At 48.6% G+C, this 72089-nt stretch overlaps 4 protein-coding genes across 4 annotated transcripts; 3 read left to right on the top strand and 1 right to left on the bottom strand.

Annotated features, from left to right (window-relative positions):
• Window positions 1-796: 796 nt before the first annotated feature.
• LOC125507453 (BTB/POZ and MATH domain-containing protein 1-like) lies at window positions 797-1971 on the bottom strand. Its single transcript, XM_048672029.1, has 2 exons — window positions 1932-1971; window positions 797-1857 (listed from the first exon to the last, which is right to left on the bottom strand). The coding sequence occupies exons 1-2, from the start codon at window positions 1969-1971 to the stop codon at window positions 797-799; spliced, it is 1101 nt and encodes a 366-aa protein (XP_048527986.1).
• A 48328-nt stretch (window positions 1972-50299) lies between these two features.
• On the top strand, window positions 50300-51816 carry LOC125506119 (BTB/POZ and MATH domain-containing protein 2-like). Its single transcript, XM_048670990.1, has one exon. It carries the CDS (start codon window positions 50627-50629, stop codon window positions 51686-51688), a length of 1062 nt encoding a protein of 353 aa, XP_048526947.1. The 5' UTR covers window positions 50300-50626; the 3' UTR covers window positions 51689-51816.
• Window positions 51817-53209: 1393 nt separating this feature from the next.
• Window positions 53210-56712, top strand: LOC125507452 (BTB/POZ and MATH domain-containing protein 2-like). The gene is made up of 2 exons (XM_048672028.1): window positions 53210-54253; window positions 56701-56712. The coding sequence occupies exons 1-2, from the start codon at window positions 53210-53212 to the stop codon at window positions 56710-56712; spliced, it is 1056 nt and encodes a 351-aa protein (XP_048527985.1).
• Window positions 56713-58735: 2023 nt separating this feature from the next.
• On the top strand, window positions 58736-59842 carry LOC125506117 (BTB/POZ and MATH domain-containing protein 2-like). Its single transcript, XM_048670989.1, has one exon. It carries the CDS (start codon window positions 58763-58765, stop codon window positions 59840-59842), a length of 1080 nt encoding a protein of 359 aa, XP_048526946.1. The 5' UTR covers window positions 58736-58762.
• The last annotated feature ends 12247 nt before the right edge of the window (window positions 59843-72089 follow it).

The following is a 72089-nucleotide window of genomic DNA, read 5'->3' as shown; positions in this document are numbered from 1 at the left end:
ACTTCAGGTGAAACCCATGTCGAGCTCGGTCGTGGAGGACGACGACGGGGCCGTGGGCGTCGTCTCCTTGCCGAAGGCATCGTCGATTGCAATCGTCGTCACCGCGTTTCAACTGCTCCAAGGAAAACCTAGTTTTGTGTCTCTCGGGTCGGACTATGACAGTGCCTTCGAGGCCGTCTCCCTCTTGGGGGCACTGTTTGGAGCGGTGCTACCTCGAGGGGACAAGAGAAGAAGCGGTGTTGCATGTATCGCATTGATGACGGCGGGTATCAGCTGCATGGTACAACGGAGTCTGGGCGACGGACGCGTGTTGAGGGGCACGCGCGGGAGGGTGGCACTGTCTGACATCATGGTGGCGTCAACGGCAGAAGGGACTGATAAGGTCAATGTACTAACCACTCCTGAAGATGAGACGACGAAAGATGGTGGCAGCGGATTACAGAGCATGCGTATGGAATGCGCATTGAGGGTTTGCTAGACCGGTGAGTGCTCCCGGCTCACCGGCGGGCGGCTTGGCGAGGCCATCGGACTACATGATGTGTGTTTGATGCAAAGGTCAAGTCACATCGTCAAAGCTTGCAGGTATCACAATAACTTTTGTCAGGAAGGTGGTTTTTAGTTGATTCGTGTATTTATTTTATAAGGCTTTATTGAATAATTTGCTAAAAATGATTGTATGCATCGATCGATGCAGAGACCGGGGATTATTCTCTTTTTGAAAAGAAAATACGTGGAGAGCATAATCATTTTTTACTATAAAAAATTGGATGACATTAATAATACTACTACGGAAGCATTACTTCCGGAATGTCATGATAATATCCTTTTCTGAATTCAGCCGGCTAGTTCTATCTCTCAGCTCCTCAAAAGCAGACCAGCCGCAGCTGGATAGCAGATGCTTAAAGCCATCACTTGCTATCGTAGCATTCAAATTGGAGGGAGAAGCAAGGAACTGCAAACAAGCTTGTTTGAGACGACGGAAACCATGCTGCTTGGCCAAAGCCAAGCTGGTCGCCACCATGTTGGAATCAATATGACTGCATAATTTCTCCTCGCATATCACCTTCAGCCTACCGATGTCGTACCTGTCAGCCGCTTCGAGTAGATGCCCGGCCATCACCACATCAAGTAGAGGAACCGAGTCGGTGTATATGAAATGGAGCAAGTACTCAAACACATCAGGTTCCATGTCACGGATTTCAATAGTACTAGAGGAACTCTCCGCCATGGCGCCGAGGAGCCCCGCCTTGAACACGGATGACCGAGCTGCGAGGACACACCTGTGAGCCGGGAATGTCCGTCCGCCGACTTGAAAAGTCAGGTCCGCTCCATCCTTGCTCTGTAGGAGATCGCCGAGATGCCGGTGGAGGTCGCTTGGAGGAATCCTTGCTTCTTGGTCGATGTCCTTGACGACGGTGACATCGCACCTGATGGTGAGACAATCGTCTCTAAGGTGCGGCGATACCTCAATGCCAGCCTTGTGGATGAAGTCATGGTAGCCACGGTCTGGAGCCCTCCTTGAGAAGGTGTGTAGAGGGATGGTACGGCTGTACGAAGGCACCGGATTTGCATTCTTGTCGAGTACGCTGAGCTTCAATTTGGCCTTCGCCTTCACGTCCTCGGCATCGGCAGCTTCAAGCTGTACATAGAGAGAGATATAATTGTCACAGTGCCTAGGATAGCCGTTGGGGTAATATCTCACGACCCAGTTGTGGCCTCCAACGCTGAATGGGGCGGAAGTCATGCACTCCCCGTTCTTGAGCAGCGCGTTGGCCATCGAGTATCCGTCTATCTTGAGCACGTACGACCTTTTCTCGGATTCAGCGATCATGGCGGCAGGGATCTCGTAGGGCTCTGCTATTATGGAGGCGGGCTTGGTCTTGGACTCGGAGTAAGATGGAGGGCTGGCGGGAGGAAAGATTTTGCTGCGCCTATCTGTGGCGAGAGGTGCACTTGGGAACTCCGGTTCATCAGTCCAACTCATCATAGCCCCAGCGCCGAGTGGTGTCTGGACGACGGACACAAGGAAGTTCCTTTCCTCTAATCGGCCGAGTATATATATAGCTAGCTTATGTATGTAGAGACCACAAGGCACGTACGTAGGAGTAGTACACAAGCAGCGTGACTCGATTGATTCTTGCCGCCGGCCGGAACGGAACACAAGCGTACGCACGTGAAACAGTCGAACCGATTGGAATCGGTCCTGTTTCTTTTGATTTATTGATTGATATTTGAACTCAACTCACGGGATTTCCTACAATCCCTGGCGTATGTAAAGGCCTGATGTACGTTCTGGAGGAATACTCGGTGACCGACTCTGATATTCTAATATTAACCGACTCGGTATGGAGTACTGAACATACCAGGACACATGCACGCACGCTCTGTGTAAGTGTGTGTTTATGTCTAACACGGGACATCTCGATCTACTATATGTTTGCGTCCTGTCCTGTCCTGCCTGCGATATATTTATCTCCCTCGTTTACCTAACCGAAAAAGGCTTTCGCCCCGCTTTATATTATAATAAAGCACATGCCCAAGCCAACAATCCACAGAGGTTCAAACACACACACACACAAAGTTCATACAGCACACAGGATCCATAAGGGTTAATGCTGAGGGCACAGCTCAACAAGCCCCAGAACAGAAATAAACGACTGCAACTAGTCGGGCTCCGCGGGGGGGGGGGGGGGGGGGGGGGGGGGGGGGGGGGGGGGGGGGGGGGGGGGGGGGGGGGCGGTGGCGCCAGGCGGAAGGCGAGCGATTGAAGGTCGGCGAGGAGGGTGTTGATGACGTCCCGATCCTGAGGGCGGCTAAGCGGCCGCCAAATCTGCAGGTACCCACACATTTTAAAAATGGCGTCAGTAGCACGTCTGAGAGTAACCTTTTGGATGACAAGCTTATTGCAGACAGTCCACAGCGTCCAGGCGAGGACCCCTACACAGAGCCAACGGATATGTCGGTAGCGAGGGGGGGAGGCATGGATCTCTGCGAGAAGGTCGGGGAAATTGGAATTGCACTACTGTCCACCAACCGTCTCGCGGAAACTGGACCAAAGAAACTGGGTCGTGGAGCACGCGAAGAAGATGTGGTTAGCATCCTCCACCGTGCCGCACAGGGGGCAAAGCCCATCTCCAGGTCCGTTACGCTTGAGGACTTCGACTCCGGAGGGGAGGCGTCCACGGATCCATTGCCAAAGGAAGATCCTAATCTTCAGTGGCACGCGGATATCCCAGATCAAACTGAAGGGCTCGGGGGCGGGCGAAGGCGCGATGGCCGCGTGTAGGGACTTAGTAGAGAAGCGTCCGGAAGATTCTAGGCGCCAAGAGATGGCGTCCGGGGTGTCGGTGACGTTCATCGGGAGAAGGGCGATGTCCTCGAGGAGGGCATCCCAGGCGGCCACTTCGGGCGGGCCAAAAGGGCGGCGAAACGCGAGGCGCCCTAAGTCAATAAGGGCCGTCTCAACAGAGACCCGCGGGTCAACAGCAATGGCGAAGAGCTCGGGAAAGCGGGCGGCCAGAGGGGTGTCGCCGATCCACCGATCAAACCAGACACAGGGTCGTGGACCCAGACCCAACCGAGATGGACGTGCCAATGCGAAGCACAGGGAGCATCTGAATGACGACCTGCCAAAACTAGGATCCGCCCAAACGCTGACAGAAAGCCAGAGGCTGTCCACGGAGGTACTTGTTTCGGATGATGGTGAACCAAAGCCCTCCGTCACCATTAGCAATACGCCATAGCCACCGGGTCAGGAGGGCGATGTTCATGCGTCGGGAGGAAAAAATCCCCAGACCCCCCTGGTCCTTGGGTTTACATATGTCCGGCCAACTGACCATATGGTACTTCTGTCTGTCATCCTCGCCAGCCCAGTAGAACCTGGATTGGTACTTGGCAATTTCCATGTGCAGCGTTTCATGGAGGCTATAAAAGGTCATGAGGTAGCAAAGAAGGCTGGCGAGAGAGGAGTTGATGAGAATCACACGCGCAGCCTTCGATAGCCAGCGCCCATTCCAAGGCTCGACGCGATGTTGCATACGGGTAACTGTGGGACGGAGGTCCGTCACGGTGAGGTGCGAATCACTAATGGGGATCCCCAGGTAGGTCGTGGGGAAAGAACCCAGCCGACAGTTAAGTCGGTCAGCGATAGCCTGAGCTTCCACCGGAGGGTAACCAAGAACCATCACTTCGCTCTTATCGAAGTTGATCATTAGGCCCGACATCTGCTGGAAGCACAGGAGGAGGAACTTCAGGTTAGCCACGTCCTGAGTAGAACCTTCAACCATTATTATGGTGTCATCCGCGTATTGAAGGAGGGAGACCCCTCCCCCTCCGACTAGGCGGGGGACAATGCCGTGAATATGACCGGCACCCTTGGCTTTGTCCAGGATGGCGGCCAGAGCATCGACCACCATGTTGAACAGGAACGGCGAGAACGGGTCCCCCTGACGCACCCCATAGAGAGTGGGGAAGTATGGCCCAATCTCGCCGTTGATGTTCACCGCGGTCCGCCCACAGGAGACTAATTGCATCACGCGAGTCACCCAGTGGTCGTCAAAGCCCTTACGCAGCAGCACTTCCCGAAGGAAAGGCCAGTGCACAGTATCATAAGCTTTATGAAAGTCCAGCTTTAGGAAGACAGCGCGATGTTGTTTCACCCGAACTTCATGAAGGACTTCATGGAAGACAAACACACCATCTAAAATAAACCGGCCTTGGATGAAGGCCGATTGGTTCGGGTGAGTGATCGAGTTAGCAAGCAGGGTCACCCTATTGGCGTACCCTTTGGCCAGGATCCGGAATATCACGTTAATCACGGTGATGGGACGAAACTGGCAAATATCAGAGGCGCCCGGAACCTTTGGGATGAGGGTAATGATCCCATAATTGAGGCGACCAAGGTCCATAGATCCCGAATAGAACTCCTCGAAGAGGGCCATGACCTCAGGTTTGACTGTCTGCCAGAATGTAACGGGCAAGCCATCCGGACCCGGGGCCGAGGAGGGGTTCATTCCTTTAATGGCCGCGAGTACCTCTTCTTTGGCGAAGGGGGCAACAAGGGCCGCGTTGGCCTCGTCGGAAACCAACTCCACCCCCGTCAAGTGTCGGGGGCGAGACTAGCCCCACCCCGAGGGGTGGGGGTAAAGAGGGCTTTGTAGAAGCCGTATACATGAGCCCGAATGGCCGCGGGGCGGACAAGGGGGGCGTCATCCTCCCACAAGCAGTGGATGGAATTTCTCTGGCGTCGGCCATTCGCAACAGCCTGGAAATATGCAGTGTTCGCATCGCCACGGAGCACCCATCTTTGGGTACCACGCAACCTCCAGTATGCCTCCTCATCTGTGTAGATGGAGGAGAGTTGATCCTCAAGATCATATCTCAGCATCCACTCATCTGGGGAGAGCCCGGATGTAACGCCCTCGATGCGGCTATAGCTCCCACGTGTCGAGGTACGACTTAGAGACATAACCGCATTGAAAGCAATGTCGCAAGTTAGGAAATCATCACAACATCCCATGTAATATATATAATAAAAGGGGAGATACATAGTTGGCTTACACTCGCCACGTCACATCAGAGTACATAAATAACATCCATCATACAAACACTCATGGCCCGACTACGGCGCCAAAATAGAAGAAAACCCAACATGCGGCAAGGCCCTGAATCGAACCCCAACTAGGCACCACTACTGATCATCAGGAAAGGAAACATAATAACGCTGAGAGTCCTCGTCGAACTCCCACTTGAGCTCGTACTCGTCACCTGGAGCGAAATCACCTGGACCTGCATCTGGAATTACAGTATCTGTGAGCCACGGGGACTCAACAATCTTGCACCCTCGCGATCAAGACTATTTAAGCTTATAGGAAGGATAAGGCAAATATAAGTGGAGCTGCAGCAAGCGACTAGCATATATGGTGGCTATCTTATACGCAAAAGAGAGCGAGAAGAGGAGGCAAAGCGCGATCGAGAATCTAGAAGAACAACCTGCGCAAGCATAACTCCAACACCGTGTCCACTTCCCGGACTCCGCCGGAAAGGGGCCATCACGGTAACACACACGGTTGATTCATTTTAATTAAGTTTAATTCAAGTTATCTACAACCGGACATTAACAAATTCCCATTTGCCCATAACCGCGGACACGGCTTTCGAAAGTTCAATCCCTGCAGGGGAGTCCCAACTTAGCCCACGACAAGCTCTCACGGTCAACGAAGGAATAGACCTCCACCCGAGACACTCCGATCAGACTCGGTATCCCGGTACAACAAGACATTCCGACCAGGTTAAAACAAGTCCAGCAACACCGCCCGAATGTGCCGGCAAATCCCGATAGGAGCTGCACATATCTCTTTCTCAGGGCACACTCAGATTGTCTAAACTTCCGGTAGGCCAGCCCAGAGTTGCCCCTGGTAGCCACCGGCGGCTGACGGTTTGGACCAACACTCAGAGGAGCACTGGCCCGGGGGGGGGGGTTAAAATAAGATGACCCATTGAGTCTGCAGAGCCCAAGGGAAAGAAAAGGCTAGGTGGCAAATGGTAAAACCAAGGTTGGGCATTGCTGGACAAGCTTTAATCAAGGCGAAATATCAAGGGGTTCCCATTATAACCCAACCGCGTAAGGAACGCAAAATCCGGGAACATAACACCGATATGACGGAAACTAGGGCGGCAAGAGTGGAACAAAACACTAGGCGAGAGGCCGAGCCTTCCACCCTTTACCAAGTATATAGATGCATTAAGGTAACACAGCAATATAATGATATCCCAACAAGTAAATAAATGATGTCCCAACAAGGAACGGCCTCCGATCTTCACCTGCAGCTAGCAACGCTATAAGAGGGGCTGAGCAAAGCGGTAACATAGCCAATCAACGATTTGCTAGGACAAGGTGGGTTAGAGGTTCAACATGGCAATTGGGAGGCTGACAAGCAAAAGGTAGGCATCGTAGCATTGGCATAGCAAAGAGCGAGCAAACTAGCATAGCAAAGATAGTGGTGATTTCGAGGGTATGATCATCTTGCCTGCACAGTTGTCAGAATTGACTAGATCCTCAAAAGCACACTCAACGGGCTCCTCGGTACCGAACTCGTCTCCTGGCTCTACCCAAACAAGACAAACAAGCAACAAGGATACAATCAACCACGTGCAATAACAAGCAATATGATGAAATGATGATATGCTATGCGGGATGCGATGCGGGATGCAAAATGCAAGATATGACAGGAAATGCATGAACCTGGCCTCAACTTGGAATTCCAAGGGTGCCACTGGAAAGATGAGATGAAATCGCTTGAAAACGATATAAAGAACGCCGGAATCGGAGTTACGGTTTGGAAATGGCAAGCGTTTTAAGAATGACACCGGTCTGCGATTTACAGCAAGTAGGCATCTAAATGCAATGAGATGAACATGCTACAGCCACCAAACTGTTGGGTAACGTAGCATAAATTCAAAATTTTCCTACGTGTCACCAAGATCTATCTATGGAGTCATCTAGCAACGAGGGAGGAGTGGATCTACATACCCTTGTAGATCGCGCGCGGAAGTGTTCAAGAGAACGGGGTTGATGGAGTCGTACTCGTCGTGATCCAAATCACCGATGATCCTAGCGCCGAACCGGACGGCACCTCCGCGTTCAACACACGTACGGAGCAGCGACGTCTCCTCCTTCTTGATCCAGCAAGGGGGAGGAGAGGTTGATGGAGATCCAACAGCACGACGGCGTGGTGGTGGAAGTAGCGGGATTCCAACAGGGCTTCGCCAAGCGCTGCGGGAGGAGGGAGATGTGTCATGGGAGGGAGAGGGAGGCGCCAGGGCTTAGGTATGGTTGCCCTCCCTTCCCCCCACTATATATAGGGCCAAGGGAGAGGGGGAGGGCGCAGCCTTGCCCCTTCCTCCAAGGAAGGGTGCGGCCAAGGGGGGGAGGAGTCCATCCTCCCCAAGGCACCTCGGAGGTGCCTTCCCCCTTTAGGACTCTCCCCTCCTCTTGTCCCTTTGGCGCATGGGCCTCTAGGGGCTGGTGCCCTTGGCCCATATAGGCCAAGGCGCACCCCCTACAGCCCATGTGGCCCCCCGGGGCAGGTGGCCCCACCCGGTGGACCCCCGGGACCCTTCCGGTGGTCCCGGTACAATACCGGTGACCCCGAAACTTGTCCCGATGGCCGAAATAGCACTTCCTATATATAATTCTTTACCTCCGGACCATTCCGGAACTCCTCGTGACGTCCGGGATCTCATCCGGGACTCCGAACAACTTTCGGGTTACCGCATACTAATATCTCTATAACCCTAGCGTCACCGAACCTTAAGTGTGTAGACCCTACGGGTTCGGGACATGCAGACATGACCGAGACGTTCTCCGGTCAATAACCAACAGCGGGATCTGGATACCCATGTTGGCTCCCACATGTTCCACGATGATCTCATCGGATGAACCACGATGTCAAGGACTTAATCAATCCCGTATACAATTCCCTTTGTCTATCGGTACGACACTTGCCCGAGATTCGATCGTCGGTATCCCTATACCTTGTTCAATCTCGTTACCGGCAAGTCTCTTTACTCGTTCCGTAACACATCATCCCGTGATCAACTCCTTGGTCACATTGTGCACATTATGATGATGTCCTACCGAGTGGGCCCAGAGATACCTCTCCGTTTACACGGAGTGACAAATCCCAGTCTCAATTCGTGCCAACCCAACAGACACTTTCGGAGATACCCGTAGTGCACCTTTATAGTCACCCAGTTATGTTGTGACATTTGGTACACCCAAAGCACTCCTACGGTATCCGGGAGTTGCACAATCTCATGGTCTAAGGAAATGATACTTGACATTAGAAAAGCTTTAGCATACGAACTACACGATCTAGTGCTATGCTTAGGATTGGGTCTTGTCCATCACATCATTCTCTAATGATGTGATCCCGTTATCAACGACATCCAATGTCCATGGTCAGGAAACCGTAACCATCTATTGATCAACGAGCTAGTCAACTAGAGGCTTACTAGGGACATGGTGTTGTTTCTATGTATCCACACATGTATCTGAGTTTCCTATCAATACAATTCTAGCATGGATAATAAACGATTATCATGAACAAGGAAATATAATAATAACTAATTTATTATTGCCTCTAGGGCATATTTCAACAGTCTCCCACTTGCACTAGAGTCAATAATCTAGTTCACATCGCCATGTGATCAACACTCACAGGTCACATCGCCATGTAACCAACATCCAAAGAGTTTACTAGAGTCAATAATCTAGTTCACATCACTATGTGATTAACACTCAATGAGTTCTGGGTTTGATCATGTTGCTTGTGAGAGAGGTTTAGTCAACGGGTCTGAACATTCAGATCCGTATGTACTTCGCAAATCTCTACGCTATATTTGGAGCCATTTCAAATAACTGTTCTACTTGGAGCTATTCTAAATTGTTGCTCCATTATACGTATCCGGTATCTATACTCAGAGCTTTCCGGATAGGTGTTAAGCTTTCATCGACGTAACTCTTTACGTCGAACTCTTTATCACCTCCATAATCGAGAAAATTCCTTAGTACACTAGTTTTACTAAGGGATAACCTTTGACGCTGTCCTTGTGATCCATTCTTGGATCACTCTTGTACCCTTGACTGACTCATGCAAGGCATTTCCAGGTGCGGTACACAGCATAGCATACTGTAGGGCCTATGTCTTAGCATAGGGGACGACCTTTCGTCTTTCTCTATTCTGCGTGGTCGAGCTTTTAAGTCTTTTAACTTCATACTTACAACTCAGGCAGAACTCTTCTTTGACTGGTCCATCTTTGAACACCTTCAGATCATGTCAAGGTATGTGCTCATTTGAAAGTTCCATTAAGCGTTTTGATCTATCCTTATAGATCTTGATGCTCAATGCTCAAGCAGCTTAATCCAGGCTTTCCATTGAAAACACTTTCCAAATAACCCTATATGCTTTTCCAGAAATTCTACGTCATTTCTGATCAACATATGTCAACAACATATATTCATCAGAATTCTATAGTGCTCCCACTCACTTCTTTGGAAATACAAGTTTCTCAAACTTTGTATAACACCCAAAATCTTTGATCATCTCATCAAAGCATACATTCCAACTCCGAGATGCTTACTCCAGTCCTTAGAAGGATTGCTGGAGCTTTGCATACTTATTAGCATATTTCAGGATTGACAAAACCTTCCGGTTGTATCACATACAACCTTTCCTCAAGAAAATCATCAAGGAAACAATGTTTTGACATCCTATCTGCAAGATTTCATAAATAATGCAGTAATCGCTAATATAATTCCAACAGACTCTTAGCATCGCTACGAGTGAGAAAGTCTCATCGTAGTCAACTCCTTGAACTTGTCGGAAAACATCTTAACGACAAGTCGAGCTTTCTTAATGGTGACATTTACCATCATTGTCCGTCTTCCTTTTAAAATCCATCTATACTCAATAGCCTTACGACCATCGAGCGTTCTGCCAAAGTCTACACTTTGTTTTCATACATGGATCCTCTCTCGGATTTTATGGCCTCGAGCCATTTATCGGAATGAGGCCCACCATCGCTTCTCCATAGCTCGTAGGTTCATTGTTGTCTAGCAACATGACTTCCAAGACAGGATTACGTACCACTCTGAAGTAGTACGCATCCTTGTCATCCACGAGGTTTGGAGTGACTTGATCCGAAGTTCATGATCAATATCATAAGCTTCCACTTCAATTGGTGTAGGTGCCACAGGAACAACTCTTTGTGCCCTGCTATACACTAGTTGAAGTGACGGTTCAATAACCTCATCAAGTCTCCACCATCCTCCCACTCAATTCCTTCGAGAGAAACTTTTCTCGAGAAAGGACCCGATTCTAGAAACAATCCCTTATTGCTTTCGGATCTGAGACAGGAGGTATACCCAACTGTTTTGGGTGTCCTATGAAGATGCATTTATCCGCTTTGGGTTCGAGCTTATCAGCCTGAAACTTTTTCACATAAGCGTCGCAGCCCCAAACTTTTAAGAAATGACAGCTTAGGTTTCTCTAAACCATAGTTCATACGGTGTCATCTCATCGGAATTACGTGGTGCCCTATTTAAAGTGAATGTGGTTGTCTCTAATGCCTAACCCATAAACTATCGTGGTAATTCGATAAGAGACATCATGGTATGCATCATATCCAATAGGGTGCAGTTATGATGTTCGGACACACCATCACACTATGGTGTTCCAGGCTGTATTAGTTGTGAAACAATTTCCACAATGTCTTAATTCTGTGCCAAACTCGTAATTCAGATATTCATCTCTATGATCATATCATAGATACTTTATCCTCTTGTCATGACGATCTTTTAACTTCACCCTGAAATTACTTGAACCTTTCAATAATTCATACTCGTGATTTATCAAGTAAATGTACTCAACATCTACTCAAATCATCTGTGAAGTAAGAACATAACGATATCCACTACACGCCTCAGCACTCATTGGACTGCACACATCAAAATGTATTACTTCCAACAAGTTGCTTTCTAGTTCCATTTTACTGAAAAAGAGGCTTTCAGTCATCTTGCCCATGTGGTATGATTTGCATGTCTCAAGTGATTCAAAATCAAGTGAGTTCAAACGGTCCATTTGCATGGAGTTTCTTCATGCATATACACCAATAGACATGGTTTGCATGTCTCAAACTTTTCCAAAAAAAATGAGCCCAAAGATCCATCAACATGGAGCTTCTTCATGTGTTTTATACCGATATGACTTCAGTGGCAGTGCCACAAGTAGGTGGTACTATCATTACTATCTTTTGGCATGAACATGTGTATCACTACGATCGAGATTCAACAAACAATTCATTTTAGGTGTAAGACCATTGAAGGTATTATTCAAATAAACAGAGTAACCATTATTCTCCTTAAATGAATAACCGTATTGCGATAGACATAATTCAATCATGTCTATGCTCAACGCAAACACCAATCTCGATGGTAGAGGGAGCGTACGATATTTGATCATATCCACATTGGAAACATTTCCAACACATATCGTCAGCTCACCTTTAGCTACTTAACCCTTAGCAACCGAACCGGTATCTAATACCCTGGTGCTACTAGGAGTACTAGTAAAGTACACATCAACACAATGTATATCCAATATACTTCTATCGACCTTGCCAGCCTTCTCATCTACCAAGTATCTAGGGTAATTCTGCTCCAGTGGTTGTTCCCTTATTACAGAAGCACTTAGTCTCGGGTTTGGGTTCAACCTTGGGTTTCTTCACTAGAGCAGCAGCTGAATTGCCGTTTCATGAAGTATCCCTTCTTGCCCTTGCCCTTCTTGAAACTAGTGGTTTCACCAACCATCAACAATTGATGCTCCTTCTTGATTTCTACTTTTGTGGTGTCAAACATCGCGAATATCTCAAGGATCATCATATATGTCCCTGATATATTATAGTTCATCACGAAGCTCTAGCAGCTTGGTGGTAATGACTTCGGAGAAACATCACTATCTCATCTGGAAGATCAACTCCCACTCGATTCAAATGATTGTTGTACTCAGACAATCTGAGCACAAGCTCAACAATTGAGCTTTTCTCCTTAGTTGCAGGCTAAGAAAATCGTCGGAGGTCTTATACCTCTTGACGTGGGCACGAGCCTGAAATCCCAATTTCAGCCCTCGAAACATCTCATATGTTTCGCGACGTTTCAAAACGTCTTCGGTGCCTCAATTCTAAACCATTTAAGCATTACGCACTGAACTATCATGTAGTCATCAAAACGTGTATGTCAGATGTTCGCAACATCCACAGACGACGTTCGAGGTTCAGCACACTGAGCGGTGCATTAAGGACATAAGCCTTCTATGAAGCAATGAGGACAATCCTCGGTTTACGGACCTAGTCCGCATAATTGCTACTATCAACTTTCAACTAAATTTTCTCTAGGAACATATCTAAACAGTAGAACTGAAGCGCGAGCTACGACATAATTTGCGAAGACCTTTTGACTATGTTCAGGATAATTAAGTTCATCTTATGAACTCCCACTCAGATAGACATCCCTCTAGTCATCTAAGTGATTACATGATCCGAGTCAACTAGGCCGTGTCCGATCATCACGTGAGACGGACTAGTCAACATCGGTGAACATCTTCATGCTGATCGTATCTACCATACGACTCATGCTCGACCTTTCGGTCTTCTGTGTTCCGAGGCCATGTCTGTACACATGCTAGGCTCGTCAAGTCAACCTAAGTGTTTCGCGTGTGTAAATCTGTCTTACACCCGTTGTATGTGAACGTTAGAATCTATCACACCCGATCATCACGTGGTGCTTCGAAACAACGAACTGTCGCAACGGTGCACAGTTAGGGGGAACACTTTCTTGAAATTTTAGTGAGGGATCATCTTATTTACTACGTCGTTCTAAGCAAATAAGATGAAAACATGATAAACATCACATGCAATCAAAATAGTGACATGATATGGCCAATATCATATAGCTCCTTTGATCTCCATCTTGGGGCTCCATGATCATCTTGTCACCGGCATGACACCATGATCTCCATCATCATGATCTCATCATCGTGTCTTCATGAAGTTGTCTCATCAACTATTACTTCTACTACTACAGCTAACGGTTAGCAATAAAGTAAAGTAATTACATGACGTTTATGTTGACACGCAGGTCATAAATAAATTAAGACAACTCCTATGGCTCCTGCCGGTTGTCATACTCATCGACATGCAAGTCGTGATTCCTATTACAAGAACATGATCAATCTCATACATCACATATATCATTCATCACATCCTTTTGGCCATATCACATCACATAGCATACCCTGCAAAAACAAGTTAGACGTCCTCTAATTGTTGTTTGCATGTTTTACGTGGCTGCTATGGGTTTCTAGCAAGAACGTTTCTTACCTACGCAAAACCACAACGTGATATGCCAATTGCTATTTACCCTTCATAAGGACCCTTTTCATCGAATCCGATCCGACTAAAGTGGGAGAGACAGACACCCGCCGCACCTTATGCAACTAGTGCATGTCAGTCGATGGAACCAGTCTCAAGTAGGAGAGACAGACACCCGCTTGCCACCTTATGCAACTAGTTGCTTTCTTGTTCCATTTTACTGAAAACGAGGCTTTCAGTCATCTTGCCCATGTGGTATGATTTGCATGTCTCAAGTGATTCAAAATCAAGCGAGTACAAAACGGTCCATTTGCATGGAGTTTCTTCATGCATATATACCAATAGACATGGTTCGCATGCTCAATTTTCAAAAATGAGTGAGTCCAAAGATCCATCAACATGGAGCTTCTTCATGCGTTTTATACCGATATGACTTAGTGGCAGTGCCACAAGTAGGTGGTACTATCATTACTATCTTTTGGCATGAACATGTGTATCACTACGATCGAGATTCAATAAACCATTCATTTTAGGTGTAAGACCATTGAAGGTATTATTCAAATAAACAGAGTAACCATTACTCTCTCCTTAAATGAATAACCGTATTGCGATAGACATAATCCAATCATGTCTATGCTCAACGCAAACACCAATCTCGATGGTAGAGGGAGCGTGCGATGCTTGATCATATCAACATTGGAAACACTTCCAACACATATCGTCAGCTCACCTTTAGCTAGTCTCCGTTTATTCCGTAGCTTTTATTTCGAGTTACTAACACTTAGCAACCGAACCGGTATCTAATACCCTGGTGCTACTAGGAGTACTAGTAAAGTACACATACACAATGTATATCCAATATACTTCTATCGACCTTGCCAGCCTTCTCATCTACCAAGTATCTAGGGTAATTCTGCTCCAGTGGCAGTTCCTCTTATTACAGAAGCACTTAGTCTCGGGTTTGGGTTCAACCTTGGGTTTCTTCACTAGAGCAGCAGCTGATTTGCCGTTTCATGAAGTATCCCTTCTTGCCCTTGCCCTTCTTGAAACTAGTGGTTTCACCAACCATCAACAATTGATGCTCCTTCTTGACTTCTACTTTTGTGGTGTCAAACATCGCGAATATCTCAAGGATCATCATATATGTCCCTGATATATTATAGTTCATCACGAAGCTCTAGCAGCTTGGTGGTAATGACTTTGGAGAAACATCACTTTCTCATCTGGAAGATCAACTCCCACTCGATTCAAATGATTGTTGTACTCAGACAATCTGAGCACAAGCTCAACAATTGAGCTTTTCTCCCTTAGTTTGCAGGCTAAGAAAATCGTCAGAGGTCTTATACCTCTTGACGTGGGCACGAGCCTGAAATCCCAATTTCAGCCCTCGAAACATCTCATATGTTTCGCGACGTTTCAAAACGTCTTCGGTGCCTCAACTCTAAACCGTTTAACTGAACTATCACGTAGTTATCAAAATGTGTATGTCAGATGTTCGCAACATCCATCAGACACGTTCGAGGTTCAGCACACTGAGCAGTTCATTAAGGACATAAGCCTTCTATGAAGCAATGAGGACAATCCTCAGTTTACGGACCTAGTCCGCATAATTTACTACATCAACTTTCAACTAAATTTTCTCTAGGAACATATCTAAACAGAGGACCTGAAGCGCGAGCTACGACATAATTTGCGAAGACCTTTTGACTATGTTCAGGATAATTAAGTTCATCTTATGAACTCCCACTCAGATAGACATCCCTCTAGTCATCTAAGTGATTACATGATCCGAGTCAACTAGGCCGTGTCCGATCATCACGTGAGACGGACTAGTCATCATCGGTGAACATCTTCATGTTGATCGTATCTACCATACGACTCATGCTCGACCTTTCGGTCTCTTGTGTTCCGAGGCCATGTCTGTACATGCTAGGCTCGTCAAGTCAACCTAAGTGTTTCGCGTGTGTAAATCTGTCTTACACCCGTTGTATGTGAACGTTAGAATCTATCACACCCGATCATCACGTGGTGCTTCGAAACAACGAACTGTCGCAACGTGCACAGTTAGGGGGAACACTTTCTTGAAATTTTAATGAGGGATCATCTTATTTACTACCATCGTTCTAAGTAAACAAGATGCATAAACATGATAAACATCACATGCAATCAAATAGTGACATGATATGGCCATCATCACTTTGCTCCTCTTGATCTCCATCTTCGGGGCTCCATGATCATCATCGTCACCGGCATGACACCATGATCTCCATCATCATGATCTCATCATCGTGTCTTCATGAAGTTGTCACGTCATCTATTACTTCTACTACTACAGCTAACGGTTAGCAATAAAGTAAAGTAATTACATGACATTTATGTTGACACGCAGGTCATAAATAAATTAAGACAACTCCTATGGCTCCTGCCGGTTGTCATACTCATCGACATGCAAGTCGTGATTCCTATTACAAGAACATGATCAATCTCATACATCACATATATCATTCATCACATCCTTTGGCCATATCACATCACATAGCATACCCTGCAAAAACAAGTTAGACGTCCTCTAATTGTTGTTTGCATGTTTTACGTGGCTGCTATGGGTTTCTAGCAAGAACGTTTCTTACCTACGCAAAACCACAACGTGATATGCCAATTGCTATTTACCCTTCATAAGGACCCTTTTCATCGAATCCGATCCGACTAAAGTGGGAGAGACAGACACCCGCCAGCCACCTTATGCAACTAGTGCATGTCAGTTCGGTGGAACCGGTCTCACGTAAGAGTACGTGTAAGGTTGGTCCGGGCCGCTTCATCCCACGATGCCGCCGAATCAAGATAAGACTAGTAACGGCAAGCATATTGAACAAAATCAACGCCCACAACTACTTTGTGTTCTACTCGTGCATAGAAACTACGCATAGACCTAGCTCATGATGCCACTGTTGGGGAACGTAGCCAAATTCAAAATTTTCCTACGTGTCACCAAGATCTATCTATGGAGTCATCTAGCAACGAGGGAGGAGTGGATCTACATACCCTTGTACAGAGCGCGCGGAAGCGTTCAAGAGAAGGGGTTGATGGAGTCGTACTCGTCGTGATCCAAATCACCGATGATCCTAGCGCCGAACGGACGGCACCTCCGCGTTCAACACACGTACGGAGCAGCGACGTCTCCTCCTTCTTGATCCAGCAAGGGGGAAGGAGAGGTTGATGGAGATCCAGCAGCACGACGGCGTGGTGGTGGAAGTAGCGGGATTCCAACAGGGCTTCGCCAAGCGCTGCGGGAGGAGGGAGATGTGTCATGGGAGGGAGAGGGAGGCGCCAGGGCTTAGGTATGGTTGCCCTCCCTTCCCCCCACTATATATAGGGCCAAGGGAGAGGGGAAGGGCGCAGCCTTGCCCCTTCCTCCAAGGAAGGGTGCGGCCAAGGGGGGAGGAGTCCATCCTCCCCAAGGCACCTCGGAGGTGCCTTCCCCCTTTAGGACTCTCCCCTCCTCTTGTCCCTTTGGCGCATGGGCCTCTAGGGGCTGGTGCCCTTGGCCCATATAGGCCAAGGCGCACCCCCTACAGCCCATGTGCCCCCCCGGGGCAGGTGGCCCCACCCGGTGGACCCCCGGGACCCTTCCGGTGGTCCCGGTACAATACCGGTGACCTCGAAACTTGTCCCGATGGCCGAAATAGCACTTCCTATATATAATTCTTTACCTCCGGACCATTCCGGAACTCCTCGTGACGTCCGGGATCTCATCCGGGACTCCGAACAACTTTCGGGTTACCGCATACTAATATCTCTATAACCCTAGCGTCACCAAACCTTAAGTGTGTAGACCCTACGGGTTCGGGAACTATGCAGACATGATCGAGACGTTCTCCGGTCAATAACCAACAGCGGGATCTGGATACCCATGTTGGCTCCCACATGCTCGACGATGATCTCATCGGATGAACCACGATGTCAAGGACTTAATCAATCCCGTATACAATTCCCTTTGTCTATCGGTACGACACTTGGCCGAGATTCGATCGTCGGTATCCCGATACCTTGTTCAATCTCGTTACCGGCAAGTCTCTTTACTCGTTCCGTAACACATCATCCCGTGATCAACTCCTTGATCACATTGTGCACATTATGATGATGTCCTACCGAGTGGGCCCAGAGATACCTCTCCGTCACACGGAGTGACAAATCCCAGTCTTGATTCATGCCAACCCAACAGACACTTTCGGAGATACCCGTAGTGTACCTTTATAGCCACCCAGTTACGTTGTGACATTTGGCACACCCAAAGCACTCCTACGGTATCCGGGAGTTGCATAATCTCATGGTCTAAGGAAATGATACTTGACATTAGAAAAGCTTTAGCATACGAACTACACGATCTAGTGCTATGCTTAGGATTGGGTCTTGTCCATCACATCATTCTCCTAATGATGTGATCCCGTTATCAACGACATCCAATGTCCATGGTCAGGAAACCGTAACCATCTATTGATCAACGAGCTAGTCAACTAGAGGCTTACTAGGGACATGGTGTTGTCTATGTATCCACACATGTATCTGAGTTTCCTATCAATACAATTCTAGCATGGATAATAAACGATTATCATGAACAAGGAAATATAATAATAATCAATTTATTATTGCCTCTAGGGCATATTTCCAACACAAACATGACAACAAAATACATGGCAGGGATTCACACAAGATGCTTAACAAAAGACTAGCACTGAGCCTCGGCCAATTCATCCATTATGAGGTTCAAACAAGCATGTCAAAAACGCAAATGCAAAACAGATCTCAGACTTAGTGAAATTAACACTTGTCTGAAATTTCAGATCACGAAGCCCTCTTCGGAGCAGCAAAACAACATGATACATGATCTGATTATGAAAAAGAAGAACATGGCATGGAGCTACTCAACAAGCTTAACAAAATACCCAAAGTGACCTGGGGCGAAAAGGGTTCACAAAATATACTAACGGGCACACGAACATGGCTAAAACACAATCAGTTTTCAGACTTAGTGAAAACTGAGACATGCTGAAATATAACTCACGAAGGCATGTAAACGAGCTCGATGCACTCACTACGGTGCAAGTTATGGCAAGGCACGCATACATCCATTAAGAAGGCACAAAATTATATCTATACATGGCAAGAACAATGGCATGGCATGCACGGATCAACTACAATAGCATCGGCAAAATCGCAAATGAGTTGACGATCTGCCCAGATTCACAACGAAGCAAAAGTAGAGCTCGATTGACTCAAGCTCGGGTGCTCCATAATTGCAAACAAAGAGATGGATGAATAGAGCATAACATGATTAAAAAAACTCCTTTACTGATCATCCTCAAAAGAGGCACGGATCACTAGGAAACAAGCTGAACACATGGAATCATGAACTAAAATATCCCAGACTTAGTGAAAACAACTAAGTCCCTGAAAACAGATTTACCGGGTGCCTCACTTTGCAAGCTTGCATAAGTCACCACACACATCCTAAAAATGCATGGGTTGCACCTCTGGAAAGAAGACAAAATGCTTAACAAAACATATGAAGGACTCACAGGCATATCATGCACACAATAATCATGGAAAAAATGACAAAAGTCTAAGATGAACTAGTAGATCTGACAATTAACTCACGAAGCCTCCTTCTAACAGCATTTTGGGCATCAAGATGAACTCAAATGAAAATGATGCAATGGAATGAAATGATGTACTCGTCGAGACGAACATTTTGATATACTATATGCCCAAATCGGAGCTACAGATGCAAAGTTACGGCAGGTCAAAGTAGGCATAAAAAAATTAGGGTTTCGGGAGAGAAAGTCAACCGCTCTAGATCTCAGATCCAGATTTGCACGGGAACCGAGGCCGCCGGAGTTACTGTAGTTGCCGGACTTGGAGCCCGCCGAAAATGGACTTGCCGCGGGGGGGAGGCCGGAGAGGAACTTGGGGGCGCCGGATCCGGGGAGGAGGCGGCGGCCGATGCGAAGTGGAGCGGCGGCGGCGCGGTGGCGTCCGGAGGTGGCGGCGCGAGGCGAGGCCGGCGACGGCGGGGCTCGCCGGCGAGGTGGCGTGCGGCGGAGCGGCTCCATGGCGTCGGGGAAGACGGGCGCGAGGTGGCGGCTGGGACTGGCCCGGAGAGGCGCGGGAGCTGGCCCGCCTCGGGCCTGGGAGGGCCGGCGGGAGCGGCTAGCGGGGAAGTGGTCCGCCCGCCACGTGGCGGCGTCTGGTAGGCTGAGGCAGCGGCGGCGATTTCGTCCGGCCGGGTAAGACACGTCCGGCTGGCGCGAGGGAATTTTAGGGTTTTCGTGGGGGAGAGGGATCCGAAAATGGAGGGGACTATTTATAGGCATAAGTGGAGCTAGGAGAGTCCAAATGAGGTGCGGTTTTCGGCCACGCGATCATGATCGAACGCTCTAGGACATGGAGCAGAGTTTGGTGGGTTTTGGGCCAAAATGGAGGGGTGTTGGGCTGCAACACACACGAGGCCTTTTTGGTCCCTCGATTAACCGTTGGAGTATCAAACGAAGTCCAAATGATACGAAACTTGACAGACGGTCTACCGGTAGTAAACCAAGGCCGCTTGGCAAGTCTCGGTCCAATCCGGAAATGTTTAATCCCCACACATGAAAGAAAGCTAGAAATGACCACCGGAGGAGAACGAAGCGCCGGAATGCAAAACGGACAACGGGGAAAAAAATGCTCGAATGCATGAGTTGAACACGTATGCAAATGCGATGCACATGATGACATGATATGAGATGCATGAAAACGAAAACAACACACGGGGACAAAGACCCGAACCCGAGAAATAAATATAACTTAACGCCGGAAACGGCAAGAGTTGGAGTACAAAAAGGGAAAGTTACATCCGGGGTGTTACACCGGAGGAGTCGGCCCGGGCGTCCAGAGCCTGAATAGCAAACATGAGAGATCTTTTACGCTCGCAGAGGTCACGACCAAGATTAGCGCCCCAGCCCTTCATGAATTGGCGGGCAAGCTTGGCGCAGAAGTGCCACGAGTCAACGGCGGACATGGAGCGATGGGGAGAGGCGCGAGCAAGAGTCCAACGAGCAGAGACCGCATCCCGAAAGCCGGCCTGGTTGAGCCAAAAGGACTCAAACCTAAACCGCGGCGGGAGGGGGGGCGCTCGTCCGCAGAGGATAGGAGGAGAGGGACGTGGTCAGACCTAATCCGGGTAATCGCCCGGAGCGAGGTCAGGGGGCACCTCAATTCCCACTCCGGGGAAACTAGGACACGATCCAAGACGAATCGCGTCGGGTCGGCCTGGCGGTTAGTCCAGGTGAATCGCGCCCCCGTCCGCTCGATCTCCCGGAGGCCGAGCTCCGCGATCCAGTCGTTGAACAACTGCATCCGGGGGAGGTTAATCCTATCATTATTCTTCTTGTCCGGAGAACGGATGAGGTTAAAATCTCCGCCCACAACTACTGGGAGGAGGGAGGCGGAGATCTTTTGGTGGAGCTCCGCAAGGATACCTTCACGGGGATACGCCATTGCGTTGCAGCGCTCTGCCATTGGTGAGAGGTGAAAGGAGCCGCGATGGAGCATTGGCACATGGAAGGTTTTGTTTGTGCCCGAGTATTGATTTGGGTCACGTTGACCGAAGCGCGAGGAAGATCATCATTTTTTAAAGAGGAACTTCTGTTATATTCATTCAATCATGGCAGTAAAAAGAGCATTAAAAGTAAAAAAAATTACAACCAGGTCCATGGATCATCTAGCAACGACAATAAACACTGGAGCGAGCAGAATGCATGTCATCATCGTCGCCCTTTCATCACCTAAGCCGGACAAAACTTTTTTTAGAGGGAAAGGGCCTACGCCCCGGTTCCATTTTCATAGAAACCGAAACTAACAATGTCAAGATTACAGCACGCGAGGGAGGACAAAAGGTATCAAGCCCAGCAAAATCCTAAAGGAAAGACACGAAGAACGACAAATAACTGAAACCCCTAGACCAATCACGGGCTTGATCATCTAACCCCTAGTGGCAGAGGCATACGCATGCCACACCCGTTAAACTCAACACAAACGACCTACACTAGCAGCTCCAGCACCAAGTCATCCTCCTTTGCACCTTCGCGCGCCAGCTTCATCATGTATTTAGCCCATAGCTCCTGCTTCATCAGCCTGGCTCTGGCCAGAGCAACGGCGAAGGATTTCTTGCAGCATTCCAGAAGGACTAGATGTATGTAAAGGCCACATGGGACTAGTGCACCAAAACAGCAATCATCGACGATGGAGAGATTCGTAGATCAGAAGGATCAAACTTATAAACACCCAAATGAAGACGAACGGAGTCTGGATCCAAAAATATCCATCGAAGACAAATACTGACTGAATCTCATGAAATCCGACGGAGACACATGTCCACACACCCTCCAGCAACGCAAATCGAAGACCAACACTGACTGAATCTCATGAGACCTGACGAAGACATGTCCACGCACACTCCAATGTTGCTACACGCACCATCGGGATAGGGGATCGAACGGGGGAGACAATATTCCTACTGAGGGACATCGCCACTACCACAAAGCCTCAACCCAGGCACAAAGCCCAACAAAAACGAGAGTGGAGTTCCTCCCACCGCTAGGGGTTCGAGATCCTCCACACCTCCAAGACCCAAAAGCCATAGGAGACGGGGATGATTGGCGGTGGCGCCAACAGGAGGAGAAGGAGAGTCGGTGTCTTGTGAAGTAGGGAAGAACATGTGCGTGCACTACTGGAATTTCCGTATACGTGGGGTGCCAGGCTCTTCGTCGAGAGCCAAAACACGGACACTCGGTAAAGTAAACAACGCTAAGAGCCACACTCGGCAAACCTGGCTTCACGACAAGTATCTAACGTTGCCATCACGGGCTCACGGAGAACAAGACCGCACGGCAAACAGTGAAGACGCCGGGAGCCACATACGGCAAAGAGGAGCCACGTGGCATGCCCGTTCGCAACTGACAACTCCGTCAGTTTCTTTCATATTACCGAGAGCCGGTTCTCGACGCTCGGTACAGTATATGCCACATTGTTTTGTGCATGCGTGGTTCTTTGCCCCTGGAGTTGATCAAGCAAATATGGCGGAAAATCATCATTTTTTGCAGATAATAAAGGGTGCGTGCATTGGATCAGCAGACGTTTGCACTAGGGCACACACTGTGTTTGATTTATTTTCTGGTAAAACCAGCTGACTAACGAAACGGCCTCAATACAGTTACAACACTTGGAAGTTGGAACTCAAACAGAGAATAATAAAATCTGCAAAAGGGCAAACCGGCAATGGCCCATAATAAAGCCCAATCAAGAGAGACACGGGCTCCGGGTCCGGGATGAGCGATCCTGCATACTCCCGTCAATTCTCTAACGTCCCATACTCCGAGTCAACAGCCAAAGGTTAGCATCACAAGTACTCCATGCTAATCTCTCTCAACTCTTATCATAGATGCATTGAAATTCTAAATCCTATTATAGTTATTTCAATGGTGAATTACGATTCTAGTTCATTTTAGATTTCTTTTGGTTGGTTGATTTGCTAGGCGGGTATGAAAAGAAAAGCGCCGCCAAACATCACAGAGATTAATTCGATTTTTTTTCACGAATACGCTATAGGGCGTATCTTTTCATTGATAGGAAGAAGGTGAAGATACAGGGGGGGCTCGGTGTCCAGCACGCAGGCAAGACAAGGAGCGGGGAGCAGTGGTGACGGGTTGCTCAGCCCGGGTACAAGATTAGGGACCTATGCCAGTAGCGTATTTAAACCGTGAGCGCCAGCCCTAGCCCAATAACGCGCCTCGTTCTGGATAAGCTCAAGAAGCCGGGAGGTGGAGGGGGACTCGCCGTCGAAGACACAGCGGTTGTGCTGCTTCCAGATGGACCAGGCCGTCAGGGTTGCAAGGGTGGCAAGCCCCTTGCGGTGTCCAGTGGGGGAGCTCATGATCATGGCATAGCACCAGGGGAGGAACTCCTCGGGACCGGACGGAGGGGGGGACGGTGGCGCGCACCCAAGATAGGACATCATGCCAAACCTGCCTGGAGAAAGGCCAGGCGGTGATGATATGTTGCATGGTCTCGACGTGCTGGTCGCAGAGGGGACATTTGTCGTTGTGGGGGAGACCGTGGCGCGCCAGTCAATCGGCAGTCCAACAGCGGTCAAGGTCGGCCAGCCAGGTGAACATCTTGACGCGCAGTGGGGCCCAGCATTTCCAGGTGAGGCGCCAGAAAGGGGCGGATATGGAGCCGGCAAAGAGGGCTCGGTAGCAGGATCTGGCAGAGTAGTTCCCATCCGCAGTCTAGCGCCAGACTAGACGGTCAGGGGAGGTAGACAGGTGGAGGTGACGGAGCCTAGTCCAGAGCTGGACGTACTCCACCAGGGCAGTGGGCGTTAGCGCGCCACGCAAGTGTGCAATCCAGCAGCGGTCCTGGAGCCCCTCCGCCACAGTGCGTTTGCGACGCCGTCGGGGGACAAGGGGAAGGAGGTTAGGGGCGATGTCCGCGATGGCCATGCCGTCGATCCAAGCATCCGTCTAGAATCGGCAAGACCTGCCATCACCGATAGTCCAGGACGTGGACGCGTGGAAGATGGCGGAGGAGTCAGTATCGGAGGGCAGGTGCAGGTGTGCCCACGGCCTGGCCGGGTCGGTGCGCTGCAGCCATAGCCAGCGCACACGAAGAGAGATCCCTTGCCGATGGAGGTCCGGGATGCCGAGTCCGCCGAGATGGAGGGGCTGGCAGACGCGCTGCCAGTTGACTGGCCCGTGGCCAGCGCGGGTCTCCTTATTACCATGCCAGAGGAATTCGCGGATCGTGCGGTTCACTTGCTTGAGGATCGTCGGACAGAGAGCGATGACGACCATGATGTGGGAGAGGATCGCACACAGCACGTGGCGGACGAGGGTGAGACGCTCACCACGGGACAGGAGAATCGCCCGCCAGGAGGAAAGCTTCTTGGCCAGCTTCTCTATGATCGGCCGGAGCGACGAGGTGGACGGCTTCCGAAGCGAGAGGGGAATGCCCAAGTAGGTGATAGGGAAGTCCATGATAGTGCAGGCCAGTTGGCACGCGATGGAATCACGCGTGGGGTCGTCGCAGCGGATCGGGGTTGCCGAACACTTGGCAAAGTTCGTGCAGAGCCCGGAAGCCTCGCCAAAGACACGAAGCAGCTCTCGAATGACCCGAAGATCACGGGTTGACGGGTGGCAGAAGATGATCACATCGTCGTCATAGAGTGAGATGCTCGAAGAGGCGTGTCGAGTGGTGAGCCACTGAAGAAGGCCACTGCGGTGGGTATGGAGGAGGAGGGAGTTGAGAGCATCAATGGCAATCGTAAACAGCATTGGGGAAACAGGATCGCCTTGACTCAGACCGCAAGCGTGCGCGATGGGAGGGTCGGGGGATCCATTGATGAGGACGCGCGTTTTGGACGTGGAGAGTAAGATGGCAATCCACTCGATCCACCGACGACCGAAGCCCAGGTGGCGTAGCACGTCGAGGAGGAAAGCCCAAGAGACTGTATCAAACGCGCGTGCAATGTCGAGCTTGAGGAGGACGCGAGGCACGCGGAGGTTGTGGAGCTGGCGGGCGGTCTGCTGGACCAGCATAAAATTGTCGTGCACACACCGCCCGGCGATGAATGCACTTTGGTTGGTGGAGACGAGCTGGCCCAGGCGAGGAGCGAGGCGCAGGGAGAGGACTTTAGCAATGAGCTTCATGATCAGGTGGATTAGGCTGATGGGGCGGTAGTCCGAGAGAGAGGAGGCATCCGGCTTCTTTGGGATCAGCATGATTAGGGCTTCGTTGAGGCGCTGGAGGCTGCGCCCGTTCATGGAGTAGAACTTGTTGAAAATCTCGCAAATATCGGCTTTGATCGTGTCCCAGCACGCCACGAGGAACTCAGCCGTGAAGCCATCGGCGCCCAGGGCTTTTCCACGGGGGAGCGCCTTGACCGCGGACCAGATTTCCGCCTCGGAGAAAGGAAGCTCGAGCTCCTCGAGATCAAAGGAGCGGTCGTCGATTTGTTGCAAGTCGAGGGAGAAATCACGGGGTCTTGGAGTGCCAAGGAGCGAGGAGAAGTGATGGTAGGCCGCCTTGGCCATGTCCTGCTCATCGGTGATTGTAGAGCCCTCGTGCCGAAGGGAGAGGATGTGGTTCTTCTGGTGCATGTGGGCCGCGTGAATTTTGAAGAAGGCGGTGTTAGTCTCGCCCTCCTTCAGCCATCCAAATTGCGCCCGCTCGCGGGCGATGGATCTCTCAAGCGAGGCTAGACCAAGCTAGGCGCGCTTCAGATTGCGGCGAAGCCAGATCTTAGAGGGGGAAAGAGCCCGGATGTCCTGGGCCGCATCAAGGCGGGCAATGAGTTCTCACGCGATCATAAGTTGCAAGGAGACGTGGCCATGGGTGCGAGTGCCCCAACTCTGGAAGCGGCGATCCGTGATCTTGAGGAGGAGGTATACGCGCCGGAAGGGGTCAGGGTCGTGGACAGAGCCCCATGCAGCCTTCACCGTTTCCTGAAAGTCTTCAAGCTTGGTCCAATACGGCTCGAAGTGGAAACGTCTCGGGCCAGCCGAGCGCGGAGTGCAGTCGAGAAATAGCGGGCAGTGGTCAGACACCATCGAGGCAAGGCAACGGAGGATGGCATGTGGGTGCGCAAGATCCCACTCAGAGGTGCATAGGAAGTGGTCGTTACGCACAAGCGTGGGCGAGTCCTGCTCATTGGACCAAGTGTAGCGGCGGCCGTGCATGTAGACGTCGCGCAACTCCATATCGGCAATGAAGCGACGGAATCTGTTGGAGGTGCGTCTGTTAATCCGGCCGTTGCTTTTGTCGCTAGAGGAGGAAACGAGGTTGAAGTCACCGCCGAGGAGCCAGGGGCCAGCGCAAGAATCGCGGGTATCTTGCAAGTCTTCGAGGAACAAGATCTTTTCATCGTCGTCCTGCGGGCCATAGACCCCGGTGATCCACCAAGGATGCGCGCCCGAAGTGGTAGAGACGAGGGCCGTGATGTGGTGCTGACCAATGTATGGGCTAGAGATAGCGATCTCATTGCGGTTCCAAGCAAGAAGGATGCCGCCGTGGGTGCCGGAAGCCGGGAGGTAGAAGTAATCCAGGAAGCATGGGCCGAGCGTCTCCACAACAAGGGGCAATGAGAACGAATCGAGTTTCGTTTCTTGAAGGCACACAATGTTCGGCGAAACCGAGGAAATTACAGAGCGGACCGCAGTGCGCTTAGCCTTAGAATGAAGGCCAAAGACGTGCCAAAACACAGTCTTAAGGGTGCACTCCATAGGGGAAGGATGGAGGCCGAGAGGAGAAGGCACGGCGAAACTAGTTGGCGGCAATGCCGCAAGCCACCGAGGTGGAGCTGCACTGGACAGGGAGGGAGCCTGGAGGAATGTGCCATCCGTAGTAGTCCGCAAATGCTTGCACAACGTCCTCGGCCAAGGGCTGCTCGAAAAGCTTGCTGTAGCGCTCGATAGCTGCGGAGGAGAGGGGCTCATTCTCGCGGATGGTGCCCAGCCGTAGAAGGAGCACACGCTTAGCCTTAGCCTCCGAGTCTAGGCCCCGATCAGCCTTGGCGATGCGGTGGCTGCGTCTGGGAGTGAAGTTTGGAGGCAATTCCTTCCTCCTGCGCTTGGGGCCCAGAGTAGGTAGCACGGGCGCAGATCGCAGCAGGATTCCAGCCACAAAATTTTGAACTTCATGGGCCTGGGCAGCCGAAGCGTCATCAACATGGCCAGGAGATGCCAGGGCGCTGGGGGACTGGCCACGTGGTGAGAAGGGGGTGGCGGAGGCCGAAAGCAGGCTGGGGGATCGTGGTGGGGTCGCCTGGGATGGTGGAGCCGGTGTTGCGGCCCGGGGGGCAGGGGACCGCGGGGCAGAGGCAGGAGATGCCTCGGGATCCGGTCCATCGTGTCGCTGTCTCACAGGGGATTGGGCGGCGTCCGCGCGGGGGACGGACGGGGCGCAGGGCGGGACCACCAGAGTAGAACCACCAATGCGGGGCGAGTGTGGGGATCCGGAAGCCTCGGCGGTGGGGTCTGGGGGTGTCACATGTGGCATCTGCTCTTGGTGGGGTCGCCAAGTCAGTAGCAGAGGTGCGGGGGTCAGGCGTAAAGGCGCGGTCTTGGCTAGCGGGCTTGTCTCCACGCGCGGACCGCGGTCAAGGCGGCTTTGCCGCGAGACAGGGCGGCTTTTCCCCTGGGCCCGAGCAGGTGCGTCAGCGGGCAATGGGTGGGATCCAAGGATCCCATGCCAGTCGCGGGGGGGCGGAGGAGGGCGCCGGTGACGACGGCGCACGCCGGCGTCGGAGGTGCCACCGCCGCGGCCAGGCGGTGGCCGCGCGTCACCACAGTTCCCGGAGCGACGCGGGAAATCATAGTGACGTGGCCATGGCCCGGGACACGGCGGCGACGGAGGGACGTCGAAGGGGTCGGAGTCATCCGTAGGAGGCGGGGGGGGGGGGGGGGGGGGGGGGGCCGGCAGGCGGAAGTCGGTGGAGCGGGTAACATGGATCGTCACTGGGGTAGCGCAGAACCTCCAAAGCGAACCTCTCCGCAACGTCCGGGTTGGCGCCGGCGATCACGGCGTCGTTCTCCAGGAGGTAGAGGTCGGAGGAGCGCGGGATCCCATCCGGGTTGGGAGTCCAGGCCGAAACCCTGAAGACAGACATGTCAGAGCCATCGCGAGTCTCAGGGGCGAGCTCGTCAACTTTGCAGAACGGAGCCAGCAGAGTCACGGCGGAGGAGAGGTGCCAGCCGTGGTCGGGGATGCCGGAGATTTCGAGATCCACTTTGAAACGCAGGGAGACGGCCTGGGCGCCGTCGAAGCGACTCCAGGGGCGCAAGGGAAGGCGGAAACGCGGGCCGCGAGCGACGCCCGCCGACGCGCGCGCACGGTCCTCCATCCTCTGGAACCGGAGCAAGAACTACGCCGGCCCGTGGCGATGCACTGAGAACATGTCCGCAGGGATGTCGAAACACCCGCTGACGAGTCCCGTAACGTCGGCGCAGGAGACGCCAGTCCGGCGACCAGCCACGGTGGCGATCAGGGCATGCTGGAGACTGGCCTCCGCGGCCTCAACTTCGGCAGAACGGGGGAGGAAGCAGGTGGCACCGGCCGGCCGGAGCGCAGGGTGTCCAGACATGACAGTGGGCGTGCCCGACGAGGAGGAGGGGGCCGGGCTCGAGGAGGGTGGTGGAGACGGCCGTGGGGAGGGTGCCGGAGATGGCAAGGGGGAAGCCCGCCCGGAGGACGTGGTGGGGCTTGACCCGCCCAAACTCGTCGACGGAGAGGAGGTGCGAGGCCGCTTCACAAGGCTCTGGGCGGGGAGGCGCTCGCGGGGCGCGGTGCAGACGCGCGCCACATGGCCGTAGAAGCGGCACCTACGGCACCGGATGTCGCAGCGGCACTCCTCAAGCAGGTGGCTTCGGGACCTTGAGAGGCAGCGGGGGCACTCGTCGCTCGCCGAGGACGGGGAGCGGGGGCGCGCAGGTCCGGCAGGACGGCGCGTACGGGGGCGGCACTGGCGTCCGGCGACGCTCCAGGGGGCCTCCGGCGGGGGGTCGACGCGGTGGATCTCCGACCGTGGCCCGGGAAATCGCGGGACGGTGGAGTCAAGAGGCGTACCACCACCGGAGGGGGGAGCAGGTGGGGAGGCGAGCAGGGCGTCCCGGTACGACGCGGCGGTCGAACCGGATCCGGCCGAGGAGGGGCTGGACTCCAGCCAGCGTGGCGTGGGGTGCAGGCCCCCCGGAGGAGGAGGGGAGACGTCCATGGGACGGGGAGCGGGCCGCCGGGGCGGGAGTGGCAGCCGACGATGGGGGCGAGGCGTGGCCGCCGGGGCCGGAGTGGCCACCGGCGCAATAGGGAGCGGGGTAGCGGGGCTAGGAGCGGGGGAGCGCTAACAATCCCTTCTTCAGTGTAGCCGCATGCTTAATTCGATTTTTAAGCATGTTGTCTTGAGTTTCCCAACTTACTGATATCGTTAACGAGGCTAATGTGCAAGTTACCAATCCTGGTCCGATTGGAGACAACTTGTTTTGAATTGCATGATAATCAACATTCATAGGGAATTATCTAGCAATTAAGTTATCTTTTATTAAAGTCATTAGTTTTATTTTTTTGAACAATCACCTGGGGAGAGCTCCCCACATGAATGCGGTACTCAAAGCGTCAAGAAGGCCAGTTTACAGAGTTGCGCTAGCGCGCAAGGGGAGGTATTGACGACATGAAATTATTAGTAATTTTGATCTTATTGACAATGTAGGGTAAATTATTAACAAATACAAATTTAACTATATTATATGCATTCAAATTTCGAAGCTACATACAAATATAGTATTAGGTTCTTAATTTTTTTTAAGAAAAAGGGTTTCCCCCGCTTTGTATTCCAAAGCAACCATCCGATACATCCAACGATAGGTGCTGGGGCGGAAGCAGCACAAGCACGCCCAAAAGAAAAGAAAAAGAAACAAATGCCGAAAACAGCAGATCGACAAAAACGACGAAGCCTCGCGACCACTGCGTCCACTAGAGATCGCCCACCAAGCTCCGAGACTCCGAAGCGCCGGTACCAATCAACACCTCCAAGAATGAACGCGACGATGACGATGCTGCCGCCAAGGGTTTCCCCCGGTACGCGACAAGGAGAGAGGAAGGGTAGCCCCGACGCCCTCCAGGAAGGTCTGGCGGCATCCTCAAGCGCCACCACGTTGGTGTCGGCCAAACCAACAGGGATTTCTCCCGATCCCATCCTCTACCTCAGGCACTTCGGAGCTCGCCACCAAACCGACCACCACCCAGCGCCAATACGGACATGAAGCTTCCCACGCCGTCTCACCACAACACTGCGAAGATGGCCTGCACAACCAAGAAGAGGAGCCAGGACTAGTGCAGCAGCACCGTCGGCATACGGGAGGGACCCACCTCCACCGTCCACGACAGTAGCCGACTGGATGCCATAGCAGGAGCCTACCGGGCCCGTGGCCCCACAGGCCCGGCCGGGCCCTCAAAGGCCCAGACAACTCCCACCTCCGCGCAGCAGCTAGCATGCCGCCGGCGTCACTGTCCCAGTCCAAGCCGCTCCCCTGCCTCCCCATACATATGGCGTCGCGGTCGCGCCGGAGACGACCCGCAAGGACCCAAACGGGACCCTACGGCCCAGATCTGGGCCGGGGACATGCTGCCGGCCGACCAGCACCACCGGACCGCCCTGCCGCCAAGAGGCGGCACCACCACGGCGAGTGCCGCCGGACCGCCACCGGCCGAGCAGCACCGCCGCATCCCCTCACCCCATGAAGGAGGAGCGCGTGCAGCAAAGGAACGATCCGCCGCCTCCGACACCACCCAGCAAGATCCGGGGGCGCCCGCCAGTGGCGGCGGGGGGAGGGGGACGAAGGTGGGCGGACGAGGAGGGAGGGGGGCGGGCGCCGCCCTGGCCGCCTTCCGGGGAGACGGCGGAGGCGGCTGGACGAGGAGGAGGGGAAAGGGGGAAGGGGCGGGGCGGAGCGCCCGCGCTCGCGCGGATCGGCGGCGGAAACGGGGGAACGGGAGCGGGGAAGCGGGCGTTGGGGAGCGGGACGCCGCGTCGGGCGGGCAGCGGCGGGGGGAACCCTAGCGGGAGCGGGAGCGGGGCTCTAGATCCTCGGTTGTTAATTTTTTTCAACTTTATTTGCCCCCCCTCCCACAACCCAAATCCTGGTTCCGCCCCTGTGTAACAACCAGATCATCCTCGAGAGCCCTCACCACGCAACACAGGGGTGCGACTATGTATGGCTTACAATGAGTCATATTGAGCGCTCACGTCTCTCTCACACGGCAAAATTAACAAATTTGATCTATGGACGAAATCAAATCACAGAATAAACTGCCCGTGAAACTATTTCACGCGGCTGACCTTTTTGTGTGACGTCCGACACGAAGGCGCCACACTATATTATGCAACGCCTCACAGATAGGCGCTACACGCCTGGCCAGCGTCGCACCCGTGTGATCCGGAAATTACTAAGTCAGTGTGCAGCGCCTGAGAGCTAGGCGCCACACTATACAGTGTAGCGCCTAGCTTCTAGGCGTTGCACTAGTACTGGTTGCTTCATTTTGTTGTACAACCACTAGTGCAGCGCCTGAGAGTTAGGCGCCGCACTATACAGTGCAGCGCCTAGCTCTTAGGCTCTGCACAATGACGTAACAATTTTTAGACAGTCTGGGGTGCAATGCTGGCCAAGCATGTAGCGCCTATCTATGAGGCGTTGCACAATATACTGTGGCGCCTTCGTGTCGGGCATCACACAAAAAGATCAGCCACGTGAAATAGTTTCACGGGTAGTTCATTCTGTGATTTGATTTCGTCCAGAGATTAAATTGGTCAAATTTTTCCTCTCACACATCTGCTCATCCGGGAAAGGTCCTTTCCAGTGCTTAAGGCTCCAACTGGCCAACCAGCTCCGACGCGCCTCCTCATGTAACTTGGCCCAATCTCGCTGTAGCGCTCGCTTAGCCATGCCCTCTCGCTCACTCTGGCCGGCTCTTCACATGTTTTCTTTCGCCCAAAATTTTCTGTTGTTCATTGATGTCCTATAAAAAATAAGTGTGATTTCTTATGAATTTTTTGAAACGAATTGGGAAATCATACATAGTTTATGGATTTAAATAAAGTTCACAAGTTTTAAAAATGTTCACAAAATTTAACAAAAAAGCTCGTGAATTGTTTTAAAAAATATCATGAATTAAAACAAGTTCACGAAATTTGAAACAATTTCAAGAATTTCTTCAATTTGATTTTACTGAGAGTTTTAAAAATATCAGCAAATTACAAGCAACACAAAATTTAAAAACTTTCACGAATTTACAAAAAATTCATTGAGTGAAAAATTGTTCACAATCTATTTTTTTACTACGAAAGCTTAATTTTTACTGCATCCTTTCTTCTTGGCCTAAAATGAATGCTTTTATTGTCGGTATGTAAATAACAACAACTGGAGAACATCTGGTTATCATGTTCCTTTTGAATCTTTTAGAGATTTTTTAATCTGAAATCATCATCTTGGAAACGCAATATAAATTTGAATTTTTAACCCAATTTGCTATAACTGCTTACGCCGACGGCCTCGTCTATGCCGACGGCCCTCGTCGGCATAGATGGACCTATGTCGACGGCCAAGTATTGGCCGTAGGCGTAGAAAAGCCGTCGGCATACATCCATCCCGTCGGCATAGACGAGGCCGTCGGGACCGCTCAAGATACGCCTACGGGACCCGTCGGCATAGCCCGGGCCCCCCTACCAGGTCAGCGCTGACCGTTTGATGGCGTTGAAACTACGCCGACGGGAGGTAATGGCGGCCGTCGGCATATCTATGGCAGAGGTATGCCTACGGCATAGCTGTCGGCATAGACATGGCCCTCTGCCACGTCATCGATCCGTGTGGGCACCTATGCCGACGGCCTAGCCGTCAGCATATGTTTATTTACTTTTATTTTTAATTTTGCTTTATGCTATCTATGGCAAAGGTATGCCTACGGCATAGCCGTCGGCATAGGCCCCTTTGCCACGTCATCGATTCGTGTGCCATGCCACGTCATCGATCCGTGAGACTGCACCACCCTATGTGCATAGATATGCCGACGGCCTGGCTGTCGGCATACATTTATTTTACTTTATTTTTAGATTTTTACTTTTTTTTTCTTATTTTTACTTTATTTTAGTTTTTGTTTTTGCATAAGATAATTATGCCTTATCTAAAAAACATACCCCGATGGTATATCGATTGCCCCCCATTACGAACGTTGCTATCGCCGGGTCACGGAGGGGGGTAACGGTCGACACGGAGGGAATTCTGGTTAGTGGGGGGATTCGGGGTCTAGCTATGTCACCGAAACATCGCACGGGTCCCGATGCATATGTGAGAGTGTTCAGGCATGCGTAGACACCCGTCTTGGGGCTCCGCGGTGTGCCCCCCTGCACGCAAGGCAGTGCCGCCGTCACTAGGAGGGGGCCAAACCCTGGAGACGTGTGCCGCCTCTTCGGATATGCCACCACACCGTACGGCATGTATGAGTTCCCGGTGCGACGCTCGGGTGGCATTGCTACCCCCCCAGGCCCCCCGTCCCGCCTAACCCTGTAGCGTTTGACCACAGGATCTAGCCCTTTGACTTTGCACGGACGGGCTTTGACCAGTGGACCTCTCCACCCGGTTGTGTTAGGTTAGCCCATAGGAACACATTGGAGCAACATCCGGGCCAGACCCACAGCAAGATCCCCTCCGTGTAGACCCGACGCGTCCGTTTCCCCCCTCCAGGTGCCGGCGGTGGCGCCGTCCGTGAGGAGGCACACCCCGGAGATGCGTGCTGCCTCTTCGGACATGCCACCACACCACCCTGCATGTATGAGGGCCCGGTGCGACGCTCGGGTGGCATTGCTATCCCCCAGGGCCCCCGTCCCGCCTAACCCTGTAGCGTTTGACCACGGGATCTAGCCCTTTGACTTTGTACGGACGGGCTTTGAGCAGTGGACCTATCCATCCGGTTGTGTTAGATCAGCCCATAGGAACACTTTGGAGCAACATTCGGGCCAGACCCACAACAACATCCCCTCCGTGTAGACCCGACGCGTCCATTTCCCCCCTCCAAGTGCCGGCGGCGGCGCCGTCCGTGAGGGGGGCATACCCCGGAGATGCGTGCCGCCTCTTCGGACATGCCACCACACCACCCCGCATGTATGAGGGCCCGGTGCGATGCTCGGCTGGCATCGCTATCCCCCAGGGCCCCCGTCCCGCCGAACCCTGTAGCGTTTGACCACGGGATCTAGCCCTTTGACTTTGCACGGACGGGCTTTGAGTAGTGGACCTATCCATCCGGTTGTGTTAGATCAGCCCAAAGGTACACTTTGGAGCAACATCCGGGCCAGACCCACAGCAAGATCCCCTCCGTGTAGCCCTTACGTGTCCGTTTTCCCCCTCCAGGTGCCGGCGGCGGCGCCGTCAGTGAGGGGGGCACAACCCGGAGACGCTTGCCGCCTCTTCGGACATGCCACCACACCACCCCTCATGTATGAGGGCCCGGTGCGACGCTCTGGTGGCATTGCTACACACAGGGTCCCCGTCCCGCCTAACCCTGTAGCGTTTGACCACGGGATCTAACCCTTTGACTTTGCACGGACGGGCTTTGACCAGTGGACCTCTCCACCCGGTTATGTTAGGTCAGCCCATAGGAACACATTGGAGCAACATCTGGGCCAGACCCACAGCAAGATCCCCTCCGTTTAGACCCGACGTGTTCGTTTCCCCCCTCCAGGTGCCGGCGGCGGCGCCGTCCGTGACGGGGGCACACCCCGGAGACGCGAGCCGCCTCTTCGGACATGCCACCACGCCACCCCGCATGTATGAGGGACCGGTGCGACACTTGGGTGGCATTACTATCCCCCCAAGGCCCCCGTCCCGCCTAACCCTGTAGCGTTTGACCACGGGATCTAGCCCTTTAACTTTGCACGGACGGGCTTTGAGCAGTGGACTTATCCACCCGGTTGTGTTAGGTCAGCCCATAGGAACACTTTGGAGCAACATCCAGGCCAGACCCACAGCAAAATCCCCTCCGTGTAGACCCGACGCGTCCGTTTCCCCCCTTTAGGTGCCAGCGGCGGCACCGTCCGTGGGGGAGGGCACACCCTGGTGACGTGTGCCGCCTGTTCGGACATGCCACCACACCACCCCGCATGTATGAGGTCCCGGTGCGATGCTCCGGTGGCATTGCTACCCCCGAGGGCCCCCGTCCCGCCTAATCCTATAGCGTTTGACCATGGGATCTAACTCTTTGACTTTGCACGGACGGGCTCTGACAAGTGGACGTCTCCACCCGGTTGTGTTACTTCAGCCCATAGGAATAATTTGGAGCAACATCCAGGCCAGACCCACAGCAAGATCCCCTCCGTGTAGACCCGACGCGTCCGTTTCCCCCCCCCCCCTCTAGGTGCCGGCGGCGGCACCGTCCGTGAGGGGGCACACCCCGAAGACGCGTGCCGCCTCTTCGGACATGCCACCACACCACCCGCATTTATGAGGGCCCGGTGCGACGCTCGAGTGGCATTGCTATCCCCCCAGGGCCCCCATCCCGCCTAACCCTGTAGCGTTTGACCACGGGATCTAGCCCTTTGACTTTGCACGGACGGGCTTTGAGCAGTGGACCTATCCATCCGGCTGTGTTAGATCAGCCCATAGGAACACTTTGGAGCAACATCCGGGGTAGATCCACAGCAAGATCCCCACCGTGTAGCCCTTACGCGTCCGTTTTCCCCCTCCAGGTGCCGGCGGCGGCGCCGTCAGTGAGGGGGGGGGGCACAACCCGGAGACGTGTGCCGCCTCTTGGGACATGCCACCACACCACCCCTCATGTATGAGGGCCCGGTGCGACGCTCCGGCAACATTGCTACCCCCAGGGTCCCCGTCCCGCCTAACCCTGTAGCGTTTGGCCACGGGATCTAGCCCTTTGACTTTGCACGGACGGGCTTTGACCAGTGGACCATTGCACCCGGTTGTGTTAGGTCAGCCCACAAGAACACATTGGAGCAACATCCGGGCCAGACCCACAGCAAGATCCCCTCCGTGTAGACCTGACGCGTCCGTTTCCCCCTCCAGGTGTCGGCGGTGGCGCCGTTAGTGAGGTGGGCACACCCCGGAGATGCTTGCTGCCTCTTCGGACATGCCACCACACCACACCGCATTGTATGAGGGCCCGATGTGACGCTCCTGAAGGAAATATGCCCTAGAGGCAATAATAAAGTTATTATTTATTTCCTTATATCATGATAAAAGTTTATTATTCATGCTAGAATTGTATTAACCGGAAACATAATACATGTGTGAATACATAGACAAACAGAGTGTCACTAGTATGCCTCTACTTGACTAGCTCGTTAATCAAAGATGGTTATGTTTCCTAACCATGGACAAAGAGTTGTCATTTGATTAACGGGATCACATCATTAGTTGAATGATCTGATTGACATGACCCATTCCATTAGCTTAGCACCCGATTGCTTACTATGTTGCTATTGCTTTCTTCATGACTTATACATGTTCCTCTGACTATGAGATTATGTAACTCCCGTGTGTCGGAGGAACACTTTGTGTGCTGCCAAACGTCACAACGTAACTGGGTGATTATAAAGGTGCTCTACAGGTGTCTCCAAAGGTACATGTTGGGTTGACGTATTTCGAGATTAGGATTTGTCACTCCGATCATCGGAGAGGTATCTCTGGGCCCTCTCGGTAATGCACATCACTTAAGCCTTGCAAGCATTGCAACTAATGAGTTAGTTGCGGGATGATGTATTACGGAACGACTAAAGAGACTTGCCGGTAACGAGATTGAACTAGGTATTGGATACCGACGATTGAATCTCGGGCAAGTAACATACCGATGACAAAGGGAACAACGTATGTTGTTATGCGGTCTGACCGATAAAAGATCTTCGTAGAATATGTAGGAACCAATATGGGCATCCAGGTCCCGCTATTGGTTATTGACCGGAGACGTGTCTCGGTCATGTCTACATTGTTCTCGAACCCGTAGGGTTCGCACGCTTAAGGTTTCGATGACAGTTATATTATGAGTTTATACGTTTTGATGTACCGAAGGTTGTTCGGAGTCCCGGATGAGATCACGGACATGATGAGGAGTCTCGAAATGGTCGATACATAAAGATTGATATATTGGAAGCCTACGTTTGGATATCGGAACTGTTCCGGGTGAAATCAGGATTTTACCGGAGTACCGGGAGGTTACCGGAACCCCCCGGGAGCTATATGGGCCTTAGTGGGCCTTAGTGGAAGAAGAGGAGAGGCGGCCAGGGCTGGGCCGCGCGCCCCTCCCCCCTAGTCCGAATAGGACAAGGAGAGACGGGGCCGGCGCCCCCCTCCTTCTCTCTCTCTCTCTCTCATTTCCCACCTCGTGAATCCTATTCCAACTAGGAAAAGGGGGGAGTCCTACTCCCGGAGGGAGTAGGACTCCCCCTGGCGCGCCCTATGATGGCCGGCCGGACTCCCCCTCTTGAACCTTTATATACAGAGGCAGGGGCACCCCATAGAGACACAAGTTGATCCACGTGATCGTATTCTTAGCCGTGTGCGGTGCCCCCTTCCACCATAGTCCTCGATAATATTGTAGCGGTGCTTAGGCGAAGCCCTGCGACAGTAGTACATCAAGATCGTCACCACGCCGTCATGCTGACGAAACTCTTCCCCGATACTTTGCTGGATTGGAGTCCGGGGATCGTTATCGAGCTGAACGTGTGCTAGAACTCGGAGGTGCCGTAGTTTCGGTGCTTGATCGGTCGGGCCGTCAAGACGTACGACTACATCAACCGCGTTGTGCTAACGCTTCCGCTGTCGATCTACAAGGGTACGTAGATCACACTCTCCCCTCTCGTTGCTATGCATCACCATGATCTTGCGTGTGCGTAGGAAATTTTTTGAAATTACTACGTTCCCCAACAGTGGCATCCGAGCCTAGGTTTTATGTGTTGATGTTATATGCACGAGTAGAACACAAGTGAGTTGTGGGCGATATAAGTCATACTGCTTACCAGCATGTCATACTTTGGTTCGGCGGTATTGTTGGACGAAGCGGCCCGGACCGACATTAGGCGTACGCTTACGCGAGACCGGTTCTCCCGACGTGCTTTGCACATAGGTGGCTTGCGGGTGATAGTTTCTCCAACTTTAGTTGAACCGAGTGTGGCTACGCCCGGTCCTTGCGAAGGTTAAAACAGCACCAACTTGACAAACTATCGTTGTGGTTTTGATGCGTAGGTAAGATTGGTTCTTGCTTAAAGCCCGTAGCAGCCACGTAAAACTTGCAACAACAAAGTAGAGGACGTCTAACTTGTTTTTGCAGGGCATGTTGCGATGTGATATGGTCAAGACATGATGCTAAATTTTATTGTATGAGATGATCATGTTTTGTAACCGAGTTATCGGCAACTGGCAGGAGCCATATGGTTGTCGCTTTATTGTATGCAATGCAATCGCGTTGTAATGCTTTACTTTATCACTAAGCAGTAGCGATAGTCGTGGAAGCATAAGATTGGCGAGACAACAATGATGCTACGATGGAGATCAAGGTGTCGCGCCGGTGACGATGGTGATCACGACGGTGCTTCGGAGATGGAGATCACAAGCACGAGATGATGATGGCCATATCATATCACTTATATTGATTGCATGTGATGTTTATCTTTTATGCATCTTATCTTGCTTTGATTGACGGTAGCATTATAAGATGATCTCTCACTAAATTATCAAGAACTGTTCTCCCTGAGTATGCACCGTTGCGAAAGTTCTTCGTGCTGAGACACCACGTGATGATCGGGTGTGATAGGCTCTACGTTCAAATACAACGGATGCAAAACAGTTGCACACGCGGAATACTCAGGTTATACTTGACGAGCCAAGCATATACAGATATGGCCTCGGAACACGGAGACCGAAAGGTCGAGCATGAATCATATAGTAGATATGATCAACATAGCGATGTTCACCAATGAAACTACTCCATCTCACGTGATGATCGGACATGGTTTAGTTGATTTGGATCACGTAATCACTTAGAGGATTAGAGGGATGTCTATCTAAGTGGGAGTTCTTAAGTAATATGATTAAATTGAACTTAAATTTATCATGAACTTAGTCCTGGTAGTATTTTGCAAATTATGTTATAAATAAATAGCTCGCGTTGTTGCTTCCCTGTGTTTATTTTGATATGTTCCTAGAGAAAATTGTGTTGAAAGATGTTAGTAGCAATGATGCGGATTGGATCCGTGATCTGAGGTTTATCCTCATTGCTGCACAGAAGAATTATGTCCTTGATGCACCGCTAGGTGACAGACCTATTGCAGGAGCAGATGCAGACGTTATGAACGTTTGGCTAGCTCAATATGATGACTACTTGATAGTTTAGTGCACCATACTTAAATGGCTTAGAATCGGGACTTCAAAGACGTTTTGAACGTCATGGACCATATGAGATGTTCCAGGAGTTGAAGTTAATATTTCAAGCAAATACCCGAGCTGAGAGATATGAAGTCTCCAACAAGTTCTATAGCTAAAAGATGGAGGAGAATCGCTCAACTAGTGAGCATGTACTCAGATTGTCTGGGTACTACAATCGCTTGAATCAAGTGGGAGTTAATCTTCCAGATAAGATAGTGATTGACATAATTCTCTAGTCACCATAACCAAGTTAGTAGAACTTCGTGATGAACTATAATATGCAAGGGATAACGGAAACAACTCCCAAGCTCTTCGTGATGCTAAAATCAACAAAGGTAGAAATCAAGAAAAACATCAAGTGTTGATGGTTGACAAGACCACTAGTTTCAAGAAAAGGGCAAAGGGAAGAAGGGGAACTTCAAGAAGAACGGCAAGCAAGTTGCTGCTCAAGTGAAGAAGCCCAAGTCTGATCCTAAGCCTGAGACTAAGTGCTTCTACTGCAAAGGGACTGGTCACTGGAAGCAGAACTACCCCAAGTGATTGGCGGATAAGAAGGATGGCAAAGTGAACATAAGTATATTTGATATACATGTTATTGATGTGTACTTTACTAGTGTTTATAGCAACCCCTCAGTAATAGATACTAGTTTAGTTGCTAAGATTAGTAACTCGAAACGGGAGTTGCAGAATAAACAGAGACTAGTTAAGGCTGAAGTGACGATGTGTGTTGGAAGTGGTTCCAAGATTGATATGATCATCATCGCACACTCCCTATACTTTTGGGATTAGTGTTGAACCTAAATAAGTGTTATTTGGTGTTTGCGTTGAGCATGAATATGATTTGATCATGTTTATTGTAATACGGTTATTCATTTAAGTAAGAGAATAAATTGTTGTTCTGTTTACATGAATAAAACCTTATATGGTTACACACCCAATGAAAATAGTTCATTGGATCTCGATCGTAGTAATACACATAATCATAATATTTAAACCAAAAGATGCAAAGTTAATAATGATAGTGCAACTTATTTGTGGCACTGCTGTTTAGGTCATATTGGTGTAAAGCGCATGAAGAAACTCCATGCTGATGGGCTTTTGGAATCACTTGATTATGAATTAGTTGATGCTTGCGAACCATGCCTCACGGGCAAGATGACTAAGACTCCGTTCTTCGGAACAATGGAGCGAGCAACAAATTTGTTGGAAATCATACATACTGATGTATGTGGTCCGATAAATATTGAGACTTGCGACAGGTATCATTATTTTCTGATCTTCACAGATGATTTGAGCAGATATGAGTATATCTACTTGATGAAACATAAGTCTGAAACATTTGAAAAGTTCAAAGAATTTCAGAGTGAAGTGGAAAATCATCGTAACAAGAAAATAAAGTTTCTACGATCTGATCGTGGAGAAGAGTATTTGAGTTATGAGTTTGGTCTTCAGTTAAAACAATGTGAAATAGTTTCACTACTCACGCCACCTGGAACACCACAGCATAATGGTGTGTCCGAACGTCATAACCGTACTTTATTAGATATGGTGCGACCTATGATGTCTCTTACCGATCTACCACTATCGTTTTGGGGTTATGCATTAAAGATAGCTGCATTCACGTTTAAAAGGGCACCATCTAAGTCCGTTGAGACGAAACAATCTGAACTGTGGTTTGGCAAGAAACCAAAGTTGTCGTTTCTTAAAGTTTGGGATTGTGATGCTTATATGAAAAAGTTTCATCCTGATAAGCTCAAACCCAAATCGGAGAAATATGTCTTCATAGGATACCCAAAGGAGACTATTGGGTACACCTTCTATCACAGATCCGAAGGCAAGACATTCATTGCTAAGAATGGATCCTTTCCAGAGAAGGAGTTTCTCTCGAAAGAAGTGAGTGGGAGGAAAGTAGAAAACTTGATAAGGTAATTGTACCATCTCCCTTATTGGAAAGTAGTTCATCACAGAAATCTGTTCTTGTGACTACTACACCAATTAGTGAGGAAGCTAATGATGATGATCATGTAACTTCAGATCAAGTTACTACCGAATCTCGTAGGTAAACCAGAGTGAGATCCGCACCAGAGTGGTACGGTAATCCTGTTCTGGAAGTCATGTTACTAGACCATGACGAACTTGCGAACTATGAAGAAGCGATGGTGAGCCCAGATTCCGCAAAATGGCTTGAGGCCATGAAATCTGAGATGGGATCCATGTATGAGCACAAAGTATGGACTTTGGTTGACTTGCCCGATGATCGTCAAGCCATAGAAAATAAATGGATCTTTAAGAGGAAGACGGACGCTGATAGTAGTGTTACTAACTACAAAGCTAGAATTGTCGCAAAAGGTTTTCGACAAAGTTCAAGGTGTTGACTACGATGAGATTTTCTCACTCGTATCGATGCTTAAAAGTCTGTCCAAATCATGTTAGCAATTGCCGCATTTTATGAAATCTGGCAAATGGATAACAAAACTGCAATCCTTAATAGATTTCTTAAAGAAAGAGTTGTGTATGATGCAACCAGAAGGTTTTGTCAATCCTAAAGGTGCTAACAAAATAAGCAAGCTCCAGTGATCCATCTATGGACTGGTGCAAGCATCTCAGAGTTGGAATAAACGCTTTGATAGTATGATCAAAGCATATAGATTTATACAGACTTGCGGTGAAGCCTGTATTTACAAGAAAGTGAGTGGGAGCACTACAACATTTCTGATAAGTATATGTGAATGACATATTGTTGATCGGAAATAATGTAGAATTATTCTGCAAAGCATAAAGGAGTGTTTGAAAGGAGTTTTTCAAAGAAAGACCTCGGTGAAGCTGCTTACATATTGAGCATCAAGATCTATAGAGATAGATCAAGACGCTTGATAAGTTTTTTTCAATGAGTACATACCTTGACAAGATTTTGAAGTAGTTCAAAATGGAACAGTCATAGAAAGGGTTCTTACCTGTGTTACAAGGTATGAAATTGAGTAAGACTCAAAGCCCGACCACGGCAGAAGATAGAAAGAGAATGAAAGTCATTCCCTATGCCTCAGCCATAGGTTCTATAAAGTATGCCATGCTGTGTACCAGATCTATTGTATACCCTACACTGATTTTGGCAAGGGAGTACAATAGTGATCTAGGAGTAGATCACTAGACAGCGGTCAAAATTATCCTTAGTGGAATAAGGATATGTTTCTCGATTATGGAGGTGACAAAAGGTTCGTCGTAAAGAGTTACATCGATGCAAGTTTTGACACTGATCTAGATAACTTTAAGCTCAATCTGGATACATATTGAAAGTGGGAGCAATTAGCTAGAGTAGCTCCGTGCAGAGCATTGTTGACATAGATATTTGTAAAATACATACGGATCTGAATATGGCAGACCCGTTGACTAAAATTCTCTCACAAGCAAAACATGATCACACCTTAGTACTCTTTGGGTGTTAATCACATAGCGATGTGAACTAGATTATTGAATCTAGTAAACCCTTTGGGTGTTGGTCACATGGCGATGTGAACTATGGGTGTTAATCACATGATGATGTGAACTATCGATGTTAATCACATGGTGATGTGATCTAGATTATTGACTCTAGTGCAAGTGGGAGACTGAAGGAAATATGCCCTAGAGGCAATAATAAAGTTATTATTTATTTCCTTATATCATGATAAAAGTTTATTATTCATGCTAGAATTGTATTAACGGGAAACATAATACATGTGTGAATACATAGACAAACAGAGTGTCACTAGTATGCCTCTACTTGACTAGCTCGTTAATCAAAGATGGTTATGTTTCCTAACCATGGACAAAAGAGTTGTCATTTGATTAACGGGATCACATCATTAGTTGAATGATCTGATTGACATGACTCATTCCATTAGCTTAGCACCCGATCGTTTAGTATGTTGCTATTCTTTCTTCATGACTTATACATGTTCCTATCACTATGACTTATACATGTTCCTATTGCCGGAGGAACACTTTGTGTGCTACCAAACGTCACAACGTAACTGGGTGATTATAAAGGAGCTCTACCGGTGTCTCCAAAGGTACATGTTGGGTTGGCGTATTTCGAGATTAGGATTTGTCACTCCGATTGTCGGAGAGGTATCTCTGGGCCCTCTCGGTAATGCACATCACTTAAGCCTTGCAAGCATTGCAACTAATGAGTTAGTTGCGGGATGATGTATTACGGAACGAGTAAAGAGACTTGCCGGTAACGAGATTGAACTAGGTATGGGATACCGACGATCGAATCTCGGGCAAGTAACATACCGATGACAAAGGGAACAACGTATGTTGTTATGCGGTCTGACCGATAAAAGATCTTCGTAGAATATGTAGGAGCCAATATGAGCATCCAGGTTTCGCTATTGGTTATTGACCGGAGACATGTCTCGGTCATGTCTACATTGTTCTCGAACCCGTAGGGTCCGCACGCTTAAGGTTACGATGACAGTTATATTATGAGTTTATGCATTTTGATGTACCGAAGGTTGTTCGGAGTCCCGGATGTGATCACGGACATGAAGAGGAGTCTCAAAATGGTCGAGACATAAAGATTGATATATTGGAAGCCTATGTTTGGATATCGGAAGCGTTCCGGGTGAAATCGGGATTTTACCAGATTACCGGGAGGTTACCGGAACCCCCCGGGAAGTATATGGGCCTTAGTGGGCCTTAGTGGAAGAGAGGAGAGGTGGCCAGAGATGGGCCGCGTGCCCCCGCCCCCCCCCCCCCTGGTCCGAATAGGACAAGGAGAGGGGTCCGGCCCCCCTTCCTCCTCTCTCTCCTCTTTTCCCCCCTCCGTGAATCCTATTCCAACTAGGAAAGGGGGAGAGTCCTACTCCCGGAAGGAGTAGGACTCCTCCTGGCGCGCCACCTCTTGGCCGGCCAGCCCCCCCCCCCTTTGAGCCTTTATATACGGAGGCACGGGGCACCCCTAGACACACAAGTTGATCCACGTGATCATATTCTTAGCCGTGTGCGGTGCCCCCTTCCACCATAGTCCTCGATGATATTGTAGCAGTGCTTAGGCGAATCCCTGCGACGGTAGTACATCAAGATCGTCACCACGCCGTCGTGCTGACGGAACTCTTCCTCGACACTTTGCTGGATTGGAGTCCGGGGATCGTCATCGAGCTGAACGTGTGCTAGAACTCTGAGGTGCCGTAGTTTCGGTGCTTGATCGGTCGGGCCGTGAAGACATACGACTACATCAACCAAGTTAACGCTTCCGTTGTCGATCTACAAGGGTACGTAGATCACACTCTCCCCCTCTCGTTGCTATGCATCACCATGATCTTGCGTGTGCGTAGGAATTTTTTTGAAATTACTACGAAACCCATCATGTCAGTGATCAAAGGATGAAAGAATGATGAGCTGGGAAACAAATTGCCCAGCTCGGCGAACAAGCGAAGCAATCGTGCCCCCCGCTCAAGGTGCCTAGCGACATCGTCGCTAATGATCCGAGGATGGTGCCCGGTTATAGCAATCTTGGAGATTACCTGCCCGACGATGTACATTATGATTTCTTGGAGGTGCAGATACAAAGATACGAGTACGGGAAGCCTCTCGTCAAAGATGAAAGATCTCTATCAACGATGATGCGAAGATTGCATGATTGGTACTTGAAAATCTGCAGAGAGTCTGGGGGGAGGAATACTTTGTATGTGAGAGTTAAAAAGGAGCGTGACCTCGTTGGAATTGAACTGTTGCTTGTTCCATTTGAGGAGTTTTTTCAGTTTTCCAATCAATTGGCCCTCGATAAAGCAACGGTCACCTGCTATTGTCTGTAAGTAGTACTACTTCTGTAATTAAGTCTCTCTATATAGCTTAGCTCTTTCATTGCATGTATTTATAATTATCCTCACTATATTATGCAGATTGAAGATCGTCGAATTGAAGAAAAGACAAATCGGTGATATTGGGTTCATTAACACAAATCTCATAGATGCAACTGAGGTTAAATTTCATGCCGCAGATACCGAGGCCAACTTGCTACGATCGTTGGTAATAAATGAAAACAAAGATGTAATACTCTTTCCTTACAACTTCAATTGAGTGTTACTGTCTTGTGCATATTCGGTTTCCCTTATATATTAGTCAAAGTTATAGTAATATAGTTGATGAGTTATGCATGTGTGCGCAGGTTTCACTATATTCTCCTAGAGATTAAGCTTGAGCAGGGAGTAGTAACTGTCTTGAACTCTAAACGAAAAGATCCCCAGGAGTATGCGGACATGACTCAAATTCTCGAGAAGTAAGTTAAATCGATCATTATCCACCATATCAGCAACTTTGTTCATTTCTGATATCAAGTAATTGTTTTCTTTATCTGGCAGAGTTTGGAGAAAATTCACCAAAAAAGCTCTGGGACTGCCGAAGAAGCTGGGATTTAGACACCCGAAAGTAAGTACTATAGTAGCATGTTTCGCGCATCTCCTAGTGATTCAAGCGCTAGTTTCATCAATACCATTTGGAATTCTTGCTTATCAGTTTGATTGACCTCTATTTCTTGTAAAGTGGTTGTGGCAGGAATAAGGGAATGATTTCTGTGGATACTACGTTTGCGAGTCCATCCGCCACACGACCTGTGAGCGGGGCTACTCTGACGAACAATATGAAGTGCGTAAATAATAAAATTCACAATTTTATTTTATTATCATCATTTGTGTTGAGTTTCATTCATTCATATATATATGTATTGACCCCCTTCTTCAAATTAGATGTTTCGGAAGCGGGATGAACTCCTAGCACCAGCTCGCATGCGAGCAATTCAAGAGGAATTGGCGGCATTCTTTCTTGACCATGTGATCGCTGAAGACGGAGAATACTATGTGGACCATGCGACCGTATGTTAGAAGATTATATTTGTAAGAGATAATTATTGTATATATGTAGCCGGTAGTGTCGGATAGATATACGAGAACTTGTTGTTCGACCAATCTCTCGGAGAAGGAGAGGTGGTTGATATCACTTCTCTCTGTATGCATATATGTTCATGACGATCTTCTGTTTCCTTCATTTGCTTACTAACTAGCTAGCGTGTCTAGTCCTCTCTATACGTATTTATAATACGTAGCGTCGACCAAGCACGGACATAAGAGAGGACACTTCTCTCTATTAATTATAGCTAGCTAACACAATATATGAAACACCTAAATTAACCCCCAAAACCCCCAAACCCCCCTCCCCTTCAAAAAAAAACAAAAACCCCAACCACAGAAATGCTGACACGTGGATGCCTATTGGTCCCGGTTGGTGCCATCAACCGGGACCAAAGGTCCTCCTGTCTGGGCTCCACGCACAAGCCACGTGAAGGTCCATCTGTCCCGGTTCTGGACTGAACCAGGACTAAAGGGACAAGACATTAGTAATGACCTTTTAGTCCCGCTTTAGGAAACGGGACAAAAGGCCCTTACGAATCGGGACAATAGGCCCGTTTTTTACTAGCGGTGAGTGAGTTCGTGGTGGAATGCATATCTGACCTAGCGTGCAGTGGTGGTAAAACTGACTATACACGACGAGCATATATTCCCACATGCGCCTTTAAGCAAAGGAAGGAAATGCGTGATTCGAAGCGGACCGTGCACGTCGACGGCCGGCACCTCACCTGGTTGTATCAGTAGCTCACTAGATGGATGACCGATCACCGGCTCCGACCGCCGCCCGCCGCCCGCCGCTCTCTGCTCACTATTTTCTGCCCGTGCGACAGTGTCTCCGGCCGGTGCCCGTGCGTCGGGACCGTCAGTCCGTGCCCTACCGCGTACGCGCACGATCGCGTGCAGACGAGCAGTCTTGACCGTGATGGTTTGTGCGGCATAGCGCCTATGTGACGCGCGTTGCGTCAAACAGATGTCGCTTCGCACATGCACTCTCCCTACTGGGCTAACCATGTTAGACGAAAAGCACTGTACAAACCGACGCGCTGTAGGGTTTGGTGTACTGTAGCGGCCGATTCACTATACTAGACCGGACATTGCTGCAAGCCGATCCATTGTAGCGAACCGGCCATTGTAGCATTTCCTGTCGGTTTTATAAACCTTGAACATTTCTTTAAAAAGACCAAAAACATAACAAGTCAATTTTTTTACATGCAAACATTTTAAAAAAAATCAAACAGTTTTATAGACCGCTATTATTTTTTTTGAAAATTCTGATTATTTTCAGGGAAGCTAAACATTTTTCGAGAATTACCCTTTTTTGAATTTGTGGCAAATTTTGGAAATGGGCACATCTTTTGAAATTTTGATTTTTTTTTTAAAAACATCAAACACAAACAACTTCTGAATTTCTGATTTTTAAATGCGATATTTTTTAAAAAATTCTATAATATTTTGAAAGCATGAACATTTTTAAAAACCATTGAACTTTTTTTAACTTTGTGAATACATTTTGAAAACATGATTTTTTTGTTAAACTCCAAACATTATTTGAAGTTCCCTGAAATATAGATGATAAGGTGAACATTTTTTTGAAAATTTCGGAACAATTTTTTGAAATGGAGCTTTCTTAAAAAAGGAAAAGTGAAAAAATAATAATCGGCTCCACTCGCCTTCCCTGCGTCGCCCTCTCAGCGGCGCTCTACCGTCTCTCCAGACGCCTGCTAGCCTATTAAGTCGACATGGCCTCATCGTCCGCGCCCTTCGTGCCTGCGGGGGAAGGATCTGCTCTTGCTTCGTTCCTGGACGCCCTGCTGGCGCAGAGCGGTGTGGGTGCTGAGGTGCCTTCAATGCCGGCTGTGGGGGAGGGGGCATAGGAGGCATCTGCAGTCTGTAATCATTGTTCCCTCACTGCCTTCTACGCCTATGCCTCCTGCCCATATTGATGAGGGTGGATGGAATATGGTGGGGAGGGGGAGGCATCCTCCTTATCACCGGATCCCGCCGCTGCATCCTGAGCTCAAGGCCAGCTAGTTCAAAGAGCTTCTGTTCAAGAAAGCGAGGGGCAAGTGTTTTAGGTGTCTTGAGCCTGACCACCGGATTGCCAAGTGCACCAACAGAGCCAAGTGTCTGTTGTGCGGTGAGGTTGGCCACCGAGCTAGGTGGTGCCCGCCGCAGATTCAGCTACCAGTTGAGTCGCCACAATAGAGACAAGTATTTTCTTTTATGTGTGCAAGTGATGTTCACGAGGCTTTGCGTGATTCTTCTATTGATTCGATAAACCTTGGTTCTCACTGAGGGGAATATTTATCTCTATTGTACTGCATCTTCCCTTCTCTTCGTGGAAAATCCCAACGCAGCTCAGAAGTAGCAACAGGGAAGGCGAGGAAGGAGAGTGGGAAGGAGTGGCCCGAGGGCGGTGCACGGGGAGATAAGTGGGGGTCGGAGCTGCAGGAGGCGGGGATGCTCCAAGAAGTCTTGTGCGACTGCGATACAATGAACCCTAGGGGGTGTGAGGAATGGGGAGAGGAGTGGCTCATGCGAGGAGGGGCGAGCGGCTTGCTGCTCAAGTATACGGAAGGTTCGGGTTTTTTGGGAATGGAAGGTTCGTTGAGTAAAAAACGATGGGGCTGGTGAAGGAAAATCGGTGGTGGTCGTGGATAAAAGAAAATCGGTGGGAATGGGATCGAGGGGGTCCTATCGATCAATGGTGAGGGCAGCAACAAACAAAGGAACGACCTACGTACTGTCCTTTTAAGAGTAGAGATGCCAACACAAAATAATAGGTTAGTGATAGAAAAATAAAAATGAAAATGAAACCAAAAAATGAAACATAGAAAAAAAACTAGAAAAATGCGTGCACGCGTCAAATGGGCCGGCCAAGTTTGATCGTAGTTGATTTTTTTTGGCAAGATTTGATTTGATTTGATTTGAGTATGAGTACAAGAAAACTTTGGATTTAGTTGAGATTTTCTTAAGATTTAATTTGAATGAGTTAAGGCATGATGCTGTTTTTATTAAATGTCGATTTGGTTAAGATTTGATTCGAATGAGTTAATGCATGCCATTGTTTTGGAAAATGTCGATCGATTTGAATGAGTTAATGCATGATGTTGTTTTTATTAAGTGCCGATTTGATTCAGATTTTTTTTCAAAATTTAATTTAAATGAGTTAATGCATACATTGTTTTTGGTAAGTGCCGATATCAATATTTGATATGATATTAATTGCATGTTAAATAATATGTTGATTGCTTGTACCCGAAGCAATCTAGGTTATTGGATAATATGGTTTGATGGCTGACGTGGGTTTGTTTTTCCAAATCTTTTTATATTGATATATAGATTCATATTATTAGTTGCTAAATAAAGTTGCCCTGTTTGACAAAAAAAACTTCTTTTATTTTGGAAAAAGAAAAGCAAACGCGTCTTTATATGTACGCTGATTAGTAGCACGTCTGGTAAGAACAATCAGCAGAAAACCTAAGGCACTAATCCCCTCTCCGCTCCGCCGCCACCCCTTTTCCGGCGTGCCTCTCCCCCCGATCCCCTCCGCTCCCGCCGCCGCGCTCAGCTTCTCCCTGCTTGCTATCATCTCCCGCCGTCGACCTCCACCCTCTCCCAATCCCCGCCCCGGCGCTCCCTCCCCACGCCCTATCGCCACATCCTCCAATCCCTGTCGCCAGCGGCGGCGTGCTTCCGGCGACACCACCGGACGACGGCGAGAAGGAATAGATATCGCTAGGCGCAGCAAAACGAATCTTTCCTCTCGCCAGTCTTCCATCTTACTCCAAGCCCACCTCCGCAATGGCAGAGCCCTGCAAGATTCCTGCTGCCATGGTAGCCGAATCCGTGGAAAGGTCATATGTGCTCAAAATAGATGGATACTCAAGAGTGAAGGGGCTACTGAAGAACGGCAAGTTCGTCGCTTCCACCCCTTTCAGTGTTGGAGGCCACAACTGGACCGTGAAATATTACCCGAACGGTTGCCCCAAGTATTGTGACGATTTCATATCTCTTTATGTGCACCATGAATCTGCCGGTGCCAAAGAAGTGAAGGCGAAATTGACGCTCAATGTGCTTGACAGGAATGGTAATCCGGTGCCTTCGTACACCCGTACCACCCCTGTGAATACTTTCTCCAAGAAAGCTCCAACCTGTGGCTACTATGACTTCATCCCGAAGGATGAACTTGAGGGATCGGCGCATCTTAGAGGCGATTGTCTCACCATCAGGTGCGATGTTACCGTTATGAAGGAGATCGAAGAAGCAATGGTTCCTCCAAGTGACCTGCACCGGCATCTCGGTGATCTCCTGAAGAGCAATGATGCAGCGGACATGACCTTTCAAGTCGACGGACAGAGATACTCCGCTCATCGGTGTGTCGTTGCCGCTCGGTCTTCCGTCTTCAAGGCAGAGCTCCTCGGCGCCATGGAGGAGAGTTCCGGTAGTACCATTGTAATCCGGGACATGGAAGCTGATGTGTTCGAGTCCTTGCTCCATTTCATATACACCGACTCGGTTCCTCCAGCGCTTGATGTGGTGATGGCCGGACATCTACTCGTGGCAGCTGACAGGTACAACATTGGTAGGCTGAAGGTGATATGCGAGGAGAAATTGTGCAGTCACATTGATTCCAACATGGTGGCTACCAGCTTGGCTTTGGCTGAGCAACATGGTTTCCGTCGTCTCAAAGAAGCTTGTTTGCAGTTCCTTGCTTCTCCGTCCAATTTGGAGGCTATGATGACAAGTGATGGCTATGAGCATCTGAAATCCAGCTGCCCAGCTGTTCTTAAGGAGCTGATAGCTAGAATCATCCCGGCTGAATTTACATCAGCGAAGGATATTATCATGACAATGTGGAAGTAATGCCTGCCATATACCATTATCATATACTGTCATCCAAATTTTATTACCAAAGGATATTATGCTACATCTCCATGTATCGTGTATGTTTCAAAATAAAAATGCTACTTTTCAATCATCCAATCACTCACCTGATGGGAATGGTTATTTTATTTTCTTGTGAGATAAAAGAAAGTATTATAGAGACTGCCCATGTGCGTGTCTTGTATCCTTGATTATCCACCGTGCATTAGTTTTATTATTATTGAGTCGATTACTCGATTACTTCATGGGTGCATGGTTAGGTTCAGCTGGATGCAGAATTAGGGTCATCCGTCTTTCAATGCCTTGCATGGATTGTCTAGACGACTGTTTTTATCCTTTTTTTTCAGCAAATAGAAGCTTCATTACCCCCTGCTCGTTTATGTGGATTTTAGGATCATGTGTTGTACTGTAGTTCAGTTTAAAGCACTAAGCAAAAATAAAATAAAAAAATCTGCATGTAATCCTCAACCACTGATTATAATATCTTCGGTTAGCTAATACTCCGAGAAGTTGTGAGGGTCATTGATTGTTATTCCCCTTTGAATATCGCTGGTATTGCTGCTGTGTTAAGGACTTGGTATGCTGTTGAGGGTTATTCAGGCTTCAGACTTAGTTTTTGAAAAGTCCGTTTTAAAGTATTGTAGGAGAAACAAGTTAACTGCCGTGAAACTAGCGCCAAAGGTTAATCTGGTTGCTGTCTTGTTGACTAAATTGGTGGGAGGAAGAAAAAGTTGTTGCGGTCGAGTATAGAGAAAACACGCTAAAATTGAGTTTCTTAACATGCTAAACGTGATCATGAAAATGTCCTTGTGGTGTGCATGATGATTCATTCAGGCCGGTACATTCAACTGGATTATATAGTGCTTTCATTGGTATAACCCTTTGACTGTTGTTCGGCCGACCAAAAGTTCTGAATTATATCTGCAAGTTGCAACACATTCAACTGGATTATACTGTCATTGGTGTTCCAAATGGTCAGGATGCTTCCGAGTTCTGAATTATACTACTCCCGGAGTATACTGCAGATCGTATAGTTCTTTCTTGCTGATTTTCTGTTCTCAGCAAAGCGCTCTGCCATTTTGTGGGAGGTGAAGCATTGGCAGCTGAAAAGTTTATTGTTTTTCGCAAAAAGAAGAAAAGTTTTTTTTATATAGGCAGATGAAAGTTTTTTTTATGACTGTTGATTTGAGTCACATTGATCATCTTTGTTGCATGCACTGTATCGGCAGATGAAAATGTTTTGTTTGGCTTGTCTTCGTTTGCAGTGCAGTGGCGTCTACTGGTGAAGGTAATCGAGTAGTAAATGTCAGGCAGGCAGGCGGACGCAAACATTTAGATCGAGATGCGAAGAGGCCACTATTTTTTGTTTGACTGAATGTGAACCGATGGATTTAACTTCCCAAGTGCACCTCTATATATAGGTACATGATTCCGTAAAATCTTTGCTCGCCAGTCTTCCATCCTGCTAGTCCAATCTACCAAGCCAAGCCCACCCCCAGAATGGCAGAGCTATGCAAGATCTCTGCGGCCATGGTATCTGAGGAAAGGTCATTTGTGCTCAAGTTCGATGGATACTCGAGAGCCAAGGCGCTACTCAACAACGGCCAGCTTGTGATTTCTACCCCATTCAGTGTTGGAGGTCACAAGTGGACCGTGAGATATTACCCAAACGGTGTCCTTAAGAATTATGCCGAGTTCATCTTTCTTTATCTGCATCTTGAATCTGCTGATGCCGAAGGCGTGAAGGCGAAATACGTGCTTGCTGTACTTGACAAGAATGGAGAAGCCGTTCCTTCATACAGCCATACTAATCCCATGCGTACATTCTCAAAAGGTTCAGACTACAGTTACCCACTCATGATCAATAAGGCTGATCTGGAGGCATTGGTGCATCTGAGAAATGACTGTCTCACCATCAGGTGCGATGTCACCATCAGGGAGTTCAAGAGCCAAGAGGCAAATATTCCTCCAACTGACATGCACCAGCATCTCGCCGACCTCCTCAAGAACAAGGACGCTGCAGACCTAACCTTTGAAGTCGGCGCACAAAGTTTCTTGGCCCACAGGTGTGTCCTTGCTGCTCGCTCATCAGTCTTCAAGGCGGAGCTCCTCAGCGCCAAGGAGAGTTCTGCAGCTAGTACTATTAAAATTCATGACATGGAACCTGATGTGTTCAAGTCCTTGCTCCACTTCATATACACCGACTCAGTTCCTGTGCTTGAGATGGCTAGCAACAAAGGCGAAGCTGATGTGGTTATGGCTGGCCATCTGCTGGCAGCAGCTGACAGATACAACATCGTCAGGCTAAAGCAGATATGTGAGGAGAAATTGTGCAATCACATTAATTCCAAGATGGTGGCCACCAGCTTGGCTTTAGCCGAGCAGCATGGCTTCCATCGTCTCAAAGAAGCTTGTTTGCGGTTCCTTGCTTCTCCGCCCAACTTCGAGGCAATGATAGCAAGTGATGGGTATGAGCATCTGAGATCTAGCTGCCCATCTGTTCTCAAGGAGCTCAGAGCTAGAATCCTCCCGGCTGAATGGAAGGTGTTGAAAGGATTGATATGGATGACTAGAGAGGGGGGGGGGGGGGGTGAATAGGCAACTAACAATTTTTAACTTTTCTTTAACAATTTAAACTTTGCATCAAAGTAGGTTGTCTAGATATGCAACTAGATGAGCAACCTATATGATGCAACATGAATAGGAACACAAGCAAGCAAGATATATGAAACAAATAAGCTACACAAGTAAAGGCATGAGATAACCAAGAGTGAAGATGGTGGAGACGAGGATGTGTTGCCGAAATTCCTTCCCTTTGAGAGGAAGTACGTCTCCGTTGGAGCGGTGTGGAGGCACGATGCTCCCCAAGAAGCCACTAGGGCCACCGTAATCTCCTCACGCCCTCACACAATGCGAGATGCCGTGATTCCACTATTGGTGCCCTTGGAGGCGGCGACCGAACCTTTACAAACGAGGTTGAGGCAATCTCCACAACTCAATTGGAGGCTCCCAACGACCCCACGAAGCTTCACCACAATGGACTATGGCTTCGCGGTGACCTCAACCGTCTAGGATGCTCAAACACCCAAGAGTAACAAGATCCGCAAGGGATTAGTAGGGGGGAATCAAATATCTCTTGGTGGAAGTGTAGATCGGGGCCTTCTCAACCACTCCCGAGCAAATCAACAAGTTTGGTTGGCTAGGGAGTGAGATCGGGCGAAAATGGAGCTTGGAGCAGCAATGGAGCTTTAATGGTGGAAGAGGTGAGTCAACGGGGAAGAAGGAGACCCTTTATATAGCGTGTGGAAAAGATCCAACCGTTACCCACCAACCAGCCCGCGGCCAGCGGTACTACCGCGCCTGGCCAGCGGTACTACCGCAAGGCCGCGCGGTACTACTGCTTGCAGCCAAGCGGTACTACCGCACGGCAGTGCGGTACAACCGTACCGTCCCACGGTACTGCCGCGACCCCAGCACAGAAACAGACGCAAGCTGGGGGCGGTACTTCCGGACGCGCGGTACTACCACGCCCCCCATGCGGTACTGCCGCGACCCCAGCACAGAAACAGACGCAAGCTGGGGGCGGTACTTCCGCACGCGCGGTACTACCGCGCCCCCCATGCGGTACTACCGCAACGCAAAAGTCCCAGCCAAGGGGAAGGGGAACTACCGTGCCTACTTTCGCAAATAAACGGAAGTAGCAAAAACCCGACATAGTAGTACTGCCGAGGGGCGGCACTACTGCCTGACCGCATAGCGTGATACTACCGCACGGCGAAAGCGGTACTACCGCGGCAGGTGCGGATGTAAAAAATTACATCCGCTCCTACTACCGCAAAGGGGCGGCACTAGCCTGGTGGGCAGCGGTAGTGCGGCTCTAGGGGAGCGGTACTACCGTGAGCACCAGCGGTACTACCGCGCCACCGCGCGGTACTGCCGTGGATGCCTACGGTACTACCGTTGATCCAGGAGCAGTACTACCGCAACCACAACAGCAGCCAGTCAAAGGAGGCAGGAAAAACGGAGGAAGCTCCAAGGAAGAAGGAGGGGATAAAAGGAGACGTGTATGTGATGATTCCACCCAAACCTTTCCAACACGGACCCCCTCTTAATAGTACGGCTTTCCTACGACTCAAATCCACCAAAAAGAAACGTAGAAAAGACGCCGTCTTCGTCAGTCTTCGAGGGGCACCCAATCGTCTTGTGCCTAGCAAAGAAGTGTCTGGAAAACTCATGGCACACGATTAGTCCGCAAATGCGTTGTCATCAATCACCAAAACACTTAGGGATAAATATGTCCTTACAAGGTGGCAAAGGATATTCTCACTACAATTTAGTAGTAATTTGTTTGGTTCTACTCCCTCCGTTCCGAATTACTTGTCTTGAATTTGTCTAGATACGGATGTATCTAGATTCATTTTAGTGCTAGATACCTCCGTATCTAGACAAATCTAAGACAAGTAATTCAGAACGGAGGGAGTACTATCATATATGTCATCCAAATTTTTAGTACTAATTGATGCAATTGTTATGCTACTTCTTCATGCATGGTTTCTTGCATGTTCCTTAAAAAAGCTTAGTACCGATCATTTGGTTTAATATATTTTCAGGCAATCATGGTTGATTTATTTTTCTTGTAAGAAGAGTGAATGCATTGTTTGATTATCCGTTGTTTGCCAATCAACCTCCCAAAACCAATGGACACGTACCTGAAAAAGCCTAGAGATGGACACGACAGAAACATGCTTCCGGCGGGCCAGAAGTGCCAATTGGGAAACAAACGATTGGAATTTAGAGGAAATGAAATAAATCCCCTTAGATGAAATAAATCCTCTTCATCAGGATGGGTCTCGCGTGAGACCTAGTCTCATAGAATTCTTTTCCCATATCTACTGATGTGTTATCAAACAGTGGAAGGAAAGTTTTGATTCCTTAGAGCAAATAACAATAATGGACTTATAGTCTGCTTACATGACATTTTGCTTATGTAGAGTGTGCGTTAGCGAAAACGTCGGTAGAATTAGTGCCATCCTTGTTCCAATGCTCGCATAAATGGTCTGTACTCTGTTTTTCTTCTTTTGAAAATAGAAGCTTCATCACGTTGGGCCTTTGTACCAACTAAAACCGTTGCAGATGAGGCTTCCGATAGAATCAGTCAAGAATGGCTCTCCTGCATGGTTCAAAAAAAAAAAAGAATCAGTCAAGAATGACCAAATGAAAAGAGCCGATGGCAAGGGGCGCCTCACTGCTTCCCTGTTTTTTTGGTGGCCGACTACAACGGTAGTTCACATTTTTACTGTTTCTTTTTAATAAGCCGTTGCTGTGGCCAGAACATACTACACCGTTGCTTGTGGAGAGCAACCACACATAAGGAGGAAGAAGATCTAGAGAGGAATGATAGAAATACAGAGGAAGGACGCAGAGAGATTCAGTTCATTTCACCGGCTGGTGCTTTGCTTCTGTAGTAAACGATCCATGCCACCAGCCCCAGTTCACCATGCCATTACGCCTCCATATAGGGACATGACAATGCTGAGTCCTCTGAATATTGGTTTTTTAAAAGGCTCTCTGAATATTGCTGGTAGTGCAGCTCAGCAGCTGTGTACTTGTGATGCTGTTGAGAGCAGTCCGGTTTCAGTTTCAGAAAAGTTGACTGAAGGGATTGTAGGGGAAACCAGGTTTTTTCTAGTTTTCAGTTAAGCATGGATGTATCTATGTTGTCTGCTAAATAAATAAATAAAAATCTTCAAAAAGGAGGTTGAAACCCCCGGCCTCTGCATCGGCATGATGTGATGCGTTTGGAGAATGAAAAAGTTACTGCGGTCGAGTACAGTGAAAACATTCTCCAAAATCTCTACACAGCTTGTTAATTTGCTTAACGTGATCACAAAAATGTGCTCGTGGTGTGGATGATGATTTCTTCTGGTCGTTGCGTTCAGCTGGACTGTGGTACTTTGGCGTGTCAAAGAAACGTGATCTAGCATTTTGCAGAGTCTTATCTATATATATAGAGGTACACCTGGGAGTATATCTGGCCATGGGCCGGGCCGGACCGGGCCTAAAAAAGCCCATGGCAGAAAACTGAGGCCCAGGCCCTCCCAGGCCCTACCATCGGGCCTACTTTTCAAGCCCAAGCCCGGCCCATCTCATAAAAAGCCCTTAGGGCTTAGGACCGTGAGCCGGGCCTCTTCCTTAAAATGCCAATATGCCAAGCCCAAGCCCGTCCAGGCCCTGTTGATGGGCTCAAAACTCAGGCCCAAGCCCGGCCCACGGACAAGCCCATTGGGCCTAGGCCCTGGATTTTAGGGCCGGGCCTGAGATGTCCAGGACTACCTGGGAGTACTGTCATTTGAGTTTGGTGCACCACAAACGCTCCCCTTGCCTGTTGTTCTGCCCGCCCAAAACGTCAAGATGCTTCTGAATTATATGTCTTTTCCCCCTAACATCGCAGCTTTAACAAACCATGAAATCTGCCATGACATATGCGTTCTTCACGCGAGCACCAACCTGACGAGTAGGTTCTTGGTTGCAGATTTTGTTCACAACAGAGCACTAGCTAGCTGGATATATTATCCGTTGTCTCCACGTTTTCAGAAACGGCAACAATACGCGCCACGGCAAGCAAACCTTTCCATCTGCCGATGCAATGCATCAGTAAGTGTAGCATTATTGTTTCCCCCGTCGTTCAGTGTGACCTGGATCCACAATTCAACTCGTCGGCAAACAAAAAAAACCTGTTCATCTGTCAATGCTCCATCGTGGCCCCCTTTCACCTCCCACCAATGGCAGAGCGCTGCAATGCAATGGCGTCTCCTCGTGAGGCGAAACGAGTAGTAAATGACATGCAGCAAATTTAGGCGGACGAAAACATCTGCTAGATCCAAGTGTGAACAGACCACTGTTTTCGTTTGACAAAATGTGAAACGAATGGATTTCACTTCCCAACTGCGCCTCTCTCTATATATATAGATAGGCGCATCAAAATCTTTCCTCGCCAATCTCCCTCCCATCCCACTCCAAGGTGTACTCCCGAGTCCCAATCCCGCCCCCAGAATGGCAGAGCAACGCAAGATCTCTGTGGCCATGATATCTGAGGAAAGGTCATTTGTGCTCAAGGTAGATGAATACTCAAGAGTCAAGGCGCAACTCAAGATCGGCGAGAATCTGACTTCTACCCCTTTCACTGTTGGAGGCCATAAATGGGCCGTGAGATATTACCCAAACGACGTCTGGGCGAGTAATGGCGATTCCATCTCTCTTTATCTATTTCATGAATCTGCCGATGCCGGAGATGTGAAGGCCAAATTCTCGGTCAGTGTACTTGACAAGAATGGAGAACCGGTGCCTTCATACAGCCGTACCAACCCTATGCGTACCTTCTCTGAAGGTTCAGTCTGGAGCTCCGCACTCGTGATCAAGAAGGCTGATCTGGAGGCATCGTGGCATCTGAGAGATGATTGTCTCACCATCAGGTGTGATCTCCCTGTCATGAAGGAGATCAAGAGCGAAGAAACAAGGGTTGCTCCAAGCGACCTGCACCAACATCTTGGTGACCTCCTGAAGAACAAAGACGCAGCAGACCTAGTCTTTCAGGTTGGTGGACAGAGATTCTCCGCTCACAGGTGTGTCCTTGCTGCTAGGTCATCCGTCTTCAAGGCTGAGCTCCTCAGCGCCATGAAGGAGAGTTCTGCAGCTAGTCCTATTGAAATTCGTGACATGGAAGCTGATGTGTTCAAGTCCTTGCTACACTTCATATACACCGACTCGGTTCCTCTGCTTGAGACGGCTTGCAACAAAGGCGAAACTGATGTGGTTATGGCTGGCCATCTCCTGGTAGCTGCTGACAGATTCAACATCGTCAGGCTGAAGCAGATATGTGAGGAGAAATTGGGCAATCACATCGATTCCAACATGGTGGCAACCAGCTTGGCTTTAGCTGAGCAGCATGGATTCCATCGTCTCAAAGAAGCTTGTTTGCAGTTCCTTGCTTCTCTGTCCAACTTTGATGCGATGGTGGCAAGTGATGGGTATGAGCATCTCAAATCCAGCTGCCCATCTGTTCTCAAGGAGCTCATAGCTAGAATGATCCCGTCTGAATTTAAATCAGCAAACGATGTTATCATGGCAATTTAGTAGTAATCTGTTTGATATTATTATCATATACTCCCTTCGTTCCTTAATATTTGTCTTTTTAGAGATTTCAACAAATGACTACATACGGAGCAAAATGAGTGAATCTATACTTTAAAATATGTCTATATACATCCCTATGTGGTAGTCCATTTAAAATCTCTAAAAAGACAAATATTTAGGAACGGAGGGAGTATATGCCATCCAACTTTTAGTACTAATCGGTGCAACTGTTATGCTACTTCTCCATGTATGGTTTCATGCATGTTTCAGAAAAAAATTGTAAGTACCGATCATTCAGTTTAATATATGTTCAGGCGACTAGTATGGTTACTTTTTCTTCCTACGAGAAGAAGAAAAGTGTTGTTTGATTATCCAATGTTTGCCAATCGAAAATCTTACGGACGACACTTGCAGAAACAATCTTACGGATGTGTGTGTGTCATCTGCACACGAAATCAGAATAAAAATAGTTTTAGTTTCCATTCAATCTCCACACGAAATCTTTGATAGAAAAGCTTGAATAAAATTACTATAAGAACACTTACTAGGTGGATAAAGTATACTCCCTCCGTTTCAAATTACTCGTCGTGGTTTTAGTACCAATTTGAACTAAAACCACGACGAGTAATTTGGAACGGAGGGAGTACAACCCAACTGATAATAATAATAATTGAAATAATAAAAGAAATTTGCTAATAGGATTTCAGTCAAACTCCCTATGAAATCCTTGATAAAGAAATTCAGAGAACATAGATCAAGTCTATACATATGAAATACATCTAGATGCGATAAAGAGCCAAATTTAGTTTATTATTATATGTAAATTAGGAATTGCTTTTACATAATACACTCTATTGTTTGTTTGAAATTCAGAATAAGAAATACAAGGAATCTTCATTTTTTTTATTTCCTAAGAATTCCATATGAGATCCTAAAATACCTACACTTAGAAAAAAGTATGGATAGAATACTAGGTGCATAAACAATAGTCCCTTTTATACATGAACTTCATCATAAGAATATATTATAGGGAAAAGCTTATCATCACCCGTCCGATCACAGCGGCAACGTCCGCCACCTCCAATGCATGACACGTGTTCAGTGAGAACTCGTATACCGTCCTTCATCAAACGCACTTTTGCAACAGAGGCTATGTTTCTGAAACATATGTGGTGTTGCAGTAGTTTACAACAGGTCTATGTTCTACAACAAAACCTCTGTCGTGAAAATTTTCTGCAACCAGACCTCAGTTGCAAAAGAAAAATTGCAACAAGATCTCAGTTGCCAAAAAATTTGCAACAAAACATCTGCTGCAAAAAAATTCTGGAACAAGACCTATGTGTTAGAAATAATTCTGCAACAAGGCCCGTGCTGTGGTAGTGAAAGCGTGTTCGACTCAGCTTGATGCGGCAAATCGGACGGCCCACGACCCGGCTGATCTTTTTAAAATATCAGCCGGCGGACGCGTAGCACGCCCCTATATTATAGCAAATTGGGTTAAAAACTCAAATTTATATTGTGTTTCCAAGATGATGATTTCAGATTAAAAAATCTCTAAAAGATTCAAAAGAAACATGATAACCAGATGTTCTCCAGTTGTTGTTATTTACATACCGACAATAAAAGCATTCATTTTAGGCCAAGAAGAAAGGATGCAGTAAAAAATTAAGCTTTGGTAGTAAAAAAATAGATTGTGAACAATTTTTCACTCAATGAATTTTTTGTAAATTCGTGAAAGTTTTTAAATTTTGTGTTTTTTGTAAGTTGCTGATATTTTTAAAACTCTCAGTAAAATCAAATTGAAGAAATTATTGAATTTTTTTCAAAATTCGTGAACTTGTTTTAATTCATGATATTTTTAAAACAATCCATGAGCTTTTTTGTTAAATTTTGTGAACATTTTTAAAACTTGTGAGCTTTATTTAAATCCATAAACTATGTATGATTTCCCAATCCGTTTCAAAAAATTCATAAAAAATCACACTTATTTTTTATAGGACATCAATGAACAACAGAAAATTTTGGGCGAAAGAAAACCCTGTGAAGAGCCGGCCAAAGTGAGCGAGAGGGCAAGGCTAAGCGAGCGCTACAGCGAGATTGGGCCAACCTACGTGAGGCGGCGCGTGGGAGCTGGTTGGCCAGTTGGAGCCTTAAGCACTGGAAAGGACCTCTCCCGGATGAGCAGATGTGTGAGAGGGCAAATTTGACCAATTTGACCTGTGGACGAAATCAAATCACAGAATGAATTAACCGTGAAACTATTTCACGTGGCTGATCTTTTTGTGTGACACCCGACACGAAGGCGCCAGAGTACATTGGGAACGCCTCACAGATAGGCGCTACATGCTTGGCCAGCGTTGCACCCCACACTGGCTAAAAATTATTAAGTCATTGTGCAGAGCCTAAGAGCTAGGCGCTGCACTGTATACTGCGGCGCCTAGCTCTCAGGCGCTGCACTAGTGGTTGCACTACAAAATGAAGTAACCACTCACCAGAATCTCCCCCTATGCCGACGGCGGCATAGCCCTGAATCCCGTCGGGACAGACCTATGCCGACGGCACCCGTCGGCATAGGGCCGTCGGCAACATATACGTCGGCGTAGCCCGGGAGGCCGTCGGCATAGAAAGGCCGTCGGCATAGTAGCTTTCCCGACGGGGGCCGTACATCTATGCCGACGGTCCTGGCCGTCGGCAACGTTCACGTCTAACGGCGATCGCCGTCAAGTGTGGCCAATGTCTGATCGCCACGTGGCACACCTACGCCGACGGCCTAGCCATCAGCTTAGTTTGAAACTAAGCCGACGGCTAGGCCATCGGCATAGGTGTGCCACGTGGCGACCAGACGTTACTCATGGGCCAGGGATATGCCGATGGCTAGGCCGTCGGCATATCCCTTTCTCAAGAGCTCCCAGTTGCTGACACGTGGCGTCTATGCCGATGGCCTAGCCGTCGGCTTAGTTTAAAAACTGGGCTGACTGCTAGGCCGTCGGCATAGACACCACGTGTCAGCAACTGGGAGCTCACGCTAGCCCTAGCCGTCGGCATAGTTTGCATTTAATTTTTTTTCTTTTTTCTGTTTGTTTTCAGATCGATTCAATTCAAATATACAGCACATATCAGCAGATATATATGATGGAAATAGACATATAGAACACATCGAGATATCATCCAGCACCATCACAACAATATATGCATAAGCATCATCACAATCAACATAAACATAAGCATAAGCATATAGAGAAGCACACAAGTCATCTAAAGGATCATCACCACACACAAGTCATCTAAAGAAACATAAGCATAAGCACACAAGTAACCGAAAGGCTTAAGCGCCAGGACGTCGAGCACCACGGAGGTCGTCACCGCCAAGACCGCCGAAGCCCAGGTCGTCAGTGCTAGCGGCAGCGCTACCGCCAAGACCGCCTCCACCTCCGCCTCCGCCTCCGTGGATCGGAGTGATCAGGCTCCGTGTCTCGGGAGTGCTGCGAAGACCACCGCCAACAGTAGATCCACCAGTTCCCTGGATGTTGAAAAGACATATTCACGGGATATATGACTGTGTTGAAAGGCATGACATGCTTTGGGTGAATAGATCGGGGATGAACTAACCGGCGAGGGGCCATCGTTCTGTGCCACAAACTCCTCAAAGGTCAGCAGCACTGGTTGTGCTGGAGGACATTGTGCTGGCTGCAACTGAGGACACCTACCGACCGCCATTTCCTGAAAAGCCTGCTGCATCTGGCGATCCCTCTGCACTTGGTGTTCATAAAGCCTCTCATGCCATGCCATGGTCTCCTGGCTTGTGTACTCCAGGTAGGCCTACGGTATGACATGATGGAACTCATAAAACTACTAAATGCGGAAAATAAAGTGAGCAATGAAGATAAGAGGGAAAATACTTACAGATTGTTGCTCCTGAAAGAGGTACTCTGACTGTGCACTGGTCACTGGCTGGCTCGTGCACTGGCTCAGGCTCGGGGTGATCCGACGGAGCTGTGTGTAGGAGATAGTAGGAGTGATCACAGCATCGAGAACCGCCTCCCGACCGTGCTCCTTGGGCCCCATGCTCACCACCGCCCTCTCGTCCAGATCCGCCGCAATGGGGTCAGGTGTGTCAGGATGTAACTTCAGATACGCTTCGGAGTAGGCATTCTTCCTCCCCACGGTCTTCTTGCCACAGTACTTGGGCTCGCCAGGCTTGGGGTCCTTCCGCGTATGGGCGATCTCCCATGCCTGCATGTGTGAGAGCGGCCGCTTCAGTTTCTCCTCCTACACCACCAAACAGAGGTTAGTCATACATAAGAAAGTGATGGCAAATAGAAGAAGAAGAATGTTTAATGGGGTTAGTCATACATTGATACGTCTCCAACGTATCTATAATTTTTGATTGCTCCATGCTATATTATCTACTGTTTTGGACATTATTGGGCTTTATTATCCACTTTTATATTATTTTTGGGACTAACCTATTAACCGGAGGCCCAACCCAGAATTGCTGTTTTTTTGCCTGTTTTAGGGTTTCGAAGAAAAGGAATATCAACGGAGTCCAAACGGAATGAAACCTTCGGGAACGTGATTTTCTCACTGAATACAACTCAGGAGACTTGGACCCTACGTCAAGGCATGTAACAGGAGCCCACGAGGTAGGGGGCGTGCCTACCCCCCCAGGCGCGCCCTCCACCCTCGTGGGGCCCCTATTGCTCCACCGACGTACTTGTTCCTCCTATATATATCCACGTACCCCCTAACGATCAGAACAGGAGACAAAACCCTAATTCCACCGCCGTAACTTTCTGTATCCACGAGATCCCATCTTGGGGCCTGTTCCGGAGCTCCGACAGAGGGCCATCGATCACGGAGGGCTTCTACATCAACACCATAGCCTCTCCGATGAAGTGTGAGTAGTTTACTTCAGACCTACGGGTCCATAGTTAGTAGCTAGATGGCTTCTTCTCTCTTTTTGGATCTCAATACAATGTTCTCCCCCTCTCTTGTGGAGATCTATTCGATGTAATCTTTTTTCGCGGTGTGTTTGTTGAGACCGATGAATTGTGGGTTTATGATCAAGTCTATCTATGAATAATATTTGAATCTTGTCTGAATTCTTTTATGTATGATTGGTTATCTTTGCAAGTCTCTTCGAATTATCAGTTTGGTTTGGCCTACTAGATTGATCTTTCTTGCAATGGGAGAAGTGCTTAGCTTTGGGTTCAATCTTGCGGTGTCCTTTCCCGGTGACAGTAAGGGCAACAAGGCACGTATTGTATTGTTGCCATCGAGGATAACAAGATGGGGTTTTCTTCATATTGCATGAGTCTATCCCTCTACATCATGTCATCTTGCTTAAGGCGTTACTCTGTTTTTAACTTAATATTCTAGATGCATGCTGGATAGCGGTCGATGAGTGGAGTAATAGTAGTAGATGCAGACAGGAGTCGGTCTACTTGTCTCGGACGTGATGCCTATATACATGATCATACCTAGATATTCTCATAACTATGCTTAATTCTATCAATTGCTCAATAGTAATTTGTTCACCCACCGTAGAATACTTATGCTCTCGAGAGAAGCCACTAGTGAAACCTATGGCCCCCGGGTCTATCTCTATCATATCAATCTCCTACTACTTAGTTATTTACTTTGCTATTTACTTTGCTTTTATTTTACTTTGCATCTTTATCATAAAAATACCAAAAATATTATCTTATCATATCTATCAGATCTCACTCTCGTAAGTGGCCCTATAGGGATTGACAACCCCTATTTGCGTTGGTTGCGAGGATTTATTTGTTTTGTGCAGGTACGAGGGACTCATGCGTAGCCTCCTACTAGATTGATACCTTGGTTCTCAAAAACCGAGGGAAATACTTACGCTACTTTGCTGCATCATCCCTTCCTCTTCGGGGAAAACCAACGCAGTGCTAAAAGAGGTAGCATACATTAACTGCCTTGTGGAGATAGTGGTTTCGGTTTCCCTGAGCATGTACTCCCTCCTTTCCTCGGTTAGCCTTGTTTTTGATTCTCATAGCCGCCCATGCTCCAGCCTCATCACACCAAAGATCCACCAATGCCGCCTAGGACTCATCTTTTCCATAACACCAATTTGGACACACCTACATAATGAAAGCATAATGGCATGTCAACACGAAACGGTGAAATGTACCACAAGGTAATGAAAGCATAATGAAAAATCTTTTATACTTACCGCCAAGTACTCGTGCCTCTCCAAGGTAATGCCCATCCTCCGTGCTTCTTCCTTGGTCATCTTCACACCAAGAGCGTCGTGATAGTATGTCGAGATGGCCACATAGCGCACCTCGTATTGCATCTGGCGGGCCTTCTTCTTGCATTGGCGCAGCACGATCAGGTCCGCTCTGGCCTTGTGCTCCGGAAGAACTCGATAGAATTTCTACAATCATGGATGAAACAAGAATGGAAGAATCCATGAGTTAAATCATTCATGAAACTAGAATGGACTTGTGCTTCTGAAGAGAACTCACCCAGAAAGTAGTGATCACGGCCTTGGCATGGGTCTCATGGGCCGCTTCCCAGTGGTCCCAGCTCATGGCTAAAACCCGACGGTCCGGGTGCCTGACTGGATCCGGACAGTACAACCCCGGCCAGTATAACTTTAGCAAGACGGTGATGAGGCCATTGGGAATATGGACCCCTTTAGAATATATCCAGTTGCTGCAAAAGAATGAACTATTAGCATGTGACAAGCAAAATAAATAACAACCGGAATAAGCACGTGACAAGCAAAATAATGAAATTATTATAAAGTGGCACTTACTCTTTCCCCATGGGCTCAATGAGCCACTTCTGCTCCTCAGTAGAAGGAATGTGCTTTGGTAGCTTTGCGTTACCACGCAGCCACCCCTTGTTGTCAACCCCCTTCCCGTCACCACCATCATCCCCGCCACCACCCTCCTCCTCGCCTGCCTCCCCCTCCCCAACCTCCTCCTCCTCGCCTGCCTCCTCCTCCACCTCCTCCTCGGCTCCATCCCGAACCTCCTCCTCCTCCTCCTCGCCAGAGGGTACCTCACTACAGGAGGGTACCTCACTAGAGGAGGGCCTCGAAGACAACACCCCTAAGTCGGTGAGGGCGCGCTCTTTCTGGCCGCGACCCCCTGTAGTGGCTCTCCCCTCACCACCTCACCCTCTAGAGGCTCTCCCCCGCCCCTCCTCCTCTAGGGGCACCTCTCCCTCGACCTCCCTTTGAGGAGTGATCGTCAAGTAGCCGAGGGGGAGGATTACGTGCTCGACCACTCCGACTAGGCAGGCCGACGACCTTGCATAGGAAACCCACGCCGTCGGCCTTCCCCTTGCCCATGTTCCACGAACCTGCATTGAAAAGAGAATAAGCAATTAGTAAATTAATGAAATGAAGGAAAATGCATGATAATAAACACATTAATAAAAAAGCATAAAAGGCATATTCCTAAACTATGGAAAAAAGACTTGAAACGTACATCTGCTAGAACCCATATGAATCATCACTGTTGTAACCTCTTTCTCGGTCCGTCTCATCATCACTATCAATCATATCATCTTCGTTGTCCGACGGAGGTGGAGGCTATTCCTCGTCATCAGCGTCTTCGTTTAACTTTTCTAGCATAAGTATGTCATTTTCATTAACAATGGTCTCACCATCATTCCGTGCATCATCGACGTTTGGATCCACATCATCATCAGCCAATGGTCTAGCGTCATCGTTTCTAACTACATCATCATCATCATCAGGTTGCTCTTGATAGAACACTCCCTCGTATGTCATGGTGTTAATGTTGTAGTAATCGTCTTCATTTGGGTCCGATAGCTTACCATGTGGTGACACCTTGAACACAACTTCCCAACCCTTTAGATACTCTTTCTGGCATGGGTAAGGCAGATAATATACTTGTGTAGCTTGGGTAGCCGCAATGAAGAGATCGGCTCCGGCATAGACGGTTGATGGTTTAACTTCAACCGAACCAATGGAAGGCGTATGTTTTACCCCCTCCCGTGGATCAAACCATCGGCATTTGAACACAGGCAGACTTAGGGTCTCGTGCCCCTGGCGGAATTTAACCTCATATATATTTTGTACCCTTCCATAGTAGTCTACTGAATTTTGACCGGGGGTGTACACTCCGGTATTTATAGTTTTGGGATCGAGCCGGCTATTTTGGTGCTCCTCTGTATGGAAGCGATACCCATTCACATCATACTTTTTACATGTCATGATGGCAGGGTCAAAGCCCATGGAAACCCATCTCAATTCATCATCCATAGATATGTTCGGATCTTTTCCCTACAAGTATAATTGAAATTGTTGCGTGCATTAGTTCGGTTAACTAATAAATGTTAAACTAGGTATTTAATAGGGGAGTGTGGAAAATTACTTTCTCCATGAACCAAGCAACAAAATTTTTACGTCCAGGGTTTCCATGACGGAGAAGAGTAAGTGCCTCCGCCTCAGTAGGAGGATTCATTCCCGTCCATTCCTCTTGAACGAAATCACTAAAAAAAGAAAAGCGGTGTTAGACCGGGACTAAGTGAACATGGAACATGACGATGTGGAAGACATAAAGGAATGGTGTAGTGGTATTACCTCATCCACACTTCCTCAATTTCCTTGATGTTGTGCAAGATATAGAACATGAGGTCATCCCACTCTTGTCGTGGCATGTTATAAGATTTCGAGGCCCTAGCCCTCCTACCTTGCGCGTTGAATAGATGGAGCCTGGGTTGATACTTGGGCTCTTCTATATTGTATCGAGGCACCTTGTTATGCAGATGGGGAATGTGGTCTGGATAGTATGATGTCCTGAGGTCTGACACCTCCTCTAGGATAACTGCCTCAGCTATGGAAACTTCAATATTAGCTTTGTTTCCACATTTCCGTCGGAGATGCTTGTTCTGTCTCTCAGGGCCGTACTGCCAGCGATTCTGCACAGCCCCCCCTAACAATACCTCGTTCGTGAGGTGCAGAATGAGATGTGTCATCGGAGTAAAGAAGCCTGGCAGAAAGATCTTCTCTAGCTTGACTATCAACTCCGGTGCCTTCTTATGCAATTTTTCAATCACCTCTTTACTTACTTCTTTAGCACAAAGCATGCGGAAGAAATGGCTAAGCTCGGCAAGCACTCGCCAGACATGCTCGGGGACATAGCCTCGAACCATCACCGGCATTATCCGCTCAATCCATACATGGTAGTCATGACTCTTCAGGCCGGTCACTTTGCCCATTGAAAGATTGACTCCCTTACTTATATTCGATGCATAACCATCGGTGAACTTCAAAATTTGTTTCAGCCAGATAAGTACTTCCTTTTTCTGGCGGTTTAAGGACAAAGTCAGCATCTGGCTTGAACCAGTTTTTTCGACCGCCTGTGGGAGGCTTCATGTTCAGGCGTGGTCTATCACAAATTCTCTATTGATCGACTCTAGCTTTAACATTATCCTTCATCTTATCAGGAATGTTGAGGATCGTGTGGAAAAGGGACTCTGCCACATTCTTTTCGGTGTGCATCACATCAATATTGTAAGGAAGTTTGAGGCCCTTGAAATAGGGAAGCTGCGAGAAGGGGGTAATGTGAGTCCAGTTGTGCGTCTCACCATATCCCTCGAAGCCTTTGGCTTTGGCTTTGCCTTTGCCTTTGACTTTAGGCTTGAGAGCTTTTAGCTGAGCAAGAACATCTGCCCCCGAAAATTTTGGAATCTCGGTTACTTCATGAACAACCCGGCCTTTCGTGAAGTTCTTCTTGTCTTCTCTGTCTGGATGGTCTGGAGGGAGGAACTGTCGATGCAGGTCAAAGGCTACATACTTGCCACCCTTACTCAGCCAAATCATTTGCAGAGCCTGCATGCACACTGGGCATGGCATCTTCCCACTTGTACACCATCCGCAGAATAGAGCATAGCCGGGAAAGTCATGCATGCAATAGTGCAACCAAACTTTCATCAAGAAATTTCTCTGCAGATCCTGGTCGTATGTCAACCTCGGAAAGTACCAAGAATGGTGCAAAGCATCCACCAGCGGCTGCATAAACACACCCAATTGCTTACCCGGGTATTCAGGCCCCGGAATGATGAGTGACAAGAACATGGTCTTCCGTTGCATTAGGGCACCGAGAGGAAGATTGAGCGGAATTACAAACACGGGCCAGCAGCTGTATGGATTGGACGACATACCATATGGATTCAACCCATCACCTGATATGGCTATTCTGACATTCCCAGCCTCGGCTGCTTCCTCGGGGTATTCTTCATCGAACAACTTCCATGCTTCCCCTTTCGATGGATGTACGATTTTTTTAGATTGTACCTTATACCTTCCTTGTGCCACTTCATCATTTTGGCAGACTCCTTCGTGATGAAAAGGTGTTGCAGTCTTTTTATAAAATCAAGATACCGAAGAACCTTAACGAGGATGGTTAGTGAAAGTGCGTTATATCGACTAGAGGGGGGGTGAATAGGCGATTTTTATGAAAGTCTTCAAAACGTGGAAGTTTCAAAGACAAACAATAGAAATAAACCTATTACCATGCAGCGGAAGGTAGACTACACTTGGCAAACCATAGTCAAGTATTCAATGGAGTGAGAGCACAATGACTAATGGTGGCAATGTAGTAAGGATCAGGTAGGAAGATATTATGAAGCCAAACAGAACATGCAGTCACTCAGTGAAGACAAAAGATAGTGCAAACATATAATGACTTCACAGGGAGTAACAGTAAGTAAGGGGAAGGGAAGGATAAAACCAGTGACTCATTAGAGACAATGATTTGTTGGACCAGTTCCAGTTGCTGTGACAACTGTACATCTAGTTAGGGCGGCTAGGTATTTAAACCTGAGGACACACAGTCCCGGAGATCCAGTCCTGAACACGCAGCTCAGGACACCCAGTCCTCACCGTATTCCCCTTGAGCTAAGGTCACACAGACCTCGCCCAATCACTCTGGTAAGTCTTCAAGGTAGACTCCCAAACCTTCACAGACTTTGTTCACCGGCGATCCACAATGTCTCTTGGATGCTCAGAACGCGACGCCTAACCGGCTAGAGGATTCACAGTCCTCAAGTGTAATAAGTCTTCAGATCACACAGACAAGAAGACTTAAGTGATGCCTAATTCTCTTTGGCTTTGGGTGGTTAGGACTTTATCCTCGCAAGGAATTCTCTCTCAAAGGCTTCGAGGTGGGTTGCTCTCAAACGACAAAAGCCGTACACTAACTCTGAGCAGCCAACCATTTATGGTTGTAGGGGGTGGGCTATTTATAGCCACTAGGCAACCTGACCTGATTTGTCCGAAATGACCCTGGGTCACTAAGGAACTGACACGTGTTCCAACGTTCAGATTTCAAACTCACACGGAAACTTTACTTGGGCTACAAGCAAAGCTGACTTGTCCGACTCTAGACAAGATTCGCTCTCATAGTCTTCACTCGAAGACATAGGTTTTGGTTAAGCATCACTTCAGTCATTCTGACTGGTTCTCTTGGACCCCACTTAACAGTATGGTGGTTCCTATGACTCAACAAAGAAGAAAAAGAACTACGAAAGATCTAAGTCTTCGAGCTCCATAGGCTTCATGCGATGTCTTCTCTTGTCATAGTCTTCAATGTGAATATCTTCATATACCACCTTTGACATTAATGTCTTCATACATTTTTAGGGGTCATCTCTGGTAGGAAAACCGAATCAATGAGGGACTTCTACCTGTGTTATCCTGCAATTCTCACAAACACATTAGTCCCTCAACTAGGTTTGTCGTCAATACTCCAAAACCAACTAGGGGTGGAACTATATGCACTTACAATCTCCCCCTTTTTGGTGATTGATGACGAACTAGTTGAAGTTTTCAACGGGGAATATAATATGTGAAATTGTAAAGGATAAGGAATTGTCTTCATAAGTTGCAAGGGCTCCCCCTGAAGATGTGCATATAAGTAATTTGCTTTTGGAATGCAAATGCACATGGCAGGTTGTGCTTGTGGAGATCCTCTTCAACTTATGATGACAATCCACTATGCATGTGAAGGTATGTGAAGATAATGACATGCATAATGGAAAATGGACGTCCGCAAAATGATCTAAGTGCGGAATTTATCGTCGCACATGCGGAATTTATCATCGCATCACAAAGTGGCAAATAAGTAGCAGACGACCATCGAGTTTAAGTGTTACAACTCAAAGAACCAAATGTATCAAAACGAGAGTTGCAAACACGAAGCAAAATATGAAGCACCCGCCCATATGGACCCGC

The sequence above is a fragment of the Triticum urartu genome, chromosome 5 (assembly GCF_003073215.2).
Source record: "Triticum urartu cultivar G1812 chromosome 5, Tu2.1, whole genome shotgun sequence".
Classification (NCBI taxonomy): Eukaryota; Viridiplantae; Streptophyta; class Magnoliopsida; order Poales; family Poaceae; genus Triticum; species Triticum urartu.
This window is presented reverse-complemented; position numbering and strand designations above follow the sequence as displayed.

Coding starts and splice junctions, on each gene's coding strand:
- LOC125506117 (XM_048670989.1), top strand. CDS start 58,763: ATGGCAGAGCAACGCAAGATCTCTGTGGCCATGATATCTGAGGAAAGG.
- LOC125507453 (XM_048672029.1), bottom strand. CDS start 1,971: ATGAACCGGAGTTCCCAAGTGCACCTCTCGCCACAGATAG. Junction 1,858..1,931: donor GCACCTCTCGCCACAGATAG/GCGCAGCAAAAT, acceptor CCTCCATAATAG/CAGAGCCCTACGAGATCCCT.
- LOC125507452 (XM_048672028.1), top strand. CDS start 53,210: ATGGCAGAGCTATGCAAGATCTCTGCGGCCATGGTATCTGAGGAAAGG.
- LOC125506119 (XM_048670990.1), top strand. CDS start 50,627: ATGGCAGAGCCCTGCAAGATTCCTGCTGCCATGGTAGCCGAATCCGTG.